Source organism: Oncorhynchus clarkii, chromosome 3, assembly GCF_045791955.1.
Source record: "Oncorhynchus clarkii lewisi isolate Uvic-CL-2024 chromosome 3, UVic_Ocla_1.0, whole genome shotgun sequence".
NCBI lineage: Eukaryota > Metazoa > Chordata > Actinopteri > Salmoniformes > Salmonidae > Oncorhynchus > Oncorhynchus clarkii.
Genome location: NC_092149.1, coordinates 19,341,739 through 19,413,827, shown reverse-complemented (window position 1 = coordinate 19,413,827; position 72,089 = coordinate 19,341,739). Strand labels below are relative to the sequence as shown.

The window sequence follows — 72,089 nt, the reverse complement described above, 5'->3', positions numbered from 1 at the left end:
TGAAAACTGCATGTAGGTGTCAGTGGTTTTAGCGAAGCTGGGGCCCCCTTGCTCCCCAGAAACCAAATTGAAAGCTCTGCACCGTATTGTGACGTTTCATTGATAATGACCTATACAAACAATATACAGTAACAGCATATCTGGGCTTAAACATCTTTTAGAGACCTTGATGTAGTCACGGATACCCTCGCGGGCCAACTAAATGATATAAATAAAATGTAATGCAACTGGTCAACCTTCCCTTATTCACGTCTCGGAGCTCTCACGTGATCATTTATCAGCACCACCAATCTATTTTCATTTCACAGGAGGTCCTTTTTCATTTTAATTCATGGGGCCCACTTAATATGAGCACGATCCTTTTTAATACAACACACGTTATGTGGAACGGTTGTACCCTTGAGCAATGTACTTTACCTGCCGACATTCCTCTGGTGCAGAGCTCAGCACAGAAAATGGTTTTGCAGAATTTGTGAGTCACTTGGGATGAAAGTCAGAGCCAAACCAAATTAATAATAATACTAATATTTTCATAAGGGTCTGGACCCTTCTTCTCTCTCCTCTTCCCTCTCTCTCCCTGTTTGGTAGAAGGCCTAATTTACAGAAAGGAAAGCATCCGTTTATTGGCTGCTGCTTTTAGCGCTGATGCGGGGAGCTGCGGGAAGCTGTGCGGAGCGGCGTAGACGGTACCTCAGCCTCAGCAGTGTGAAATGTAATTAAGTCAGTGAAGTAAGTGGGGTGTCTCAGGGTGGAAATACACCCAGACTGGCAGAGCCTTGCCTGAGTGTATCGAGGGGTGGAGAGTTCCTCTGAGTCACTACCCCTAATCACAGCCTGGATCCTACCAAGGATGTAGCCGCCACACAGAGGAAGAAGCACAGGAAATGAAGATAGGGAGAGAGTGGAGGGGAGTTGACTCCAAGAATTGTTCCTAGGTGAAAATGAATCCGGTCAGGAAGAGGATGAAAAATGCAATCAGGAAATACTGGAAGGAAGGAAGGCAGTAGCAACAACGACTGGCTGGCTAATAATAGGACAGTGATAAGAGAGAGACAATAACAAGGATGGCTGTGACTCCAAAGCAATTTGCAGTCCAACTTTTCAGTGCCAATGCTTGGCAACATGTCAGCGGTTTACAGTGCTTATGTTGGAAATTCAATGAGGACAAGCCATTTTGCAGGCATTATTTTTTTATTTGAGCACCTCTTCTCTCAGTGGCATAGACTACTAACAGCATTCAAATATGTATAAAATAGTTTTGTCAGAAGCATTAATTTGGCAGTACCAGTGAATTACCATAACATTAACATGATTATAATCATCCTTTATTGAGTTTCCCTTGTTGAATAGAATACATTTTCAGATGTATTTTTCCAATATAATATGAGAATAGGAAAAATAATCTTGAGGTGTTTTCAACATGGAACAAGGAATTTGGTCAGAATCCCCCATCTTGGCTTTGATCCTTTTGACCCTGTAACAATCTACTCTGAAAATCCCAATCTGTCCCCCCTCGTTTTCCACAGGGACAGATCAAGAGACCAAAAGGAAGCCTACTTGATGCATACGCGCCTCGTCTTTGAATCCAAACAACCTTTACCTCATTCACCAAAACACAATCTGTTTGTCTGCCCTCTTCACCTAAGGAGTCCCAAACAACAGATGCTCATCTTGGGCTCCGACAACAGGGGATCGGTGACTCAGAGGAAAATATCGCTCCTCCAGATGTGTAAAAATCAAACAAGGCCAGTGTTTTCAGTGTCGGGAGAATTTCCTTCTAACCTTCGTCTTTTTAAAACTCAACCCAACCTGCTTCCCATTCAACACTTGGCTCGAAGCTGGAAACAACAAGACTCAGGAGTGGCGTCTATTTTCTAAACCTCTGAGGTTATGACACAGGTATCTTCAAAGAAAATCGAAGGGAGGACAGTTGGAGCCAATAGTAGATTGTTGATCCGGCACAGCCAATCATGAACTGTTTTTAGTCAAGCGGCAGGAGGCTAGTGAAATGAAAAGGATCCTCTGACCCTTGAAACAGCTGAGGACAACTTGCCAATCTTTTACTTTGCCTTTCTTTGCCAGTCTCTTGCACACAGAGGGGGCCTTTGTGGTTTACGGTTGGCAGCTGTGGGCTTAGCAGCCAGTCATCCATAGAGGGGCACATTTTGCCGTTTTGGGAGAGGTTGAGAAAGCAGCAGTGTTTTTATCTCTTCTCTTTTTCCCATCAAGCACTGTCCATCTCTGGGTTCTCACAAATCTGGTGTGTCACCTGTTGAGGGTTGTCCATGCTGCCAAGGGGGGTTGTTGATTGGCCGGAGTGTGTGTTTGCATCACTCTCCTGCCACCCAAACAGACTGCTCTGTCTCTCCCTGAAGAATGGCAAATGAATAAGGGCCAACATAGAGGAGAGAGGCAACACAGCAGTCAGACAGGAAGAGTAAGGGAAGCTATAGCAAACAGTTTAACAACGTGTTTTTGATTGCTTATAGTTTGTTCTATTTCAATATCGAGACAAACAAAATTATTTATTGTTTACTAACCACATACTAACCACAAGTATTCATATCCCTGCTCCAAAGTACAATCTGTTGCAAATGTGAGCGATTATGATAATAATTGTGGGTAAGTAACACAACATCACTGACCGATGAAAACCTTGTAACTCAAAGCAGTAACTCCCCTCAATGTACTCTGAACATGTCCTGTTCCAAGAAAATATATTACATTTAGCTTCTGAAGATTCAAAATTGTATGTTCATTAATGGTCAATTTTCAATTTCCCGAAAAGTTTCTGTTTTGGAGATGAGAGATTTTCCTCTGACAGCGACAGGTGTGTTTGTGTTAAAAGCGGAGGGAAGAATTACTGAGATTCTGAAGCATACAGTATGGGTGTAGCTTTCAGGCTCTTTAGATGTCAAATATAAGAAGGGTATAGTGTATGCCATGTTTACATCGACTATATGCATCAGTCTGGCATTAGGCAGGGCATTAGTATAATGAATCTTTTCCAAACATTGTAATCAAAATCCTCCCCAACTCTGTTGGAAGCAATGTCAGTCCAGGAATTCCCTTTGGGTAGTAAGTATAAATATACCCTTTAACGGTTGGTGTTGTTTTGCAGGGCCTTTGGAGGGATCAGCACTCACTGTGTTCCACAGTCTCCTTCCTGCCTCTCCCTCCAGGCTCTCCCAGCCTTGTAAAAACCTGCTGTGACATCCACCTTTTGCAGCTAAGACGGCTTGACAAATAAGTGATGACCGCTCACATTTTTTATTTAGGAGACTGATGAAAAATTAACCGTGGCAATGCAAGACCTTGATTTAAAACAACCATCCTCCTTTCTGCTCTCTCTCTCCACAACAAATTGTCACTCTGCCTCTCAAATAAATATGTGTTCCTTGCACTCGCTAGGGAAGAGGAGTGAGAGGGGTTGATCCCTAAACTCTGAGAGGCTGGGCGGGCACAGAAGAACCCCTCTTCTCCCCATGTTGATTTGGGGTCCACCTCCATGATCTTCCTTCGTCTACCCCTGCTCAGCATAATACCTCCTGAAAGGTAGCTAACTATTAATAGAGCTCACACAGCACTGCAGTCATACAGATGGCCCCGCAGCACTGTGACTAAGTAGAACTGATGTCTCTAGTGACAAGTGCTCGTGTTGCTGTCACCCAGGACGTGCAGACACTCCGCATACATTATAGACTGCTGGCTTCCTCTCCTCTCCGTCCCCCCCATTCCCCCTCCATTCTGGTGGGCGCCACAGCTGCCCCAAAGTGAATTCCAAATGAGGGGAACTGTCAGGGTTTGTTTGCTGCAGGCCTTGATTTGATGCTATTATTTTGCAGATGGAGAGAGAGAGCCGGGAGCTTGTTCTGGAGAGTCTAGCCCAGAGCAGAGAGCTACTAGTGGACGCCGCCCCTCGCGCCTCAGATCTGGCATGGTGGTCCAGACACTCTTTAACAGAGATAATGGTATGGCAGAAATAGGAATACAAGACGCTTTCATTTTTTTCTTTAACTCTATGCCCTGAAAACAGTCTGTGTGTTAGAGGTTCGGAAGCCAAGCCAAACCGACAAAGCTCTCTCTCTCTCATATCCCTCTACACATAGCCAGCTGTTCTTCATTCATTTTTCTCAAGCGCAGCTGCATATGTAAATAATCCATGTTGTCTCCTGTTAGATGGGTGGATCCTCCCGACCAGGGCATCTTGTGTTGTCTGTGAAAGCACTAAGCACTCTCTCCTCTGGTGCCCTCAGCTCAGTGCAGGACCAGATTACTTTAAAGTCATGTTGCTGTTCATCTGGTCCATGGGAGACAATAAGACAGAAATACTGTCTCCAGCTGTTGAGTCAACCTCTTCTCTGAGTCAGAGTGACTGGCAGGCAGCACTTCAACCTCTGCCCAGCATACCTAACACAAGCATAAAAATTACATCTTATCTCAAAGTGCTAAGAAATTTGTTCCAGGTCAAGGAGTGCTTTCTGCTGTTGTTTTCTGTTTTGTCAAAGTCTGTATGTTAGAGCATCCCAAATAGCACCATTCCATGTTTTATTCCATCCGTGGAAAACCATCAACTCTGCCAACCCCAAGAAAGACTGACAACCGACCAGCCACAGAAGTGTACGGGCACATCGACCAGAACAAAAACAAAAACAAAACTGGAGTCAGAAGGAGAAACGTGGGGGAAGGAAGGAGGGAACAGGGGAAAAGGGGGAGAAATGGGAGAGGGGAGCCCATAATAATGGCTGTGGCTTGACATGCTATGGAAAGTGACAGTGGACAAGTCATCCATTATTTATAGCAACACAGCAGAGCTGTATTATTTATGTTTTCAGCAGCGTGAGCAGTGAGGGATCATGGCACAAAACAAGCAGCCAGTCACGGCCCATTCCAGTGACTGGCAGCAGGGCCCGCCGGTGCAGAGTGGTGTGGTGGAGGTACCTAGCTGCATGGTGCTGGATGGGCTGGACACGGCACCATAGAGGCATACGGCTGGGCCAAGCTGTCTCTGAGTATCTCTCTCTCTATCTAGTCAGGTGAATGATATGCTCTGTCAGTCTCTATAGGCTCCTCTCAAAACAAAGAAGGTATGAGTAAAATATAGCGTCAATAGCTACAGTATCACATCCTGTAGACAAAGGTGATCTAACAGGTATTCCTGCAGGGCAGAAATATATTTAAAGACACTCCATTGCTAGAGGGAAGCGTGGGTGAAATAAGCACTATAATGAACATAAAGTGGTGATAGAGCCAACAATCAATTGACACATTCATCAGCGAGTGACAGAAATACTGATCTGATTGTGAGATTCCCAGCCAGTAATCTATTCTTATGGATCACCAGGCCTTGTTCAATAGGATCAGTGTCATTGCCTCCCATATTTATCTGAAGTGAGAGAAGGAGAGAAATAAAGAGAGAGAAAGAGCGAGCACTAGAGAGAGCAAGCGCAAGAGAGAGAGAGCGAGAAAGAGAGAGAGCAAGAGAGAGAGAGAGGAAACAGAGAAACACATGTGTACCTGGCAGGCCAGAACGTAGCACTGCAGATTGGGCATGGCAGATAGTGGGGGCCTGACTTGACTCTATGGAATCCGAGTCACCATTACCAGATGTTGCTAATGGTGTGGACCACCTGAGTCAAAAGACCCTTGCATTATTAATAATAACTCTGTCAATTTGCTCCAGTTTTCTTATCAAGAGGGACTTACTGTACAGCAAGTGCTGTAGCCTACAGTGATCCTACCATCAACTTTGGGGATGTTACTGTAGCTAGATCTCTATGCTCCTCTACGTGACCACCTAATAGTCCCTGTAACAGTCAGGGTTGGGAAGTAACGGATTACAAAAACCGGTAACTGTAATCCGTTCTGTTACCAGCAAAAATATTATAATCAGATAACAGATACTTTTTAAAAAACGTGATGATTGCTTTGAACATTACTTTTAAATTCAGAAAGGATATTTGCGGAAAAAACATCTTTGACACTTCTCTGTTTTCTCAATGACATTCAAATGAGCATTGAAAAAAGACGCAAGTTTAAGTTTGTTCCACATGAGCGAGTCTGACCACAAGTCAGTGACCACTATGATGACACACCAAATGTGTCACGCCCTGACCTTAGAGAGCCGTTTTATTTCTCTATTTGGTTAGGTCAGGGTGTGATTTGGGGTGGGCATTCTATGTTTTCTATTTCTTTATTTTTGGCCGAGTTTGGTTCCCAATCAGAGCCAGCTGTGTATCGTTGTCTCTGATTGGGAATCATACTTAGGCAGCCTTTTTCCCACCTGTGTTTCTGTTTAGTCTCTGTTACCTGACAGAACTGTTCGCTTTCGTTTTGTTACTTTGTTCAAATGATTTTTGATAAATAAAAAATCATGAACGCTGCGCTTTGGTCCACTCCCTCCAACGACAGGCGTTACAGAACTACCCACCACCAAAGGACCAAGCAGCGTGGTCAGGAGGACTGGACCTGGGAGGAAATCCTAGACGGGAAAGGACCCTGGAGGCAGGCTGGGGAGTATTGCCGTCCGAAGGAGTAGATAGAAGCAGCGAGAGCAGAACGGCGACATTACGAGGTGTTAAACCATCAAAGCAAGCACATGAGGCAGCCCCCAAAATGTTTTTTTGGGGGGGCACACGGGGAGATTGGCGGTGTCAGGGTTTAGACCTGAGCCAACACTCCGTGCCTTCCGTGGGGAGCGTGTGACTGGTCAGGCACCGTGTTATGCGGTGATGCGCACGGTGTCTCCAGTGAGCATTCACAGGCCGGTGAACTCTGTGCCAGCGCCACTCATTTGCCGGGCGGAAGTGGGCATCCAGCCAGGACGGGTTGTGCCAGCTCTATGCGCCTCCATGGCCCAGTGTATCCGGTGCCTGTTCCACGCACCAGTCTTCCAATGCATCTCCCCAGTCCGGTGAGACCAGTTCCGGTTCCATGTACCAGGCCTCCAGTATGTCTCCTCAGCCTGGTAAGCCCTGTGGCAGCTCCATGCACCAGGTCTCCAGTACGTCTCCTCAGCCCTGTGAGACCTGTACGAAGCCTCTAGTGATGATCCATAGAACGAAGCCTCCAGTGATGATCCATGGCCTGGAACCTGTAGTGATGATCCATGGCACGAAGCCTCCAGTGATGATCCATGGCCCGGAGCATGCAGTGAATATCCAGGACAAGGAGCCTCCAGCGACGGTCCCCAGTCCAGAGCCTTCAGCGAAGGTCCCCAGTCCAGAGCCTCCAGCGACGGTCCCCAGTCCGGAGCCTCCAGTGACGGTCCCCAGTCCAGAGCCTCCAGCGACGGTCCCCAGTCCGGGGCCTCCAGCGACAGTCCCCAGTCTGGGGCTGTCGCTGGAGTGGGGACGATCTGCAGTCCAGAGTCTTTAGCGATGAACTGCAGTCCAGAGTCTCCAGAGGGGTTCCCAGTGGTTCCTAGTTCAGAGCCTCCGGCGATGATCCACGGTCCTGTTCCTCCGGCGAAGATCCACAGTCCGGTTCCACAGAATCGGAGGGATCAGCATAGGGAGCGGGGGCTACATCCAGAACCGGAGCCGCCACCGAGGGTAGATGCCCACCCGGGCCCTCCCCTATAGGTTCAGGTTTGCGGACGGGAGTTCGCACCTTTGGGGGGGTTACTGTCACGCCCTGGCCTTAGAGAGACTATTTATTGCTCTATTTGGTTAGGTCAGGGTGTGACTCGGGTGGGCATTCTATTTCTTTGTTTTTGGCCGAGTTAGGTTCCCAAACAGAGGCAGCTGTCTATCGTTGTCTCTGATTGGGAATCATACTTAGGCAGCCTTTTTCCCACCTGTGTTTTGTGGGTAGTTATTTTCTGTTTAGTCTCTGTTACCTGACAGAACTGTCCACTTTCGTTTTGTTACTTTGTTCGAGAGTTTTTAGATAAATATAAAAATCATAAAGACTTTCCACGCTGCGCTTTGGTGTGTTTGATGTGTTTGATGGATTGCGAGAAAAGAGCAGGAATAGGCTTTTAGCTATGTCTTCCAACGGTGCAACAGCTGTCGGCATCCAAAGATTATTCAACTGGAATAAATGCTTGTAGGTAAGGATGACAGCAGTGGTGTAGTCTATGGCGATATCACTTATTACTGATATCTACATAGCGCATTGATGTGAATCACACTGCTGCTCTCTCTTTTAGCTATTTGCGCCTTATGGATTGTGGTTCTTGTGGATGGCCATTCACAATCTAAATGTGTACTTGAACCCAATAATGGTTGAATTCAACAAGTTTAAGCTGCCTATCAATCATTGTTTTTGAAACCAGTGGACAGCCAGTATAAAACGCACTCTTGCAACACCTGCATAGTGCAGACCCCAGCCAATGGAATAAAAGTGGGGCTTTTATTACTCAATCTAATTCATGCTGATAAAAACCAATAGGCCTAATGGACACATGCTCAAACTCTCACACTTTGGATAGACTTAAAGGGTCAATCTGTAGTTGCTACATCCATGGACTTATCAATATATATATCCATTGAAACTTATAAATGCCTCATGAGCTAAGTTCATCTGTCACCTCCATGAGAACCCAAAATATAAGTTTGTTTTTCTCCAATGTTTGTAAAGAAACACTGTATAGCCTCATAACATGATTTTTAAAAATCATTTTGATATGATGGATGGTCAGTCCTTGCATCCATAGATCTGTCTATTAATCTGAGAGTGGTTACATTTCTCGAGGCCCATCCCTCAGCTTTTTACCAAAACAAAGACGGGTCGGACGTTTAGTTATTGTTTCATCTGTGGATTTGTCCTTTAAACAGCTATATATTATCAAGTGTCACCAATAAAAAGGTAAACAACAGGCCTATAGCAAATGCAGCATATGGCATTAATTTTTCACATGTAAATAGCACTTTTCAGTCGTGCTCAAAGCATGCCATTTTTGTCTTCTCCTTATGCCAATTAAGGGGAAAGTAATCTAAAAGTAACAGAATGTAATCAGATTACGTTACCGAGTTTGGGTAATCCAAAAGTTACGTTGCTGATCATAATTTTGGACAGGTTACTGTAACGGATTACATTTAGAAAGTAACCTATCCAACCTTGGTATAAACCAATCAGGATGACCGGATCTAAGAATACATGGAATCAAAGTCTGAAATCATTCTGGATGTCTCTGGATTGAAGCTTTAGTCCATCACGTCATGTGTCTGTCTAGTTAAATAAAGGTTAAATACATAATTTATTTATTTTATTCTGTAATCCACATGCTCTCCCAGGTGTAGTTTGAACCAGCAGCCTCAACCTTCCCTTGTCCCCTGAAGAACAGCGTCCCTCCACCACATCCTCTGAGAGACTACCCTTTACGGCATAAACAGCATCCAACAAGGTGGGCATAGCCCTATGTTGATATTAAAACGGAGGACAGAGTTGACGTTAAATCGAGAAATAGTAATGGCTCGTAGGCGATAGACTACCAACTGTAGTGCTTAGGGTTGGCGTTGTCGCTTTAACAGCCTCTGCAACTGCGCCCGTCAATCAAACATAAAAAATATGCTTAATCGTGGATTTGAGCCCAGACTGACGTCATGTCCTTGAAATTTGAGTGTGGAGGCAGGTTTTGAATGACATGCATGCCTGGTGGATGAATACCGTGGCATTAGCTATGCTGCACTGTCTGGCAAAGGTATAGGTTCTAATGAGTTATGAGCGTGTAGCTGTATTCAGAGTTACGGTTGACACAGATCAGCACTGCGCTCAATATCACAATTACAGTAAGAGCTGTTGTAATGTTGCTCATACGGTTAGGATAGGGACACCTGCTGCTGGACCCCTGCAAACTCAAATACAGCTACTCGCAGAGACTGCTACTCCCTGAGAGATCAGTTATCATTGGATGTGAAGAATAACATCTGTCCTATTCTTACTTCCTTGTTATTTACATGGACCCCTCTTGGACCGATTTGGGAATTCAGGAGCAGCCTAACGTGATCTTGACATTACAGAACATTTGTACATGGTTGAGTCTGAAAATGTGTGAACTTGCTATTTACATGAATTCCTCTTGGACTCATTTGAGTATTTAGAACACTACTGTGATCATGACATGACAAAACGTATGTAGGTGATTTTGTCTGAAAATGTGACTTTTTGTCTGAAAATATTTTTACTTTGACCTGACAGCTTTTAATGCTTTAAGATGTCCCTGTACCTAGGCAAGCAAAGGTAACCTACCTAAATGACTATCGCCCTGTAGCACTCACTTCTGTCATCATGATTCTGGTGCTTTGAAAGGCTGTGGTCAAGGACCACATCAGCTCCACCTTACCTGACACTCTGGACCCACTACAATTTGCAAACCGACCCAACAGATCCACAGATGATGCAATTGCCATTGCTCTACACACTGCCCTATCCACCTGGAGAAGAGGAATGCCTATGTGAGAATGCTGTTCCTCGACTACAGCTCAGCCTTGAACATTATACTCCCCTCCAAGCTTGTCACTAAGCTCAAGGCACCTCCCTCTGCAACTGGATCCTGGACTTCCTGACAGGCATACCCCAGGTGGTGAGGGTAGGTAACAACACCTCCTCCATGCTAACCCTCAACACGGGTGTCCCCCAGGGGTGTGTGCTTAGTCCCCTCCTGTACTCCCTTTACACCCACAAGTGGGTGGCCACGCACAACTCCAACATCATCATTAAGTTTGTTGATGGCATGAAGGTGGTGGGCCTGATCGCCGATGGCGACGAGACAGCCAACAGGAGGTTAGAGCCCTGGCAGAGTGGTGCCAGAAAAACAGCCTCTCCCTCAATGTTAGCAAAACCAAGGAGCTGGTCGTGGACTACAGGGAACAGAGGGCAGTGTGAACCCCCCTATTGACATCAGTGTGGCTGCAAAGGAGAGGGTCAAAAGCTTCAGCATGTCCCAGAGGACATGATCGTCTCTTCAATCTCAGGCGACTCAAGACATTTGGCATGGGCCATCAGAACCTCAAAAAGTTCTACAGCTGCACAATTGAGAGCAGCTTGACCGGATGCATCACCGCCTGGTATGGCAACTGCACCACCCTCAACCACAAGGCTCTACCGAGGGTGGTGCTGACGGCCCAATACATCACCGGGGCCAAGCTCCCTGCCCTCCAGGACATCTATACCAGGCGGTATTTGAGGAAAGCCCAGAAGATCGTCAAGAACTCCAGTCACCCGGGCCATGGACTGTTCACTCTATTACCTTTGGGTAAGCGGTATCGGAGCATCAGGTCTCAGAGCAACATGTGCCGAAACAGCTTCTACCACCAGGCCACCCAACTGCTAAACAGCTAACCCTACTTTTATATCCCTACACAGACCTGCACTTTAGAGACTATATGCACCTCAAAGACTATCTTCTCCTTAGAGATTATCTTCTCTGACTCTCCACACATTCAACCCTTACATACAGTGCCTTGCGAAAGTATTCGGCCCCCTTGAACTTTGTGACCTTTTGCCACATTTCAGGCTTCAAACATAAAGATATAAAACTGTATTTTTTTTGTGAAGACTCAACAACAAGTGGGACACAATCATGAAGTGGAACGACATTTATTGGATATTTCAAACTTTTTTAACAAATCAAAAACTGAAAAATTGGGCGTGCAAAATTATTCAGCCCCTTTACTTTCAGTGCAGCAAACTCTCTCCAGAAGTTCAGTGAGGATCTCTGAATGATCCAATGTTGACCTAAATGACTAATGATGATAAATACAATCCACCTGTGTGTAATCAAGTCTCCGTATAAATGCACCTGCACTGTGATAGTCTCAGAGGTCCGTTAAAAGCGCAGAGAGCATCATGAAGAACAAGGAACACACCAGGCAGGTCCGAGATACTGTTGTGAAGAAGTTTAAAGCCGGATTTGGATACAAAAAGATTTCCCAAGCTTTAAACATCCCAAGGAGCACTGTGCAAGTGATAATATTGAAATGGAAGGAGTATCAGACCACTGCAAATCTACCAAGACCTGCCCGTCCCTCTAAACTTTCAGCTCATACAAGGAGAAGACTGATCAGAGATGCAGCCAAGAGGCCCATGATCACTCTGGATGAACTGCAGAGATCTACAGCTGAGGTGGGAGACTCTGTCCATAGGACAACAATCAGTCGTATATTGAACAAATTTGGCCTTCATGGAAGAGTGGCAAGAAAGCCATTTCTTAAAGATATCCATAAAAAGTGTTGTTTAAAGTTTGCCACAAGCCACCTGGGAGACACACCAAACATGCGGAAGAAGGTGCTCTGGTCAGATGAAACCAAAATTGAACTTTTTGGCAACAATGTAAAACGTTATGTTTGGCGTAAAAGCAACACAGCTGAACACACCATCCCCACTGTCAAACATGGTGGTGGCAGCATCATGGTTTGGGCCTGCTTTTTTTCAGCAGGGACAGGGAAGATGGTTAAAATTGATGGGAAGATGGATGGAGCCAAATACAGGACCATTCTGGAAGAACCTGATGGAGTCTGCAAAAGACCTGAGACTGGGACGGAGATTTGTCTTCCAACAAGACAATGATCCAAAACATAAAGCAAAATCTACAATGGAATGGTTCAAAAATAAACAAATCCAGGTGTTAGAATGGCCAAGTCAAAGTCCAGACCTGAATCCAATCGAGAATCTGTGGAAAGAACTGAAAACTGCTGTTCACAAATGCTCTCCATCCAACCTCACTGAGCTCGAGCTGTTTTGCAAGGAGGAATGGGAAAAAATTTGTGCAAAACTGATAGAGACATACCCCAAGCGACTTACAGCTGTAATCGCAGCAAAAGGTGGCGCTACAAAGTATTAACTTAAGGGGGCTGAATAATTTTGCACGCCCAATTTTTCAGTTTTTGATTTGTTAAAAAAGTTTGAAATATCCAATAAATGTCGTTCCACTTCATGATTGTGTCCCACTTGTTGTTGATTCTTCACAAAAAAATACAGTTTTATATCTTTATGTTTGAAGCCTGAAATTTGGCAAAAGGTCGCAAAGTTCAAGGGGGCCGAATACTTTCGCAAGGCACTGTACAAACACACGCACAAACACTCATAAACACTCACACACAAGTACACACACATACTCAGACTCACACACACACACTTGTAAATATAGTCTATTATTATGCATACAACCTCTTCTATTACTTGTTATTTTTGACTTGACTCTTATTATTGTTATTGTTGTTATTGACTGATGTACTACAATGTTGAGGGAACTAGCACACAAGCATTTCGCTGCCCCTTTTATACCTGCTGTAAACTGTGTACGTGACGAATACAATTACATTAGATTTCAATCAGATGTTTATATTTTGAGAAGAAACTCAATGAGTCACATTCTTTAAGTGTTCTCTTGGTTAGATATTTCTTTATATTATTATAGAAGTCGTGCTTTTCTTCCTTTTGTTGATAATGAAGTCGTTGGTAAGAACACATTTTTTATTCCACTTGAACGTTGGATCAGCTTTCCAACCAGTCAGAAGCGAAAGCACCAATTGTAATTGCAAGGCTCCGCTTCGGCATTCGCCGACGTTGACGTTTCTTTTTTAATTGACCCCAGGTCAAATAGGGACTGAGATAATATTTTGTTAAATGATTCTTATTTCCCCGGGAATCGCATTTCCATATAACTTCATTTCATGCTTTATTTATAACCCTTCTTGCAATTACCATGGAAACGACATCTTCACTGCCACCCTTTCTCTCACTGAACAGTTTAGTAAATATCAAACTATATTCATTATTAATAAACCCACAGCCGAAAAACCCTCTTTTTATATATATATATATATATATATATATATATATATATATATATATATAAATAATTCACACGCTGAAAAGCTTGGGGAGTATGGGTGCCCTCCATTTGATACTACAGAGACCAGCTTAATTAAGAGCATTGCTATGAGTGACACTAACACATGCTGGCTGCATCAGAACTGTCTTCTGCTGGAGAGAAGAGTTGTTGTTGATTCACAAGTCACAATCGCAACTTGCCACCAGGTGACAGTCTTTACACAATGGATGTTGATGTTTACTACAGCTGGTGTGAACCCCCCTAGGTTTTAGGGCTTCCATTAAACCCCCCCCCCCCCCCCCCCCACACACTCTTTCTCACACACACACAAACTCTCTCTCACACACACACAAATTCTCTCTCTCTCACACACACACACACACACACACACACACACACACACACACACACACACACACACACACACACAGACACACATTTAATACACCCACACTACATAGGTTTGATCTACACAGCTGCTGCGGCCTTAAGGCAAGCTGTTTCTTACATCAACATGTGTTTGCTGGCAGGGGACCCTGACGTTTGCATTACAGCACGGCAATAAACAGTGACTGAGGCCCCAGGGGTTATTAGAAAACTATTGTTTGGGGGAAACCCTTTGAGCTTTGAATGTAATTATTGAGTAGTAGAACAACATTACCGTCCAACTCTGACATACAGTATGTTTACGGAAATTATTTTAAATTAGCAGGAAAGGACACATCTGCAAATTACCCCCCTCTATTCTGACTCATGTTGTGTCCATCATTCTCTCACATTGTTTAGTGCCAGACTCAAAATCTCATATTTTCTAGTGATCTCTTTACACAGTAATTATCAGTAACCTGAGTAGTGAGAATGTGATAGGCTAGATCTAGTGTTGTGTGGGAACGTCAACAGGGATTGTTTGAGCCAATGCCTGGGCATGGGCAATCAATCAGTTAATTGATTGCCCCTTTATTAGATGAATCAATGGTTAAGGAATAATTCATGAAAAACACCAAAGTAGTAGGCTAGTCTATAAAAGAGAATGGAATGTGGTCCTGTGTGGCTCAGTTGGTCAAGCATGGCACATGCAAAGCCATGGTTGTGGGTTTGATTCCCACAGGGGACCTGTATGAACTCAATACTGTAAGTCACTCAGGATAAGAGTGTCTGCTAAATGTAAAACATTGATGGATTTTTGGATACAAATCAACCATTAGGACTATGTTTGGTGGTGTTTGAGGAAGCATGCTGCCCAGTTTTTGTGCGGTGCCCAGGCATTGAATTTGAGGTTAAAGCATTATTGGTAGAATTGCAGAGTTCCACATAGGCTATGCAGAGAAAGTATAACTCTTCTTTTCTGGGGTCTGACAGACATAACTCAATACCATGAACGTTTTCTTCTCAAATTCCAACTAGGATGGGATTAGTCTTTTTCATCCTTATGTTTCAAATCAATATTTAGACTACAACTGGATGTGTGGGGTATAATATTAATATTTTGTCATTTATAATCTAGTGAAGTTAGATCTCTAAACTTGTTTCAATATATACCCGTATGGGAACCTAAACATAAATAAGCCACTTGAAAGAGAGTAAAAATTTCATTATTTTGAAATAAAGTTAGCAAAATGCTAAATGCCCCCAGGGCAATCAATGCAATTCAATGGTACCTATATTAGCATTTTCCAAATCATGTCCAAATCATCTATAAATAACTTATTTGAGTTCCACAATCAATTTTGAGATACTTTAGGATGATTTGGACAGGAAGGGTGAAAATAAAAAGAGGGCCATATATCAAAACCTCTTCATAGTGTGACACCCTGATCTGTTTCACCTGTCTTGTGCTTGTCTCCACCCCCCACCAGGTATCTCCCATTTGTCCCCATTATCTCCTGTTATTTATACTTGCGTTTTCTGTTTGTCTGTTGCCAGTTCGTCTTGTCCCGTCAAGTCCTACCAGTGTGTTCCCGTGTTTCCTGTGCTCTAGTTTTGTATTTCTTAATCTTCCCAGTTTTGACCTTTCTGCCTGTCCTGACCCTGATCCTGCCTTCCGTCCTGTACCTGCCTGACTCTTATTTGGATTATGACTCATTGCCTGCCTTGACTTACATTTTGCCTGACTCTTGTACTTTAATAAACTCTGAGTCTCGTACTATCCGCCTCCTGTGTCTGCATTTGGGTCTTAGCCTGAGTCCTGATAAATAGTGAGGATAATAATAGTGAGATGTATAATGTAATTTTGTTAATATATTTGATTTATTTAATTCAAATAAGACACCTAGCTTTTAAGAGTCAATTACTCAAAAATTCTAAAATAAAACATAGTGTCACGACTTCCGCCGAAGTCGGTTCCTTTCCTTGTTCGGGCGGCGGTCGACGTCACCGGCTTTCTAGCCATCGCCGATCCACCTTTCATTTTTCCATTTGTCTTGTCTTGTTTTCCTACACGCCTGGTTTCAATTCCCTCAGTATTAGACGTGTATATAACCCTCTGTTCCCCCCCATGTCTGTGTGTGGAATTGTTTGTTGTTTCGTGTATGTGCACGCTAGACTGGTTTGCGCTGGGTTATGTCAACCCATATTGTGTTTAGTGTTCTTAGTGCCGTGTGTTTTGTTCGCCGAAATAAAATGCTCCTTTGGCTACCCAACTTCTGCTCTCCTGCGCCTGACTCCCTTACAGCCAGTTACGCATACCTAACAGAATTCCTCACCCGACCATGGAGTCAGCAGGAGCAGGTACCCCGGAAATAGGAGTCGAGGAGCGTGTCAGAGAACACGCGGCGATGCTACAACATCTCGACGTCGCGATGGACCGCGTCATTCAGACCATGGACCGCTGTGAGAGACAGAGTCCCTCCAGCGCCTCCACCAGCACAACAGGGGTTACAATTACTCGTCTCTCCTGTACCCGGTCCCAGTGGGATGCGTCTTGCCCTTCCCAGGGACGGCGGCATGGTGATGGGATGGCGGCATGGTGCCAGGGTTTCCTGCTACAGCTGGACTTATACCTGGGCACCGTTTACCCGGCTCCCTCGGGAAGGGAGAGGTTGTCCGCCCTCGTCTCGTGCCTCTCAGGGAGAGCTCTGGAGTGGGCTAACGTCGTGTGGGGAGAAGGGGATGCGGCGTTGGATGACTTCGAGGAGTTCACCCGTCGCTTCCGGGCAGTCTTCGACCACCCGCCTGAGGGTAGAGAGGCGAGTGAACCTCTCTTCCACCTGAGGCAGGGGATGAGGAGCGCCCAGGAGTTCGCCCTGGAATTTCGGACCCTGACCGCAGGAGCAGGATGGAACGACAGGGCACATATCGACCACTACTGCTGCAGCCTGCGTGAGGATGTCTGTTGGGAGTTAGCCTGCAGGGATACCACCCTCACCTTCGACCAGCTGGTGGACCTGTTCATTCGGTTGGATAACTTGCTGGTCACCCGCGAGTGTCCAGAGAGGGCTCCGTCGATTCCCACTCCCAGCACCACAGCTCCGGTGCCTATGGAGCTGGGAGGTGCTGCGCTCAGGGAGGCCGGAGGAGGGGCTTTCACGTGTACCATCTGTGGCCGCAGAGGTCACACTGCTGGTCGGTTCCAGGTTGGTTCCTCTAGGGGTTGAGGCAGCAGGCAGGGCACTCTGGCGTTGCCCCAGGTGAGCCTGCACCACTCTCATCCAGAGCCCTCTGTTGTACACCTGTCTGTGCATGTTTACTTTCCTGAGTTTTCCCCGCAATTCCCAGCATAAGGCGCTCGTCGATTCAAGCACAGCTGGGAATTTTATCGACAGAGCATTCTCCCATAGGTTAGGGATCCCAATTGATCCAGTGGTTAGGCCTTTCCCAGTTCACACTCTGGACAGTCGACCATTAGGGTCCGGGTTGATTAGGGAGGCTACCATTCCCCTGGGCATGGTGACGCAGGGACGGAGAGAATCAGTCTCTTCCTCATGGACTCTCCTGCGTTTCCCGTGGTGCTAGGCCTCCCCTGGTTAGCTCATCATGACCCCATCATTTCATGGCAACAGAGGGCTCTCACGGGTGGTCGCGAGAGTGCTCAGGGAGGTGTTTAAGGGTTTCCGTTGGTGCTACTATGGTGGAAAGTCCAGAAAAGGTCTCCACCGTGCGCATTCCCCCTGAATAGGCCGATTTGACTCAATTACTACCCCATCACCGGGGGGATTGTGCGATAAATCTCCTGGCAGACGCCGCACTTCCGAGGTGTCACGTGTATCCCCTGCCACAGGCGGAGACAGCGGCTATGGAAACATATGTCTCCGAATACCTGCGTCAGAGATACATTCGGTCCTCCACTTCAACCGCATCCTCAAGTTTATTTTTTGTGAAGAAGAGGGAGGGAGGTCTGCGCCTGTGTATTGACTACCGAGGCCTAAATCAGATCACTGTGAGGTACAGTTACCCGCTCCCTCTTATCGCCACTGCGATTGAGTCAATACATGGGGTGCCCTTCTTCACCAAACTAGATCTCAGGAGAGCTTACAACCTGGTGCGTATCCGGGAGGGAGACGAGTGGAAGACGGCATTCAGTACGACCTCAGGGCATTATGAGTACCTCGTCATGCCGTACGGGTTGATGAATGCTCCATCAGTCTTCCAAGCCATTGTAGACAAGATTATCAGGGACCTGCACGGGCAGGGTGTAATGGTGTATATTGATGCATTCTGATATACTCCGCTACACGCGCCAAGCATGTGTCCCTGGTGCGCAGGGTGGTTGGCCGACTGTTGGAGCATGACCTGTACTTATTCCAACAGTCCGTCTCCTTCCTAGGGTAATGTAATTCCACCTCGGGGGTGGAGATGGAGAGTGACCGCATTTCAGCCTTGCATAATTGGCCGACTCCCACCACGGTAAAGGACGTGCAGCGGGTTCTAGGGTTTGCCAATTACTCTGGAGGTTTATCCGGGGTTTAGGTCAGGTAGCTGCTCCCATTACCTCACTGATGAAGGGGGGACCGGTGCACTTGCAGTGGTCAGGTGAGGCGGACAGGGCTTTTGATCACCTGAGGGCTCTGTTTACCTCGTCTCCCGTGCTGGCCCATCCGGATCCCTCTTTGTCGTTCATAGTGGAGGTGGACACGTCCAAGGCTCGGATAGGAGCTGTGCTCTCTCAGCGCTCAGGTACGCCACCGAAGCTCCGCCCCTGTGCCTTCTTCTCGAGGAAGCTCAGCCCGGCAGAGCGAAACTATGACATGGAGGACCAGGAGCTGTTGGCTGTCGTCAAGGCTCTGAAGGCATGGAGACATTGGTTTGAGGGGGCTAAACATGCTTTTCTCATCTGGACTGACCACCGCAATCTGGAGTACATCCGGGCAGCGAGGAGACTGAACCCTCGCCAGGCAAGGTGGGCCATGATTTTCACTTGTTTTGTTTTCACCCTTTCGTAAAAACCAGGTTCCCAGAATGTGAAGGCATACGCACTGTCCCGGCTGTATGACACAGAAGAGCGGCCCATGGATCCCACCCCAATACTCCCGGCCTCCTAACTGGTGGCACCGGTAGTATGGGAGCTGGACGCAGACATTAAGCAGGCGTTACGTGCGGAGCCCGCTCCCCTCCAGTGTCCCACTGGGCGTCTGTACGTTCCGTCTGCTGACCGTGATCTATTGGGCCCACACATCACCTTCCTCTGGTCATCCAGGCATCGGTCGGACTGGTGCGCTCTCTGAGTGGGAAGTACTGGTTGCCCACTTTGGCTAAGGACGTGAGGGTTTATGTTTCCTCTTGCTCGGTGTGCGCGCCGTGTAAGGCTCCTAGGCACCTGCTCTGAGGTAAGTTACACCCCTTACCCGTTCCACCTCAGCCATGGTCGCACCTGTCGATCGAGTTAACCAGGATGTGTGTAGGTTTCTGTGGTCTTATTGCCAGGACCTGCCAGGGGAGTGGGCAGCGTTCGTGCCCTGGGCAGAGATGGCCCAGAACTCGCTTCACCACTCCTCCACTAACCTCTCCCCCTTCCAGTGCGTACTGGGGTACCAGCCGGTTCTGGCTCCTTGGCATCAGAGTCAGACCGAGGCTCTTGCAGTGGATGACTGGTTCCGGCGCGTGGAGGAGACATGGGACGCCGCCCATGTTCACCTTCAGCGTGCCGTGCTGCGCCAGAAAGCCAGCGCAGACCGTCACAGGGGGACCGGGTCTGGTTCTCGACCCGAAACCTGCACCTCCGCCTGCTCTGCCGGAAGCTGGGTCTGCGGTTTGTGGGGCCATTCAAAGTCCTGAGGAGACTGATCGAGGTGTGTTACAGGTTACAGCTCCCCCCCCGATTACCGTATTAACCCCTCGTTCCATGTGTCTCTCCTCAGGCCGTTGGTGGCTGGTCCGCTCCAGGAGTCTGAGGTGCGGGAGATTCCTCCGCCCCCTCTGGACATCAAGGGGGCCCCAGCATACGCCATTCGCTCCATACTGGATTCGAGGCGTCGGGCGAGGGGCATTCAGTACCTCGTGGAGTGGGAGGGGTATGGTCCGGAGGAGAGATGCTGGGTTCTGGTGGAGGACGCGTTGGACCGTTCCACCGTTTCCGTCCGGACCGCCCTGTACCTCGCCCTCGGGGTCATCTCCGAGGCCGGTTCCAGTGTGCTGCTGGAGCCGCGCGTCAAGTGTGTGTGTGTGTGTGTGGGGGGGGAGGGAGGGGGGGTACTCTCACGACTTCCGTCAAAGTCAATTCCTCTCCTTGTTCGGGCGGCATTCGGCGGTCGACGTCACTGGCTTTCTAGCCATCGCCGATCCACCTTTCATTTTTCCATTTGTCTTGTCTTGTTTCCCTACACACCTGGTTTCAATTCCCTCAGTATTAGACGTGTATATAACCCTCTGTTCCCCCCATGTCTGTGTGTGGAATTGTTTGTTGTTTCGTGTATGTGCACGCTAGACTGGTTTGCGCTGGGTTATGTCAACCCATATTGTGTTTAGTGTTCTTAGTGCCGTGTGTTTTGTTCGCCTAAATAAAATGCTCCTTTGGCTACCCAACTTCTGCTCTCCTGCGCCTGACTCCCTTACAGCCAGTCACGCATACCTAACAGAATTCCACACCCGACCATGGAATCAGCAGGTAATAGAAGTCGAGGAGCGTGTCAGAGAACACACGGTGGTGCACATATCTAAATCTTAGCAAATGTAGCTTTTTTTCTGTCAGAAAATAGACATTTCCCTTAAAGGAAAACTCCACCCCAAAACTATCTTTTGGTATTTGTTTCATTAGTCCATTATTGAAATAGTCCCTTAATGTTTTGCATGTCAGCGATCAAGTTTTCAAGATATATAACTTTCAAAATACAGCAGGTATAATGCATAATTATCTGTACAGGTATCTCTGTATTTTGAAAGTTATACATGTTAAACACTTGATTGCTGACATGTAAAACAATGGGGTGTTACCATATCAACCGCTACAAAAATGTGAATTAATTATAATCCACATAATAATTCACATTCCCTGTTTTTGCAGGATTGATTTCCTGCTGTAGGAAACTGGCTCAAATGAAGACCCTACATCTGTATAGCTCCTCCATATTAGAGATTCAACCCCTTTTTGCATATGGATGTTAATCCCACGGTTGCTCTGTCCCCTGTCAACCAATAGCGGGTCCCCGGGGGCGTCGGCCAGTGTACCCCTCGTCACTAGTTTGTGTTCTTGTCAATGGGAAAGGAGAGTTCTCAGCTCCAGCTCACAGCAGCCCCCCCTTCTGAGATTTTGATATGCCTAAATTCAGAGGATCCTAAACAGATGATTGTCAGTGTGGATTATATCCCCTAGCAGACTGCTACGAGAAATAGAGGAGAACGAGATAGAGTGTGAGTGTGTATGTATGAGCTGCTGAAGATACAGGGAAAGAGCTGAGCAAGTGAGAGAGGGAGACTCGAGCGGAGGGGTGCGAGAGCAGCAACTTCATTGTGTTTAGACAGAACTGCGCGAGAAGCAGGACGGGGCGCAGCTCAGCATCAGTACCGACCGGAAAAAGAGAGAATAGCCTTCTGGATACTACTGTGGACAAACAGACGGTGAGATGTACTTCATTCAAAAACAGTCAGTTGATGCATATATGTACATATATACATATATGCTGTCATACTGAAAAAGTTCCTAACTATGGAAAATAATTCCTAAATGACTGTTTGCAAAGTTTTCGGACAATACCAGTGCTTTGAGAAGCATACGATTTCAGAGACAGGGACATCGCCCGGTACGTTTGATATACCCAAGCAGTGATATTGCTTTGCACGGCGGTGGAGAATAACCAGCAAGCGGCAGCCCTCACCCCAGTCGCATTGACGGAACAATAGATTCCCGTCCTACACTTTCGGGGAAAACACAGCCGAACCGGCGACAGAAGACAATATAAAATGTTGCCGTTATACCTCGTCATTTGCCTTATGGGAACAGGTAAGAAAACCGTTCTTGTCACATTTTTTTTTGCTGGTTGTTTTTCTGCGCTATTGCTATAAACTCATGAGATGCTCGCTCCGTGTTCCGTTCAGGGCGCGCTGCGTCAAACTGTAGCCTAGTCGATGCGCTGTGCTGACGGGGATAAGAGAGGATATCATATTGCGGCTCTGCTTTTGCTCCGAGGAACTATAGTTTGTCTTGAGATGTTGAGACAAAGTTCCGCTACTGAAACAGCTGACCCCGGGTACTGGTTGAATGGCACTAACGCCGACCCTTACCAAAGCGCACAGTGGCGAGGTGATGCGGTTTTTGTTGCTTTACGCATCGGGCTATTTATCTGGTATAGGCTAGGCGGGGTGTTTTTTTTTGCTGATCGTTTGGAAACAGTCCATCATGTTAGTGCACGGGTTTCTTTGATATGCAGACATACGGCTATAGACGATGCTAACAGATCAAAACTCGTGTAATACGGGATTGTTGCCATTGAGGTATGCTGTGACATCAGAAGTCGCTGTTGAAGCAAATGGTTTTTGTGTGTGAGAGTGAGTGAAAGAGAGAGAGCACGAGACAGATAGCAAGATAAATATAAATTAAGAGATAAAGCAGAGAGATAAAAGAGAGAAGGACAGAGAGGAAGTGTTTCTAGCCGCCTCTAGATATTCGCACTAGTCTACCAGGCGAAGGATAGTAGCCTATGAGGTTGGCCGCAGGTATCACCGATCAAAATTTCTAATGAGATGTGGGGGGAAACACAGTGCTCGTTTCTGCTGAAACGAGCAACATGTATAGCCTAGTAGAGATAACCTGGGAACATTCCCCTAATGCAGCCAAGCAGACCTTAAAATGCACCAGCTAGGACTCGACCTCTCCACCCCGACACACTCCCTTTCTCGCCCCACACACCCCCTATCTCACCCATATTTCATTTATTGTTGAATGGGCTTTATATTTGAAACACAAAGTGGAATTTCATGGGGATTGAAGCGTGTGAGGAAACCACGTTATGTTGTAAGACCGCCGAAACAAGCTCCCCATCTCTTTTTTAGTCGACCTTTACATAAGTTTATCAAAAGGCGTGTGTCATTTATATTAAAATGTATACTAGCTTATTATGCAACCTGTATTTGTAGTTTATCAGACAACACTATTGTATTATTAATCTATATCGAAAGTAACAATGTAGCCTATAAAGTTGAATCAGACCTCACTCAGCCGAAAGTCCAGACCAAATAGGTTTAAGAGGGGGGACAGCTAGGCTATGTCTTGTTGTAAGTGCATAAACAGCCATGGGGTTGGATTTGAGACGGTTTTTAAACACAAGTCTCCAATTAATAATTCCATAGCCAAACGCAGCTAGGTGGAAAAGGCTGCACCACCACTGGGCTACACAAAAAAGGTCAATAATGAAACGATGTAGAAATAAAGAAAATGTCTATTAAAGGCAGCCAACAGACCCCGGGCATGGTGCAATGATTTTTCTTTTATCTGTCCAACCGCTCGTTTGTGTTATTTTTTCGTGAGGACTTCAGCCACTAGGGGCAATCGTCTGATGGGAGTCAACATTGTCGTGTCTATCGTTTGTGCAGTGGCCTTTGCCAATGATAGTTTACTATAACTGTCGCTGTACTTATACGTCTCTTCAATGTCCAATTAGTGTGCCTCTTAGGAAAGGAGGTTTCACATTCAACTGTTCTAAACAATGGGTCTTTCTTTTGATAGGCTACTCATTTTGGCTGTGTGTGCATGTGTTTTTTATTTTTTTTATTTTATTTAACTAGACAAGTCAGTTAAGAACAAATTCTTATTTTCAATGACGGCCTAGGAACAGTGGGTTAACTGTCTGTTCAAGGGCAGAACGACAGATTTGTACCTTGTCAGCTCGGGGGTTTGAACTTGCAACCTTCCGGTTACTAGTGTTATTATGTGCTAGAAAATCAGTTGATGTGGCCTTTGAATGGTTATGCAATATCAACATGCCTGAATATAATAGCAGTAAAACCCATATAGAGCAAATAAAACCTTTAGGGTACTTTTTCCATAGTTACAGCACAGTAGGCAATATCGGCTATTGCGTTATTCTGTAAGAATACATCATCCTTTATTAATCCCGCAGAGAGGGAATGTGATTGCACCAGCCAAAACATACATCATTCTGTATGGATAGTAAACAACAATGGCCCCTTTGATTGAGTGAGACCACTGTCATAGAAAATGTACATTTAAAGTCGGAAGTTTACATACACTTAGGTTGGAGTCCTTAAAACTCGTTTTTCAACCACTCCACAAATTTCTTGTTAACAAACTATAGTTTTGGCAAGTTGGTTAGAACATCTACTTTGTGCATGACACAAGTAATTTTTCTAACTATTGTTTACAGACAGATAATTTCACTTATAATTGTATCACAATTCCACTGTATCACAATTCCAGTGGGTCAGAAGTTTACATACGCTAAGTTGACTGTGCATTTTAAACAGCTTGGAAAATTCCAGAAAATTATGTCATGGCTTTAGAAGCTTCTGATAGGCTTATTGACATCATGTGAGTCAATTGGAGGTGTACCTGTGGATTTATTTCAATGCCTACCTTCAAACTCAGTGCCTCTTTGCTTGACATCATGGGAAAATCAAAAGAAATCAGCCAAGACCTCAGAAAATAATAGTAGACCTCCACAAGTCTGGTTCATTCCTGGGAGAAATTTCCAAACACCTGAAGGTACCACGTTCATCTGTACAAACAATAGTACGCAAGTATAAACACCATGGGACCACACAGCCATCATACCGCTCAGGAAGGAGACCTGTTCTGTCTCCTAGAGATGAATGTACTTTGGTGCAAAAAGTGCAAATCAATCCCAGAACAACAGAAAGGACCATGTGAAGATGCTGGAGGAAACGGGTACAAAAGTATCTATATCCACAGTAAAACGAGTCCTATATCAACATAACCTGAAAGGCCGCTCAGCAAGGAAGAAGCCACTGCTCCAAAACTGCCATAAAAAAGCCAGACTACGGTCTGCAACTGCACACGGGGACAAAGATCATACTTTTTGGAGAAATGTCCTCTGGTCTGATGAAACAAAAATAGAACTGTTTGGCCATAATGACCATCATTATGTTTGGAGGAAAAAGGGGGAAGCTGAAGAACACCATCCAACTGTGAAGCACAGGGGTGGCAGCATCATGTTGTGGGGGTGCTTTGCTGCAAAATAGATGGCATTATTTTACTAGGCAAGTGAGTTAAGAACAAATTCTTATTTTCAATGACAGCCTAGGAACTGCCTATTCAGGGGCAGAATGATAGATTTGTACCTTGTCAGCTCAAGGATTTGAACTTGCAACCTTTTGGTTACTAGTCCAACTCTCTAACCACTAGGCTACCCTGCCACCCCATCATTAGGAAGCAGCATCTCAAGACATCAGTCAGGAAGTTAAAAATTGGTCGCAAATGGGTCTTACAAATGGACAATGACCCCAAGAATACTTCCAAAGTTGTGGCAAAATGGCTTAAGGACGACAAATTCAAGGTATTGGAGTGGCCATCACAAAGCCCTGACCTCAATCCTATAGAAAATGTGTGGGCAGAACTGAAAAAGTGTGTGCGAACAAGGAGGCATACAAACCTGACACAATTACACCAGCTCTGTCAGGAGGAATGGGCCAAAATTCACCCAACTTATTGTGGGAAGCTTGTGGAAGGCTACCCGAAACAACATTTGATCCAAGTTAAACAATTTAAAGGCAATGCTACCAAATACTAATGTATGTAAACTTCTGACCCACTGGTATGTGATGAAATAAATAAAAGCTGAAATAAATCATTCTCTCTACTATTATTCTGACATTTCACAATCTTAAAATAAAGTGGTGATCCTAATTGACCTAAGACAAGGAATTTTTACTAGGATTAAATGTCAGGAATTGTGAAAAACTTTAAATGTTTTTGGCTAAGGTGTATGTAAACTTCCGACTTCAACTGTATATTTTCATACCCATGCTCTATTTTTATGCATGTGTGTTGTTGTTTCCAGTTTCCACGCCTTTAAACAAACATTTCCTTCGTTTTGGTGTATTATTAACCCCGGCTTTGATTCGGCTCTAGATAAAGGCTTCAAATCCCCCGACCCCTCGGATTCAGAGGTTCTTACTTCTTCCAATTAACATTGAGCATCCAGGAGTAAAGTAAAGCGCTTTCGGTCAACGCTTCAGTAAATGAATTAAAAACAAAATGTTTATTGGCAGTTAAGCCGTGTTTTCTTCCCACTGTCTTTGATAAACGAGAGCCGAGTACAGACACATGGGGAGGCAGTAATTAAATTTAAATGTTGAATCAGAATACACAACGTTGTCACACTGACACCCACTCTCCTCTGGGAGGAGAAGAGAGAGGAGATGGAGATGGAACGCTTGCTGGAACTGGAACACAAGCACAAACAGACTTTTCCCTCCTAAAGAATTGTCAACGAGGATCGGGAAATACAGTATTCCCCTAACTATTGACTGTGAGGAGCACAAACAAACAACAGCAGAGTTCCAGGGTCCTCGTGGATCCATTCCTGACAAACAAACACCACAAATGGCAAACAAACTGTAATGTTCCATTTGTCATGGTAGAGTAGTCATAGATTTACCTTGTGTCTGTCACGCATGTTTTTCTCATCAGATCATCAGAGAGAGTGGAGGGTTAGAGGGGACCGGGTGTAAGATGACACCAGCAGCAGAACAATTCCTTGACAGACAGACAGCAGCTGGATGGGGAGGGGCAGCAGCCAGCATGGTTCACAGGCTGCAACACAGACACACACACACACACACACACACACACACACACACACACACACACACACACACACACACACAGTCCCAGAAAACTTGGTTGTTCAATGCTTGTTCACCCATCCATATGTATGTCCTCTCTGTGGCCCTCCTCTGCAGCAGGAGCAACTGCAGCATCTATCCGCCATTTGCTTTCTCAGAATGTCCCCTGGCTTCCCACTGGAATTGGATTCCACCCTGCATCAGTATTCTGAGTAATCTTCAATGAGCTCTTTTTTGGAACCTTTAGCTTTGGTTTGCTGAGTCTCATAGGGCCAAGTTCAAAGGCTGGGAGCTGAGATCACACGTTTCCCTCGCTGCTTTTTCCTCAAGTCCTGGCTGTCGCCACTCGTGTCTAAACCCAGTGAAGCACCCTGAAAATGCATTACCATCACCATCCTCCTCTGAACTTGCCCAGTGAGGGGAATGTTTTGTGGGGCATTAGTAAGTCTAGTAGAACTCATCTACACACAAACAAACACAGCCTTCCACCATGGATATACTGTAAATACAGAATGAGGCCTAGACAGGCACCATCAGAGGAATATATATCTTTGCCTCCTTGACCCCCCCCCCCCCCCCCCTCCCCCTTCCCCATTAGCAGAGATTTGTCCTGGATCTGAGCTGTGTGGCAGAAATATTTCTGTGCGATTCGGTAGCAGGGTGGCTAGGGAGGTTTGTTTTAGGGGGACTGCGCATATTTCATGAGCCTCCGCTGCTTTGAATTCTTGCGGAGGAGTCATGCTTGGGCGGAGTGAGTGGGGGACAGAGGAGTGGGGGTGTAAGGGGTTATAGGGAGAGGGAGGAGGAGGAGGAGGAGGAGAGAGACATGACTCAGAAGTGTAACTACCAGTGTGATGATCAAGTTGACACGCGGCGGGAAAACACTAGGGAATACCATGGAGCATCATGGGGGGGGGGGGGAGAGTAAAATGAGAGAGAATAAGTTGGAAGGCAGAGTGGGAGAAGAGAAGCCAAGTTGAGGATGAGTGTCAGACCAGGGGTGCACAGTCACAATAGCGCTGACGCAGCAGAATCCGTCTTGTGTAGAAGTCTGTTGCATTATTTAGGAGACACACCCATGGCAAAGATATGGATGAGTTTGGCCTACTTTCATTCCCACACTAGGAGTGCTCTCTGCAATGGACCCATGGCTCAAACGGGTGGAGATTCATAGACTATGGAAAGGAATAGGATTCAGGGGAGGGGGCACAAATCAAACTTTAAAAGTGGTTTTTGTTTATGGCATGAGAGCTCTTAAGATTTGTTTTGTTTTGAGTGAAATTGTAGACACTTACTCGTGAGTCACTCTGAAAGAGTTATTCCCCCCAGACCAGTACACTCAGAAAACCAACAATTCATATCCATTCCCAACCACATCTTAACCTTTTGTAGAGAGCCCTCCTTTATCTGCACTTTCACTTTCCCCCAGTAACTCCGATCTGACTCATCCAAAGGTACTAACAGACAAACCAACAGACAGACAGTCATACAGACAGAAAGCCAGACAGACAGACAGACAGACAGACAGACAGACAGACAGTGATATAGACATACGTAGAAAGACAGTCATACAAGGGTGCAGAGGGGAGAAGCTATAACAATGGGTTACTGTCTTCCAGCCCCAAGACATGTTCATGCACACTGGCATTGTCTTCTTCCTCGAACCTCGCCTCCTTGACAAACAGCACAATGACCCCTGGGGTCTTCCTCACTCATCTTTGGCCCACAATCCCCCCAACCCCCATCCCCTCAACAACTTTGCTGTGTACAGAGGCAGAAATTGGTGGGATAATATAAACAATGGGGCTTCATAAAACAAGCTCTGTCTCTCTAATCAGCTTTGCCATGCGGAGAAACAGAGATAAAGAACTTGGCATTGTGTCCAGGGGCCTTGTTATCAGCTGTTAGCTACTTCACTGGATGTGGTTGATGGCACGGCTCAACACAACAGGGAAGGCCTTGTGTTGTGTGGGCAGCCAGGCAAGATATGCTGGAGCTGTACTACCAGCTGGGGCACTTGGCCACTTCCATCCCTGTCTTTGTCTCTCTCTCTCTCACTTCCTCTCTCTTCGCTCTATTTTCTATCCCTCTTTTCATTCCCTCTCTCTCTCTCTCTGCTCTCTCTCTAACTCTGTTTCTCTAACTCTCACTGCTCTCTCCTTCCCTTACTTCTCTCCTTGTCTCTGTCTTTGCACGTCCTCACCTCTGTTTCCCTCCGGGGCAGAGGAAGATCCTTGCAGGAAGTGACACATAAAGACAGGGACAATGGAGGGGCTGTGTCAGCTTCCTCTTCCAAATAACTGGTCCATCCACACACACATGCCGTCCGGCCCCGCAGCCTCTCAGCCCAGGGCCCCTACCAGTCCTACAACATTCCCACTCCCATCCACTGCCAGCAGATTACTGGGCTCTATTATCACCCACTGATTAGAACACAGTAGGGAGAGAGCAGAGGCTGTGTACTCTCTGCATTCTCCTCCTCCAAACAATGGTACAGCGAGAGGGAACCCTGGGTTAATTCTTTACAAATCATTAAAACAGAGCCCAGAGGGAGAGAGTAGAGCAGTAGCACAGCCTGTGTTCAAACAGTAGCAAGCCAGCCAGCTATTTTAGTGAAAGAAATTGTAGTTAATTTTTTTTTTGGGGGGGGGGTATCACATCTTTCTAGAGATATGTATCACAATTTGGCAAGACCTTCAACCCAAGAAACCCAGAGAGCATAGAGAGAGCTCCAACATACTAGACCAAGCTTTCGTTTTTATTTTCCAATCAATTCCTGCCCTCCAAGACAAGAATTTCCTATCTCCTGCCGAGACACAGAAACCAACAGCAAATTGAAATGTATCTCCCATGTTGCAGCAATAGCTGGGCCTATGTTATCTTCACTAGCCGTGTTCCTCAACCTTCTTATAAAGATTGTCATGTTGGGGGGTGTTTCTGGCAGCTGGGATGGGACTGAGGGGGAAAAACCCATTCGGTTATGAATCCCGTGAGAAGCTATTTATTTGTCTATCTATATATTTTCTACTTATTTATCTATTTTTATTCCCCGCTCGATCCGTTCTTGAGATGCGGCCCGATTTTCAGTGGCTCCGCTTGAGCAGAACGACGTTAATATCATGTGGCCATTGTGTGCTATTTTGGAGAGTTGTTGTGTGTGCACGTCCATAAGTGACTCATGAAGAGCTTATCAAAGCAACGCCCTAAACTATGTGTTGCTCATAGTACACACACACACACACACACACACACACACACACACACACTAAGACAGGGGGTCAAGGGCATGCATTGGGGCAGAGGATGATGAGCTGAGATGAGTGTTTCCCGTCTTTGGGGCTATGTGCCCTTTATGGAGCGGTCAAAGCCCGACTGTCTAATTAATGACGCTCTATCTCTCAGGATGTCATGTCTCCACCCAACTCAACCCAACCAGGGGGAAAGGAATGCACTCAAGGAAACAAGCGATGGCCTGGCTGGGCTGCGCGGACATTACAGAGACCAGAGGGTTGAGTGCATGAAGGAAGAAAACTCCCATAAATCCCCTGGGCTTCAGGTCCCCTCTTTCCCCATCTCTCTGTCTTTCTTTCTTTCTCCTCCTCAAACAAAGAGTTCCTGCTTCCTGCCAGTTTAAACTGACAGGAATCTGAGGGCAAATATTGTGATAGTGACTCAACCGTTAACAAAAATACTGGGCTCGGCGGCCGGGAAAGGAGACCGCTTCTTAAACTCTCTTTCTCCTCCTCCTTCTCTCAGTGAGAAAGGTAGGTCTCTGCCTCACGGTGTTGTTTTGAGAGGCAGACAGCTGGGTGAAGGGTTGGCGGAAAGTGTTGCAATTTTTTTTTCTCCCCCTTCTCCTCCAGCAGGGAATTTAGAGCAAGGCTTTGAAACTCTCCGTGGGAGGCCGCTAGGAAAGCCAGCCAATTTGCTATCAACTGAGGGGTGTCAGTCAAAGCTCATCGATCAGGCTTTTAACTGCGGCTCCCTCAATGTCCAAACATGGTAATTTTATCGAGCTGTGTTGGAGAGGAGAGGTGCAGTGAGGAGTGGGGCGACAGCCGGGGGCGGCGGAGGGTTTGGGGGATAGGGGTGAGAGTCAGTAGGTGGGTAAGGTGGGTCTCCAACTTCTGTGGTGATGAAAAGCAGGAGCTTCACACAGAGAGGCATTGGAGATCCTCTGGACAGGGGGTTGGGAGGAGATGTTTGTCTGAGCAGAGAGACAGAGAAAGAGAGAGCTGTGCCTCGGCCGGGGGAGGAGGGGAGAGAGAGAGAGAGAGAAAGAGGGGGGGGGTCAGAAGGATTTACTGCCAGCAGCTTAGCATTACAGGTAATGTATATGCTTGTATTGGTGTAAAGTGAACCTGTGTTTTTCTCCCAGCACAGGGTAGCTAAAAGAATAACAAAGATGTAACTGAAGTAAGAATCCAGGGTGGAAGAATTGAAAGGGGTTGTTTCAACGCCTCAGGGCGAAACATTACATCCTGAGGTATCCCTTTGCCGTGAAGATGGACTTAAGACACAGAATGTTTTTTGAAGAAGGGGTTTTGTGTTTGTGCGTGTGTGTGTGTGTGTGTGTGTGTGTGTGTGTGTGTGTGTGTGTGTGTGTGTGTGTGTGTGTGTGTGTGTGTGTGTGTGTGTGTGCGTGCGTGCGTGCGTGCGTGCGTGCGTGTGTGTGCGTGTGTGTGTGCGCGTGCGTGCATGTGTGTGTGTGGGTGGGTGGGTGAGGTGTCGGAGAGGTGAATCTGAACCCACTTCCAAAACTATCTCAGTTTATGAGGTAGTGCTAAATAATGAATGGGCCGTGGCCTTTCCTGATCCTGACTACATTCCAGTAGAATTCCAGCAGGGTTATGGTTTGGAGAGCTAAGTGACAGGGGCGAACCCTATACACCTCTACACCCCTGCACCCCCGCCAGGAGACAGCAGCAGTCCCTCCTAGGGTTGCACCAATCTGGTAACTCCTTAAAAGGAGGAGGAGCGGGAAGAACTGATTGTTCCCTCCACAGATTGGGCTACTACGCCCTTCTGCTACAGGATGATGTCTGTTTGCTTTTGAAAGTCCCAGCCATGGTGCATGGAACGCTCTGGAGGATAGGGGAGGAAGGAGGAAGGGGGGTGTCAATAGAGACAACAGCAAGGATAGAGGTAAGGGAGAAGCCGAGATAGAAAGGGGAGAAAGAGAGAAAGGGAGTGAGAGAGGGAGAGTGTTTCAGACACATACACAATAGGGATGACATTGCCTAAGATGATGTGAGTGTGAATCCAGTGTCAGTCTATGACAGATGATATAGCCTGCTATTGATAGGATAGTTGGGCTGGAGGGAGGGAAGGAGAGAGTATAGATACTGCAGGTTTTCAGGGAGTTTCCAAACAGAGACAGATAGAGCAGGAGATAACATTGGAGGAGAGAGGAGTGGACGGAGGGAGGGAGAGGGCGATGAGACGCAGAGTTCCAGGCTGCATCCATCATGTGGTTTGGTGCAGGAGCCATTTCTACCCATTGTTCTCCATCATTTGTTTTCTCAGGGCTCTGCTGAGGGGGGGTTTAGCCATTTGTTTGTGCGCTAATTGCGTAAGTGAGACAGCATAATTAGACGTAAAGATAAACAGACAAAGGCAGAGAAGAGCGATAGATAGCCACAGGGAGATAGATACAGAGGTGCTGATGAAATGAGATGTGTAGATGACGGAAATGTCCCTCTCCATTTCAACGTTCAAGGCTGCCAAGAAGGAGGAGGAGGATGAGTAGGGGTGTGGTATAAAGTACAGGAGACAGAGAGAGACGGAATGATAATGGATGAGAGAGAGGAGGAGAGAGAAGTCTTCACAGCCTACACTTTGAGGCGCAGCCCAATGCTGCCTGAAAAGTCACCCCATTTGATGCAGCGAGGTGGGGAGAGGGGGAGGGGAGGGGATAGAGAGGGAGAGAGAGAGCAAGGGGAGATGAGGAATGAGAGAGAGGGAGAGAAAGAGTAGGAGAGAGAAAGATTAACACTCTGAAGCAGAAGAGAGAGGAGAGGGAGAGAGAGGGGGGGGGGGGCGAGAGGGAAACAGAGAGCAAGAGATCGTCTCTCCTCCAGATCAAAGGCAGTGTCTGGTCCCTGGAAGTGCCTGTTTGTTTTCAGTTGTTTGGGAGGGTCTCCAGCCTCCATGTGTGAGGCCACAGGGCCCTGCTCCTGTCTCCGTCAGACACAGCCCTGACACACACACACACAAACCTGACACACACACACACACAACCCTGACACACACACACACACAACCCTGACACACACAAACACACACCGTTTTATCTCTGTTTCATACACCTCAAACACAGCCACCTGCCAAACCATCACTAAGAAGACACAGCACACACTCTCTGGCACTGCTATACACACACCCCAGCACCACTACACACACCCCGACACCACTTTACACACACCCTGGTTTGTGAGTGTGTGAGGTTGAGGAGGTGGGGAACATGTGGAGCAGTAAGCTGCAGGCAGACAACAGAAGAGCAGCAAGTCCTCAGTCTGTCCTTCAACTTGTTCAATGGAGAGATGTCTGGAGTGAGATGATTACAGGTTACTGTCTGAAACTACAGCCCAAGACTAATCAGTCTGGGGAAGATCGTTTGTGAAAAACCTGCAGCTCCTGTTATACTTTCAGGGCCGGATTAAGAAATCTAATTGGGAGTTGTTGAGAAAAAACTGTTTCTATTGGTTCTACAGACAGACTAGTCTTCTCTTTTCAGCAGTAGCCATTTTTTTTTTTACAAACAGCATATTTTTCCCTTAATTGTACTTTGAAATCTGCAAAACGCAAACCGACAGCTGCAACCATCCATAGAAATATAATCCATAGATGCTAGTTCCCATTCAAGTCAGGACTGGTATCCATTGCTAGTGTACCCATGAGTTTAATAGTCAAATTGCCAGGGTAAGAGGTTACAATATCCCTCTATGGATTATATGTCTATGGCCACAATGCAACAAGCTGTATATTTGACGTGCATACTGCCAAACTGCAGCCTTCCTGACTGTAGGCACACCGGTAACTTCCAAACACTTGAGTAAATGCATTTTCCTGGCAAAGTTTAAGTCCACATGTAGAATCTATGCCAAGGCGCATTCAATCTGTTCTGGCAGCTCATGCTGGCCCAAATACACTTTATGTTGGTGTTTCCTATATTTTGGCAGTTACTTGTATGTGCTTGTGATAAAACTTAATCCACAGTTAGATTTTTTATAAACTATTGATCCACTATGGGTAAATGATGCTCTCTGGTGTTTTTGAACATTGAGAGTGGTCTCCTGTGTTGTTGGGTATTGTGTGTGTGTGTGTGTGTGTGGGGGGGGGGGGGGGGGGGGGGGGGGGTTATTGAGAGACTGACAGTATTTCTGGTGTTATTTGAGAACTATTGAATGACTGTACCAAGCCGTCACAGTAGTTTATATTTTAACACAGTGACAGTCCTGGCAGTTTGAAGTTGCTCGTAGTGCACTAGATAGACATAAAGTGGTCATATTGGGGTTCTGAAAAGCCTGGGTCCAGTCACGACTCCAGTGTGTGTGTGTGTGTGTATGTGTGTATGAGAGATGGTTTCTGCATGTATGTGTGTGAGTGAGGGTGCACGTGCGCCCGAGCGCATGCTCCGTCCTCCTGACTCTGCATGGGTGTGTCCAGGAGTGTCACCCGCTCTTTCAGAGCTCTTGCGCAGGGAAGGAAGATAAATGGGACATTAATGGAACTACTCAATCACAGGCTACTTACAAAAAGCTGACCATAGACTGTGGGGCAATCAGTCCTACTCCGAGGCCCATTCAGTCTGCGTTCAGCCTCGGCTCGAGGAGGGCGGTTCTGGGTCCTTCAAACTCTGGATTAGCCATTCACTGCTCCATAGACCACGGCCTAACTGCCTTACACTGCCTAACTGACTGAGCAGTCCTTTAGAAAGACCATAGGGGCTGGAGAGAGTGATCTCTCTCTTTAAAAAAGAGCTCTGATTGTTCTTGGAGGTCTTTAAAAGCCAGTTAGATTTGTGCTCCTTTGTCTTGCACCTCCGGGAGTTGGTGACTACTAATAGTGACTATGTTGTGTGAAGGTTTTGTTTGGTGTGTGCTTTTGATTTTTGTTCGGTTTAGTTAACAGCGGATATGTTTTTTAAGTGGTGCATGGTTTTCTTAGTGTCACAAAAACTCCCTCTCCGGCCTCTAGGTCATCAGGCTGCTGATTGTCCCGCACACCTGTCACCATCGTCAAGCACAACAGCGCCTCATGACACTCACCTGGACTCCATCACCTCCTTGATTATCCTCCCTGTATCTGTCCCTCCCCTTGGTTCTTTCCTCAGGTGTTATTGATGTTTTCATGTTGGTGCGTAGTGTTACGTGTTTCTTGTTTCATTTATTAAAAACACTCACTCCCTGAACTTGCTTCGCGACTCTCAGCACACTAGTTACACTTAGGTGAGAACAGGAATGAATGGGGAGGGAAAATCTATGGTTCTTCAGGTGTGCCGTAGGAGCATGACGGTTGCTTTAATGGTGTGAAAATGAACGGTGGCCATGTCAATTCCACCTTTACCTCTGGGGTCAATTCGGAACTGTTGCTTCTGATTCATTTCCTGTAGCTTTGATTAGAAAGGCACGGTGGTCTAGAAAAGCCTTTTCACACTTACCGCCAGGGGGTACGGAAGAGGAAGCTGCCATCTTGTGTGAAACATGAACTGTGTTGGCCAACACCACAAAGGTACAAACACAACACTGGGGTCAAAATGTTCCCCCTCTCTGCACCATACAACCAACCACTCTTTAATTTCTTCTCTCTCTCCCTCCCTTCTGGGTAATGTGTTAACGAGCAACAGCTTCTCCGAATACCCATAACATTAGTGTGTGTGTGTGTTTTCACACCAATTAATGAATCGCTTTGTGAGGCTGTTGAGGTGACGACGGCTTGTCTCTTGCCGGCGCGCGGGTGGGTGTGTTTCTTCCCCCTTTCTCTCTCCCGTGTTAGACCGTTCTCTCCCGTGTTAGACCGCGTGTGTGCCTGTGATGGCAGGGTCCTCTCTCCCGTGTTAGACCGCGTGTGTGCCTGTGATGGCAGGGTCCTCTCTCCCGTGTTAGACCGTTCTCTCTCCCGTGTTAGACCGTTCTCTCCCGTGTTAGACCGCGTGTGTGCCTGTGATGGCAGGGTCCTCTCTCCCATGTTAGACCGTTCTCTCCCGTGTTAGACCGCGTGTGTGCCTGTGATGGCAGGGTCCTCTCTCCCGTGTTAGACCGTTCTCTCCCGTGTTAGACCGCGTGTGTGCCTGTGATGGCAGGGTCCTCTCTCCCGTGTTAGACCGTTCTCTCTCCCGTGTTAGACCGTGTGTGTGCCTGTGATGGCAGGGTCCTCTCTCCCGTGTTAGACTGTTCTCTCTCCCGTGTTAGACCGCGTGTGTGCCTGTGATGGCAGGGTCCTCTCTCCCGTGTTAGACTGTTCTCTCTCCCGTGTTAGACCGTTCTCTCCCGTGTTAGACCGCGTGTGTGCATGTGATGGCAGGGTCCTCTCTCCCGTGTTAGACCGTTCTCTCCCGTGTTAGACTGCGTGTGTGCCTGTGATGGCAGGGTCCTCTCTCTCGTGTTAGACCGTTCTCTCTCCCGTGTTAGACAGCGTGTGTGCCTGTGATGGCAGGGTCCTCTCTCCCGTGTTAGACCGTTCTCTCTCCCGTGTTAGACCGTGTGTGTGCATGTGATGGCAGGGTCCTCTCTCCCGTGTTAGACTGTTCTCTCTCCCGTGTTAGACCGCGTGTGTGCCTGTGATGGCAGGGTCCTCTCTCCCGTGTTAGACTGTTCTCTCTCCCGTGTTAGAACGTTCTCTCCCGTGTTAGACCGCGTGTGTGCCTGTGATGGCAGGGTCCTCTCTCCCGTGTTAGACCGTTCTCTCCCGTGTTAGACCGCGTGTGTGCCTGTGATGGCAGGGTCCTCTCTCCCGTGTTAGACCGTTCTCTCTCCCGTGTTAGACAGCGTGTGTGCCTGAGATGGCAGGGTCCTCTCTCCCGTGTTAGACCGTTCTCTCCCGTGTTAGACCGCGTGTGTGCCTGTGATGGCAGGGTCCTCTCTCCCGTGTTAGACCGTTCTCTCTCCCGTGTTAGACCGTGTGTGTGCCTGTGATGGCAGGGTCCTCTCTCCCGTGTTAGACTGTTCTCTCTCCCGTGTTAGACCGCGTGTGTGCCTGTGATGGCAGGGTCCTCTCTCCCGTGTTAGACTGTTCTCTCTCTCGTGTTAGACCGTTCTCTCTCCCGTGTTAGACAGCGTGTGTGCCTGTGATGGCAGGGTCCTCTCTCCCGTGTTAGACCGTTCTCTCTCCCGTGTTAGACCGTGTGTGTGCATGTGATGGCAGGGTCCTCTCTCCCGTGTTAGACTGTTCTCTCTCCCGTGTTAGACCGCGTGTGTGCCTGTGATGGCAGGGTCCTCTCTCCCGTGTTAGACTGTTCTCTCTCCCGTGTTAGAACGTTCTCTCCCGTGTTAGACCGCGTGTGTGCCTGTGATGGCAGGGTCCTCTCTCCCGTGTTAGACTGTTCTCTCCCGTGTTAGACCGCGTGTGTGCCTGTGATGGCAGGGTCCTCTCTCCCGTGTTAGACCGTTCTCTCTCCCGTGTTAGACAGCGTGTGTGCCTGTGATGGCAGGGTCCTCTCTCCCGTGTTAGACCGTTCTCTCTCCCGTGTTAGACCGTGTGTGTGCATGTGATGGCAGGGTCCTCTCTCCCGTGTTAGACCGTTCTCTCCCGTGTTAGACCGTGTGTGTGCATGTGATGGCAGGGTCCTCTCTGACACTTTACATTAATTAGCCCTCTCTGTAATTAGCGCAGGGGGACGAGTGGGAACATGAGAGACCTGAACACAAGCCCAATCAGAGGGGCCAACGGGTTTGATTCAACGTCAGTGAGAAAGTTCACACATATGTAGAATTCCTGGCTCGACTCGGACAAACTGTGTTTCCACACTCAAATTAGCAGGGATGTGGATTGGGAAGATTGGACTCTTGAGAGGAAAAAATAAGACCCTTTTCGTTATCCTGACTTGTTTTTGAGTTTGGTGACCATTAATATAAAACCAGACTCCCTCTCTCTCGTTCTCTTTCCTCTCCTCCTCCACACTAGCCCTTCCTCCTGGGGCACTGCAGAACAATTATTTTGCTCTCCTCCCTCTCACTCCCTCCCTCTCACTCCAGATAATTCAATCTGTCCAATATCAAATAATCTTCCCCAATTTTTCAGCCCATTTTAACCTTATCGCTCAAACAGCCGCCTCTAGGGGATGAGTCTCGTTCCACCTTGTTAAAAGAGAAGGGGAGAGAAAGAGAGAGAACCCGGGAAAGGGGGATGACAAATAGCTCTCTGAGGAGTGGTTTGAGAAGCTTCTGTTTGCCATTCTCACAGGCAATATGTGAAAGAGCCGGCAAAGATAGAGAAGGGGGGGTGGGGGACCAGAGAGGAAAAAGAGAGGATGGAGGGAATATTAGTGAAAGGGTGGGGGATGAGTGTAGGCTAGGAGATGAAAGTAAAGTTGGCATGGTGTTACCACTCTACTCTAACTTGTGTCCCACACCACTGTATAACACGCCCCTCTACAAGGTCTCCCCCATTCAGAATTACAATCCAATAAGGTGGCCTCCTGTTGGTATTTGTTCCCCCATAGTGTTTACCCTGTCCTCCGGCTCCACTCGCTGCCTAATCTACCCAAGAGCTGAATGGCAGTAGGTCAGGGACAAGAGTAGGGACAGAGCCGAAGGAGGGAGGAGAGGGGTGAGGGAGGGAAGACGGGAGGGAGGGAGGTGGAGTAAAGGGTTCATTTTTCCTTCTCTCAATATTTTTCTCCACCATTCCATTCTTTGGGTTGTTTCCCACTCTCCTTCCTCCTCCTTTCTTTTCACTTTTAATCTGTCTGCTTGATTGTTCTAAGCTGCTTTCAGCCGGCCCATGGGAGAGCTGGAGGTCTGGAGTCTGTTTTAATTCTGATTTAAAAGAAGCCTTTCTCAAGAAGGGAGATGTAAGAGTAGGCCAGGCTGAGGAGAGTGAAGGAGTGGAGGTGGGACAGATTGCATGGCGGTGGTGGAATAGGATGGGAGGCAGAGAGGTGGCTTCAGCAAACACCAGAAGTCACGGAAATAGAAAAATATATATGCCACACAATCTCTCTTTCCAATCTCCTCTCTCTCTTGTGCTTAAACACACACACATACGCACTCGCAGGCATTGGGCTGGTTTAAGCCAAATGGGATATTTTTTTCTCCTATCTGTAATCAAGCGGCACAATCTATATACAGTAGATTGATCTCAACTTCCTGTGATTCATGCCATATCCTGTGGAGACGATATGGCCAGCTGAGAGGGTTATCTCCACGCTCTGTCTAATGATCGATAATCTCCCCGGATGGCTTTAAGAGCCTGCAACGCTCCACTTGTTTATCAGTGCCACAAACCAGGGGCCACAGACAGATGAACTGTGAACTGCAAATGAAAAAAATTATAAATCAGTATTTGCAGAGAGAGAAGAGAGATAGCCGTTTGGCATAATTGCACTAGCTAAAACTTTTTGGCTGCTGTGTGGAGTGGACAGTCATGGTGTGGGTAGATAGTGGTCCATTTCCCTGATTGATGGGGTTATACTTGGTTGGCAATGTCACCGTTGTGGACACTCTGGACATCCTTGTTAGACACTTAATTTAAAGGCCTTATCGCACTGAGACACAGTGAGATTCTCCCAATATAAGTTTGGACATCAAAGATACTGGCACTGGCACCAAGACTCTATCCATTACTGCAGCCAGGCAGATAGGCGCGCTGCAGGGCAATGTGTGTGTGCTTGTGTGTCTCTCTCTCTAGTTCTCTCTCTTTGTGTGTGTGTTTTCTCTGTTTGCATCTCTGTGTGTTTGTTTGTGTCTCTTCCTTTGTGTATGTGTTTGAGTGTGAGTGGTGAAGCAGTCACACATCTGTCCCTCAACTAACAACCCCCCCCCCCAAATAATAAACCCCACTCCAGAAAATGGAGTGACACAATGAAGTGGTTAAGTTTATCAAGCCACCAGCTTTGCTCAGGCAGGCAACGTGTTAAGGGCCAGGCAGAGGTCAAGGGCCCAGCCCACATCACACAGTCAGGGACCATATGTCCAGGTCCTCCAGTCAATGGGCCAGCCCAGCCAGCAGGACAAAGACCCATTCACACCCACTGAGCTCTGAGGAAATCTGCAATTCTACGCTGCCATTAGGCCAGAAAACAGCACCAGTGAGTAAACACCAGGGATACACCGAGTTACAGATATGGAGAGAGGGGAAAGAGGGAGAGAGAGGGAATGAGAGGGAGGGGGAGAGAGGGAATGAGGGGGAGAAAGAGAGACAAAGGGTGAGAGAGCGAGAGAGAGAGAGAGGGAGATAGAGGGAATGAGGGGGAGAAAGAGAGACAAAGGGTGAGAGAGTGAGAGAGAGAGAGAGAGAGAGAGAGAGCGTGGGGGCTGCAGGGAGGGTCTCTAAGGGCCCTCTGGAGAGAAGTCTGCTGCAGCCCTGTGGAAGAACAGAGAGATGGGTCCACAGCACAGGGCATCATCCTCAGCCTGCCTGTAATGCCTAGTAAAGGTCCTTCTTTCTTTCTCTCTCTCTCTCTCTCTCTCTCTCAATTCAATTCAATTCGATTCTCTCTCTCTCTCTCTCTCTCTCTCTCTCTCTCTCTCTCTCAATTCAGTTCAATTCAAAGGGCTTTATTGGCATGGGAAACATATTTACATTGCCAAAGCAAGTGAAATAGACAATAAAAAATTAACAGTAAACATGACACAACATTACATTCCAAAGGAATAGAGACACTCCAAATGTCAAATTTACAACAGTGTTGTAATGATATGCAAATAGATAAAGTACAAAAGGGAAAATAAATCAACATAAATATGGGTTTTATTTACAATGGTGTTTGTTCTTCACTGGTTGCCCTTTTCTTGTGGCAACAGGTCAGAAATCCTGCTGCTGTGATGGCACACTGTAGATAGATAGGGGAGTTTATCAAAATTGGCTTTGTTTTCAAATTCTTTGTGGCTCACTGTGTAATCTGAGGGAGATATGTGTCTCTAATATGGTCATACATTTGCCGGAGGTCTCTCTCTCTCTGCCTCTCTCTCTCTCTCTCTCTCTGCCTCTCTCTCTCTCTCTCTCTCTCTCTCTCTCTCTCTCTCTGCCTCTCCCTCTCTCTCTGCCTCTGTCACTCACAACTCTGTTAATAAGGCCAGCAATAAATGCCAGGAAGGATACCAAGCTGGGATGAAAGCTATTCCTCTCCTGTACAAGCTTTGAGGATATGTTTTCCTGGAGTAAGAAGGGAGGAGGTTGGGTTAAGAGAAGGGTGGAGAAGGATAGGCTTTATAGAGTTATGTTGCATTTGAATGGCCCACAGTAAACCCATCCCATCATAAAATAATATTTTGTGTGTCATATCCTGTTGTGTGTGCACTATGGGACATTTGCCAGTCCCCCCAGCACTGAGTAAAGTGTAGAGGGGGAGGAGAAGGGGGGGGGGGATCCTGAGGGGGGAGTAGATCACACATATTTTCTTTCACTGCAGCGATGAATATGGAAGAAAAAAGGTCAAACTTGACTGGAAACACTACAGTAGATCACAATTACAGTCCAGGCCCACATTTCATACATAAAGTCCCCGCTGTGATGTCTCATCAGCCCCTGGTCACACTGGAGAGGCCCACGCCGCACATTATCAAAGATTGATGGGGTGTCCTACTTAAAGCCAGGGGGTGGGGTGGGGACTTTGGGTTATCTGCGGGAGAGAGAAGGGGGGCATTGGGTGTTGGTCGTGTGGCCACGTGCCAGCAGTAATCGCCCAACAACTTTGCCGCCCAGTGCCTGCATAGTAGTTTGAGGTTCTGCCAGGCTCCACCATTACACAACCGCATGACCACAGCCTTGATGTACTGGAGAAGTTGCAATGCCTGACGTTACAAGATCAGCACTTACAAGACAGTACTAGCTGAGTCAGGAGTTTACAGAGAAGAAGACACGAGCTGAACAAATGTTAAAGGGTTGGCTTCACTCTTGTCTTCCATCTCTCTCCCTCCCTCCCACCTCGGAAAAACTAAACAAACTGAGTGAACAAACAGGCAGACCCTTCCCTCCAAATCCCCCTCTTTCTAATACCACACACCTCAACCCATCCCTCCATCCATTTTCTTCCCTGCTGGCTGCCATCCTCCCCGTCTTCTTGTTCAGAGTGCTTGCTTAATAATTAATTGATTAATTAGTTCTCTCATTAATAATTTATTCATTAATCACGGCCTGCTTTTTCTAGAGGAAGCGGTGGAATCTGAAAAAAAAAAGCCTGTTATCACATTTCACTCTAATTGCGCGGCTGCACTAATCAACGCTTAAGAAATTGAGTTTCAGGAAATTCGTTTTTCCCTCCTTTCCCCCTCTTCTTCCCCAACACAAAGCAGGATGTACTGAGGTCGGCAGGTAATGTTTCCTTCCCCCTCTCTTCTCTTTATTGTACTCTGAAAGCCCTTAGTCATCACCAATTTTAAAAGAATGTCTCAAGGCAGAAGTAATCTGATGAACGGAATCAAATTTGGCGCTTAATTAAAACTTGGCTTTTTCCCCACCTTTCCCAGAGAAAGGGGAATAGAAACAGTGGTGGCCGGTGAAACAGCGGGCATTGATGAGTAAACGACAGTTTGAAGAGGACACTGGCGCTGGGGTTGTGGAGGAGAGGTCTACGTTGTTTCCCCGGGATCTATGGCTCTCCCGGGACATCGCTGGGTAATTTGCGTTTCAGTCTCATGCACACAGAGGTGTGGGGAAGAGTAGCTTAGACAAAATAAAATAATATAGTTGTGTGATACAACCGTGAGAGTGAGAATGAGTAAAAAGCATTGTGAAATGGTTTAATTACATTCATGTTTATCTCTGTTGGATACACAGTTCACACACAAGTCATTTTCTCCCTCTGAAACCCTCTGTCAGGTCCTGGGAAGAGAAAAAAATTCCATCTCAAATTAGAGGGAAGCTTCAACGGAATGGATGCCAATTCGACATTAACCTCTAAGCTTTATAAAGCACACACATTAAGCAGCACTAATGAGACTCTCATTGAACCAGTCTTTCTTTATTTTCAAACACACACACAAAAAAATTGCTTTGACTTCAATGTGCCGCCCCACTGTTACCGACAGAGGTTGCCTCTGCTTTATAGTTCAACAACACCAGCACACAGCACAGCAGCATCAGCAGACAACAATAGTACTGACATGCATACATTTACAACGTTACCACCCTAATTAAAAAATAATCATAATAAAGGAAGAAAAAAAAGCACTACTTCCTATCGCGAAGAGCCAAGGGGGCCTCCACTGGGCTCAATTAGGAAGTGTAGGCCACAAATCCCTGGACTAAATTAATTGACACCCCAGGGCATTGGACCCAGAGTCCCAGTGGTGGAGTCTAAGTGGAGAATTCCTTTGTTTTCATTTCCTTTGCCTTTGAGCGAAAGTGCAAGAGAGCAAGAAAGGGGAGGAGGCACTCTAACATGATCTTTTCATTGTTTTATGGATTTTTAATCTATTGTTTAATGATTTGTTTTTGTTTGCTTGTGGTTTTCTGCAGCTGGGGAGCGAAGTGAGGTGGATGTAAGAGTTGTATTTATTTTTTTGCTTGCCATTTTTGAGCAGCTAGGCTTCCCATCACATGTTGAGCACTAGTTCCATTTTATCCAGCATGTCAGCTGTTGTGTGCTAAACCCAGGCTTTTGCAAACGGCACAAGAAGTTAAGGATTTAAAAGCACAGTAAATTATACTGAAAGCTCTTCCAAGCAGTACTAGAGAGAAGGAGGGAGAAGAGAGAGGGAGAGACAGAGGAGAGAGAGAGAGATCGAGGGGGCGGACTGGGAGTGAGTATGACACACTGATTCAGCCAGCAGCTGTCTTGTACTGAAAACCCCAGGGGGCAAGAGGGAACCAAATGACAAGGCTGGCTCAATCAACATCTTGTCAGACTGTTGGCTGATGTGTACAGACAATTTTATACCGCCAACCCCCTCCTCTGCCCTCCTCTTTATTTTTCATGGCTTTTCATTTCCAGTCGTCGAGCCAGCCAGTCAGCTAGCCACCCCCTGTATAGTGTCAGCTCTTAGGCACTGGAGTGGAGCAGTGAATGGAATGGCAACTGTGGTATAATGACACTCTGAGAACTTCTCCTGCTCACTAGAGACACCAGAGAGAGCACAGGAAGTGTCTGTGCCAGTGTCTCTGACACACACTCCACACACACACACACACACACACACACACACTCTCTCTCTCTCTCTCTACACACACACACACACACACACACACACACACACACACACACACACACACACACACACACACACACACACACACACACACACACACACACACACACACACACACACACACACACACACACACACACTTCACAATCCACAGACACAGACATTCCACACACACAGTATTTATCCCTTCAGCACTACTCGGACCTCTCCTCCTTTCCTCTCCACCTCTCTATCCCTCCATCCACTGTGTCTGTGGTGGCAGGTGCCCAGGGAGACACAGCCGCTGCTTGCCCATGCGATCAGCTCCTCCTTGGCCCGCCTCCCTCACAGTCCGCCTCGCCCTGATGGGAGCAGCGTGGAAATCAACGTCATGCAGGGTGACAGCACATGTGACGGACTGATTACAGCATTCCATAAATCACCTCTTACAGCCCCGACCCTTTACAATTGAGACCTGACAGGAGACCACTTTTATGGTTATTTTTCTTTACAACCGTACAGTACCTCAGGTTTTTCACTCCAGTGTGTCTTTTCTTGTTGTTGCCTCCCGCTGTCCTGGTTCTTCTAGCACAGTGTGTCGACAAGCTGACACAAACCCTTGCAATTTTCACGCCTGGGATGGAGAAAAAGAGGGAGAGAAAGGGATAGGGAGAGAGAGAATTAGAGAGTGTGTGAATGAGAGAGAGAGAAAGAGAACAGAGAAAGAGAGAGGGACAGGGATGCTGGGTGACGATGCTGACGGGGGAGTGTGGAGAGGAGAAGGCGCTGTGTCAGAAAGAGCTAAAGAAAAGACAAATCAATAATTACTAACACCGTATATAATTCTGAAAAGGGGCTTGAAGGGGATTTAGTTCAGGGATCATGGCTGACTGACTGTATAGTGTGAGAGATACACAGAGGAAGGGGAGATGGGGGAAGCTGGCGAAGAGGGTGACTTGTGGAGGGATGGACGGATGGTAGAAGAGAATGGTGGGTATGGAGGGTGTTGGGTGGTGAGGGGAGGGGGGGCAGGCGTGTGGATGGATGGGCTGATCTTCTCCGTATAAAAGAGGTCCCGGTCTGAGCCAAGAATCTTCACAATGGAAGAAAGACTGAAAGGGGAGTCTAGGAGGATTCAACTCCAGCAAAACAGCTCTTAAAAAGCTGTTAGACTGCAATTTAGACGACAAAAATGCACAAAGGGGAGAAAAGGGGGGTTATGGGTAGAGAGATAAGAAAAGTACGTCTGGAATGCGAGGTGGGGAGGACATAAGGCATTAGAGACAAGGCCAGATAAAAGGGAGAGAGACAAACACAGGCATGCTTCAGCCAGGACCATGTCTGAAGACCAGAGAAGCAGATGCAGGCGGTCACAGATTCAGCCTGTGTCTGTGTCTGGAGACTAGAGACTATGGTGGTGTTTGGGTGGTGGGTGGTATCCTCTGCTCGCTTCCCTCCAAGTCCACACAACTCCTGTAGGAGACATGGTAATGAGATTACAGCCTGGCCCAATCAGACCTGTTGACGGTAGGGAGCAGTGATGCCCGTTGTAACAAATTCTTCAGCTCAGCTGCCTAAGAATTATGTGCTGTCGTTCTACACATGCTCACACACATAGCGGGATATTTACACTTTCACACACACACATACACACACATATACACACACAAACACATGCAGCGAGAGACAACGAGAGGAAGACAAAAGATCCTGAGTCAAAACAAAAGGATAACCATTCAGTACAGAGAAATGGAGCTTGCATTTTGCAGCCCGATATAGAGGCCTTATCTAGACACAGCACAATAGATGGTATTTGGGGAGAGGGCTTGTTTATTCTGAGCGTGACATTGTTTTGAAAGTTGTTTTGTGTTCTTTTTTTCCTGCTTGTGTTTCCTCCCCCTCTTATTCTCTCCTTTACTGTGGAATATCCACACCAACACCCCTGAGACATAGAACACTGCTACTGTGGAATATCTACACCAACACCCCTGAGACATAGAACACTGGTACTGTGGCATATCCACACCAACACCCCTGAGACATAGAACACTGGTACTGTGGAATATCCACACCAACACCCCTGAGACATAGAACACTGGTACTGTGGAATATCCACACCAACACCCCTGAGACATAGAACACTTGTACTGTGGAATATCCACACCAACACCCCTGAGACATAGAACACTGGTACTGTGGAATATCCACACCAACACCCCTGAGACATAGAACACTGCTACTGTGGAATATCTACACCAACACCCCTGAGACATAGAACACTTGTACTGTGGAATATCCACACCAACACCCCTGAGACATAGAACACTGGTACTGTGGAATATCCACACCAACACCCCTGAGACATAGATCACTGCTACTGTGGAATATCTACACCAACACCCCTGAGACATAGATCACTGCTACTGTGGAATATCTACACCAACACCCCTGAGACATAGATCACTGCTACTGTGGAATATCCACACCAACACCCCTGAGACATAGAACACTGGTACTGCCACTGGGAGATTGCCCAGTCAAGTTGAGAGTGCTCATGTTTATAGAGCCTGTTAGATCGGGGCGGTGCTCTCTAGAGCCGGACTTCAGTGGATGGGAAGAGAGGACACTCAAGATTATCCTGAAATAGAAACTGTTCCTTCCTTTACTGAGCTCAGAACCTCTTAGCCTGAGTCTCCACACACACACACACACACACACACACACACACACACACACACACACACACACACACACACACACACACACACACACACACACACACACACACACACACACACACACTTTAAGTGTCATTGTATAACCAAGGGCAGCCTGTGTAGCTGAAGTAGGCTGTTGAGTCTCCCTGGTTGTCCATGGAACCTACACTAGCATGACAAGGACACTTAAGTGATAAATATACATAAAGTGTCTGTGTGTGTGTTTGTGTGGTTGTGTGTGGTGCGAGATCCCTTTTTTGGGGTTTAGGGCTTCCAAGCTTGTTTTAGCCATGCCGCTAAGTTGGCATGAAAGATTATGATTATAGTGATTTGGTGCTTTCAGTAGTTAGCCCCAGTGCACCCAAAGGTCACATCCACTACTTAATTGGACTGCACTGAGAAAAGAACAGGACACACACACACACACAAAGTGCCACACAGACACACTTCCCCAAAATTCCATCAAGGCCATGTTAGTCCCCAGTGCAGATGCCCAGTAGCGGATCATTGGAGACATCTGTCCATCCTGTCCCCATCAGCAGCAGTGTGCCTCCCTCCCTCCCTATCCGTTCAGATGGCACAGAGAGAGAGGAAGGCTGGTGCCAGGGGACTGCAAAGCTCTTCAATATGTTATGCTCCATGTCAGCCCTGCTGTTCTGGACTTAACTCTGACCGTGTGACGGAGAACGCAAAGTCACTATGTCAAAGTAACTGCTTAATGTGTCCTCCAATCCCTTACAATTTGCTTGCCCTATTTATGCTGCAACAAATACACACAGGCACACACTGAGGCACACACACACACTAACCTCCCCTGTGCATCCACCGCCGTGAAATGATGTTCCGTTTCAAAAAATCGGGATTCAAATATAACAGGCCAAGTGTGTTTTGACCTTGTTACTGGAGAGATGGACACACACGCACGCACGCACGCACGCACGCACACACACACACACACACACACACACACACACACACACACACACACACACAGGTCAGAGGTGTTACCTGTTTTTGAAAAGTACCAGCCCATCATTACCAATAATCCTCAATAATGTGTGTGTGTGTGTGTGTGTGTGTGTGTGTGTGTGTGTGTGTGTGTGTGTGTGTGTGTGTGTGAGAGAGAGAGAGAGAGAGAGACGGTAGACAGCAACACACGAGGACCACTTCACACCCACGGCCCCTCTCCCCTCCTGTCCTCTCCTTTACTCCCTCTCTCCCCTGTCAGAAATGTATTCATGTAATTAAGCTGCTAATACACCGTCAAGGAATTGGCTAATTCAGCAAGGAGGAATTAAAGGAATATGCAATGACTCATTAGCCAGCGGAGATGTTTTGTTGAGCATTCTCAATAAGGAATTTGGAATGCAATGAATCACTCCATGGTGTGAAGCAATTTGTCAGTCTATATCACACAGGCTATATATAAAAATTTACCCATACGTGTGTGTGTGTGAGAGAAGAGAGAGAGAGAGGGAGTGATTTGAGAGAGAGAGAAAGAAGGAAAGAGAAAGGGAAAGAAAAAGAGAGAAAATGTGAGAGAAAGAAAGAAAGCAAGAGAGAGAGAGAGAGAGAGAGACACAGAGAGAGACAGAGAGAGAGAGACAGAGACAGAGAGAGGGAGAGAGACTGAGAGAGACAGAGAGAGAGAGACAGAGTGAAAGAGAGAGAGACAGAGAGAGAGAAAGAGACAGAGAGAGACAGAGAGAGAGACAGAGACGGAGAGAGAAACAGAGAGAGACAGAGAGACAAAGAGAGAGAGACAGAGAGAGAAAGAGAGACAGAGAGACAGAGAGAGAGACAGAGAGAGAGACAGAGAGAGAGACAGAGAGAGAGAGAGACCGAGAGAGACCGAGAGAGACAGAGAGAGAGACAGAAAGAGAGAGGCAGCGAGAGAGACACAGAGAAATAAAGAGAGACAGAGAGAGAAACAGAGAGAGAGACAGAGAGAAAGAGAGACAGAGAGAGAGACAGAGAGAGAGAGAGAGAGAGAGACAGAGAGAGAGAGAGAGAGACCAAGAGAGACAGAAAGAGAGAGAGAGACAGAAAGAGACAGAGAGAGAGAGAGACCAAGAGAGACCAAGAGAGACAGAGAGAGAGACAGAGAGAGAGACAGAGAGAGAGAGAGACCAAGAGAGACCAAGAGAGACAGAGAGAGAGACACAGAGAGAGAGAGTAACAGAGGTAACAGATGTAATCCATTTCTAACAACCTGCCAGTGTGATAAAGGATGGCCCATTGTAAACATTTAGGTACTGTGGGCAAGATACTTAATTGCAATCAATGTTTATACTGCAGCAAGCATAAAGAGGAAAATCCCCAACGTGCCATCCAGCAGAGCGGCCTATGAAAATGCTCGATATAGCTCATAAAAGCGGAACATTAGGGACAGACAGCCTATAAAAGCAGCAGTTTTGAAGGCATGACTAGAAAATGCCAGCCTTCACCAAATGCTTAATAGCCTGAGCAGGAAAACATTTCACTACTCATTGACACTCAAATTGGACTCTTTTGATCTGCAGTCTATGACACAGACACATATACACACAAGAATACACCTGCATGCCCATACACACAGAGATTGATATGCTTATTTAAACACATTAGCAATATAAAGGGAATTGGGGTTAGTGGACTTTCCTGGTGATATTCACTGCTATTATACATGATTCTCTCCATTTCTTCCCATTTTTATTTCCATTTCTCCATCTTTCTCATCCTAAAAGGAGAAGAAAGGAGGAGAGTGCTTGGGCAGACGTGGGAAAGCAGTACGTGTTAGGAGAGCTGCAAGCTGCAAGGCTTGAGCCATGGAGAACTCACGTTCCTGATGGACTAACTGTTTGGCAGGTCTGATTATACTGGAGGGAGGGAGGTTAGGGAAGTGGGGGAGGAGGAGAAGAACAGGGCTCAGTCAGTGGTCCTGGTCCAGCCCTAGATGAAGTGGATAATTGAGTAGGGAACAAACACCGCCAACCAACCTCGGTAGCCCCCTTTTGAAAAGAAAGAAAAGCTAGAGAGAATGATGGAGTGAGAGAGAGGAGAGAGAGGAGAGGGGTGAGCGGGTTGAGAAGGAGAGAGAAATTCCTAGCTTCCCTCGGGGGGCAATATCTGCTATTGAAAAGCTATTAAACTTGCATTTAGCAGGATTGATTGGAAATGAAGAGGCCTATTAAAAGAGAGGGACAAGAGGACAATAGCGCGTCTCTGGCCGCCGTATGTTGCCCTCCTTTCACCAGCTTTTCTTTCCCCAGGAGAGTCCCCCCCCCCAGCCTGTCTGTTTAAGCACTCCCACCCAGAACCATTGGAGAGGGGCTTAGCACTGACTGAATAGAGCCCTCTTTATCTTCCCCCTGGCCCCCCATTCTCCTATTGAAAGAGGGGTGGGGGTGGTTGGGGGCGGGGAGAGAGAGAGAAAAAAAATTTAAAAATGAAGGAAGGTTCTTTCTTTTAAAGGAAAGATAAAGCCCTCTCTTTCTCTTCTCTTCTCTACTTAGCCAACCAACTCTGTTCTCTCTCAGCCCTCTCCTCTCTTCATATCTCCCCCAATGGTTTAGCTCTACCTCTGGAGGGGAGCCATCTACTTCCCCTGCCAGTTGGGTTTGTAATACTCAATCTCCAGCATCGTGGCACAAACAGTGGGAAACAAGGAGTCGTATTCAAACTTTATGTGTGTGTGTGTGTGCGCAGGTGTGGGTTGCGGTGCAAGTTTGTGTGTTGCGAGTGTGGGTGTGGATTCCAGTGAGTGTGATTGAAGCTTTCCGAGCGTGTGTGTGTGTGTGTGTGTGTGTGTGTGTGTGTGTGTGTGTGTGTGTGTGTGTGTGTTCGTGTATGTTTGTGTGTTCCATGTGTGTGTGTGTGTGTGTGTGTGCGTGTGTTCCCTGTGTGTGTGTCCCATCCTTAAACACAGCAATGGAACAGACAGAGGCAGGTGTCTTGGTTGACGTTGAGCAGGCTCAGACGGATGCTTCCCCTGGGACACTTAATGGAGTTTTGATTGTATAACATCCATTTTAACAAAAAGCTCCCCCAAAGAGTGGCAGATTTCTCTCCTCCACGGTGTGCCTGTTTCGTGTCACCACGCGGTGGCTGCCATATGGTCTGGGGAAAGAGTTAAATAAGTCATGAGGCAGCTGACTCTTCCTGCTCAGCTCAGCCACCATTTTAAAGGGAAAATACATATTTTCAGCCTCCTCCATCCACCCCATGTAACAACATGGCAACATGTAAACAACAGAATGAACAGGCCAGTCCATTACGGGGCCAGGCTAAATATGGCCATGCATTTGGCTCAAGCATCTCTATTAGATTATATCATTACATGTTACTCATCAAACCTCCCTCTTCTTCCATCAGCTACCCGAGCAGCCTACTTTTCCCAGCAGCCCCAAGACCAGGTAGTGGTGTCTGGTCAATCGGTGACTCTGCCCTGTGTCATCGTGGGGTACCGAGGAATGGTGCAGTGGACCAAAGACGGCCTGGCGCTGGGTGGAGAAAGAGATCTGCCAGGTATGCATCTGATCTGACCAACATCTCTCTGTGTGTCTCGCTCTCTGTCTTCCCCCTCTCTCTCTGTCTCCCCCCCCCCCCTCTCTCTCTCTCTCTCTCTCTCTCTCTGTCTTCCCCCTCTCTCTCTGTCTCCCCCCTCTCTCTCTCTCTCTCTCTCTCTCTCTGTCTTCCCCCTCTCTCTCTGTCCCCCCCCCCTCTCTCTGTCTCCCCCCTCTCTCTCTCTCTTTTTCTATCTGTGTCTTCCCCCTCTCTCTCTGTCTCCCCCTCTCCCTCTCTCTCTCTCTCTCTCTCTCTCGCTCTGTCTTCCCCCTCTCTCTCTGTCCCCCCCTCTCTCTCTCTCTCGCTCTGTCTTCCCCCTCTCTCTGTCTCCCCCTCCTCTCTCCCTCTCTCTCTCTCCACCCTCCCTCTCTCTGTCTCCCCCATCTCTCTCTTTCTCTTTGTCTTTCTCTCTGTCACACTCTAGCTCCCCTACTTCTCTCTCTCCCCCTGATCAATTCATGGTCTCATTAGGAAGCCTTGGCTCTCTGTCTGTCTGTCTACTCAAATTAATGGAGGTGGAGAGAAACAAATATACTGCAGACAGCCTCTCTACCACAAACAGACACAGAGCATTTAATTTGTTGTTTAGCATTTTGAGGCTTTTGTACCAAGGTGGATAATCAATTGGCTGGTGTCACGCGCTGACATTTAGCTGTGTTCTGGACTAGTGGGAAGGTGAATGAGGCTCGGGGTTGACCTTAGACACTACATCTTGATTTTGTCTGTGCTTTAAAGGACAGCCTCACGCCCCAATCTCACATGTAGCTGTGGCCTTCCCCTAGCCAGTCCCACGCTGCTCAGCCAACTGAACGGCTCAGTGCTTAACTGCTCATTTTGCAGTCTTTTCATTCCGGTTTGGGTTTGTTGTTCTGCTGTTGATTGTTGGGTTTGTTTTCTTGTTTTCTTTCCCATTTTCTGACTCACTGTATTCCTTGTGTTGGCTTAATGCAGGGTGGACACGCTACTCCTTAATGGGAGACCCGCTATCAGGCGAGCACAGCTTGATGATCGACTCGGCAGAGCTGGCTGATGACGCCGTGTACGAGTGTCAGGCTACGCAGGCCGGACTGCGCTCCCACCGAGCCAAGCTCACTGTTCTAGGTAAGATACACAGCTGCTGCACACACCGCACAAGGGCACACACAGACAGACACACACACACACACACGGGCACACACAGGGGCACACACACCCTGATCTGCAGGTTGGCTCTACAGAGGGAGATTGTTAAGCACCATTATGGTTCTGACAGACTTACACATGTTTAAAATGCTCACAGTTTCTATGTCTTGGGACTGTTTATGACATCACCTGCTGTTATCAACTTTCACATATAACACCTGGAAAATGTATTTACTGCCGTATATCAGCCCTGTAAATATTTTTCAAACCCAACCGAGCCAGCAAAAAAAACTATTTTCCTTCAGTATCGATAATCAAGACTGTGGAAGTCTAGGATAATGTGATTGCTGCAGTCACAAATGACTTGCGTGGACACTTAAAAAGTCAAGTTCTGCACAGTTAGCACATTTTACAGTGAGTCACAATATTTGTCAACCGTGGGGCAGCTTTTACATTAACGCAAAGTGAGTAATCTACATATTCACCAGGCATCCAGAGGTGGGGAGAGGAGGGTGGTGGTGGAGAGAGGGATGGCGGAGGGGGGTGAGAGGAGAGGGAGAGAGGCCCCTCGTGGGACTCCCAGACAGTGAAACACTGCTGGCACCTGGTGGCCGATGGGGGAACAGGCAGCAGCACATTCATTAGTCTTTACTGAACGTCTCTCTGATGATCTGGCAAATACACCCAACGAAGCAGAGAGACAGTTACAGAAGACACTGGAGCCTCAGCTCTATGCACCAACAACAAGGCTAGGCTACTGTACTGTCTCCCCACTGCCCTGCTTGTTTCTGTCATTTTATGAGCTTGTTTAAGCAGCGAGACGAGGGGGAGAAGAAAAGGCAGCGAATGAAAGGCTGGTCATGTGAATTCTGACGCCCCATGAAGAAGAACACTGCTCTAATTGGCTTGACTCAGTGTTGGGCCACGCTCCGCTCACTATCCACTTCCTCTCCTCTCCGCTCCTACGACCACGCGCAGCTCGAAAGAGCACAATGCAGCGCGGTCAATAGAGATCACATACACCCACCCAAACCCAGCTTCACAACGCCCGCACTGCACAGAGTGGAGGTGGACGAGGATGGACTGTTTGATTGGTTAGCGTGAGCCTTTGTGGACAGAAAAGGCGGTAGATGTTGTTTCCTAACACCTAGTAGAATGTCCCCATTAAGAGAGGAGCAAATCAAGCAGGGACCGGGGTGTGTGTGTGTAGGCCTGTTTCGAGAACGCAGATTCACAGAGGCTAGGGTCTTGAAGTGTGCGTGTGTGTGTGTGTGTGTGTGTGTGTGTGTGTGTGTGTGTGTGTGTGTGTGTGTGTGTGTGTGTGTGTGTGTGTGTTTGTGTGTGTGTGTGTGTGTGTGTGGTGAGTGTGGGGAAATCAATGCAGCCAGATGAGACCAAAAAAATCTGTCGCATTCAAAGGAGTCAACGACGGGAGAGCAGCCAAGGGAGTCGACATGGAAATTAAAATCACCTAGCACTCGGATTCCATTAGTGTCCGGGCCGCAGTGGCGGAAGGACCTCTGACAATTCAGATACACACACAGAAATTGGTTCAGTGGAGGGAGCAAGAGAGAGAGAGAGATAGACCGGGGCGCAGGCCTGCTGCTGTTTACGCCTGCCATTATTGCCTGGGGAGATAGACACCTTCATCAGGGGTGGCAGCGTGTGCGAAACCATGCAAATAAATGAACAAATAAGCAATTCAGATGAAACATCACTGGGCAGCAGTGGGAGTAAAAGAGTACTAATGCCAGTCTCAATGTTAAGAAGGAAAATGAAATAGCTCTTCTCTTTTTTTCTTCTCAAAGCCAAATGTTGTCGGTTTCCATTCCAGTCTACAAAGTAGAAACACACCTCGCGAACCAACACGATGATGAAAGAATATTGTTTTCTCTGTGTGCAGTGGATGAATTGATGCAGCGTTAACACATCACATTAATCTCACTAGATGTTCCTCTCATTCAGAAGTGTACTGTGTACTGTAAAAGGAGCTTTCCGTTTGGTGGGTTGTTTCTCTCCTCTAACATGAATGCGTTGTGTTTCCTCCTTCTCTCCCTGTAGTTCCCCCCACAGACCCGGTGGTGGAGGGAGGTCCTATCATACGTGTGAAGGCCCACACACCCTACAACCTCACCTGCCGCGCCTCGGGGGCCAAGCCTGCCGCCGAGATCACCTGGTACAGAGACGGAGAGGTCATGGACACGGCCATATACTCCAAGGTACAGAAAGACTACAGCATAATCAGATAACAGGTCGGGCCAGGGCAGGTTAGAGAGAGCAGGGCCATGCCCAACCTCATCAGGATCCACTAACACACACACCAGCACAGCTCAGCAGAGTACAGCAGAGCCCACCTAAGCAGGCCATGGCAGGGTACAGCAGAGCCCATCTAAGCAGGCTATGGCAGGGTACAGCAGAGCTCATCTAAGCAGGCTGTGGCAGGGTACAGCAGAGCCCATCTAAGCAGGCTATGGCAGGGTACAGCAGAGCTCATCTAAGCAGGCTACGGCAGGGTACAGCAGAGCCCATCTAAGCAGGCTATGACAGGGTACAGCAGAGCTCATCTAAGCAGGCTATGGCAGGGTACAGCAGAGCTCATCTAAGCAGGCCATGGCAGGGTACAGCAGAGCCCATCTAAGCAGGCTATGTGGCAGGCTACAGCAGAGCCCATCTAAGCAGGCTATGGCAGGGTACAGCAGAGCCCAACTAAGCAGGCTATGGCAGGGTACAGCAGAGACCATCTAAGCAGGCTATGGCAGGGTACAGCAGAGCCCAGCTTAGCAGGCTACGGCAGGGTACAGCAGAGCTCATCTAAGCAGGCTATGGCAGGGTACAGCAGAGCCCAACTAAGCAGGCTATGGCAGGGTACAGCAGAGCCCATCTAAGCAGGCTATGGCAGGGTACAGAAGAGCTCATCTAAGCAGGCTATGGCAGGGTACAGCAGAGCCCAACTAAGCAGGCTACGGCAGGGTACAGCAGAGACCATCTAAGCAGGCTATGGCAGGGTACAACAGAGACCATCTAAGCAGGCTACGGCAGGGTACAGCAGAGACCATCTAAGCAGGCTATGGCAGGGTACAGCAGAGCCCAGCGTAGCAGGCTATGGTAGGGTACAGCAGAGCTCATCTAAGCAGGCTATGGCAGGGTACAGCAGAGCCCAACTAAGCAGGCTATGGCAGGGTACAACAGAGACCATCTAAGCAGGCTATGGCAGGGTACAGCAGAGCCCATCTAAGCAGGCTATGGCAGGGTACAGCAGAAACCATCCAAGCAGGCTATGGCAGGGTACAGCAGAAACAATCCAAGCAGGCTATTGCAGGGTACAGCAGAGCCCAGCTTAGCAGGCTATGGCAGGGTACAGCAGAGCCCAGCGTAGCAGGCTATGGTAGGGTACAGCAGAGCTCATCTAAGCAGGCTATGGCAGGGTACAGCAGAGCCCAACTAAGCAGGCTATGGCAGGGTACAGCAGAGCCCAGCTTAGCAGGCTATGGCAGGGTACAGCAGAGCCCATCTAAGCAGGCCATGGCAGGGTACAACAGAGCCCATCCAAGCAGGCTATGGCAGGGTACAGCAGAGCCCAGCTTAGCAGGCTATGGCAGGGTACAGCAGAGCCCAGCTTAGCAGGCTATGGCAGGGTACAGCAGAGAACATCTAAGCAGGCTATGGCAGGGTACAACAGACCCCAGCTTAGCAGGCTATGGCAGGGTACAACAGACCCCAGCTTAGCAGGCTATGGCAGGGTACAGCAGAGCCCGTCCAAGCAGGCTATGGCAGGGTACAGCAGAGACCATCTAAGCAGGCTATGGCAGGGTACAACAGACCCCAGCTTAGCAGGCTATGGCAGGGTACAACAGACCCCAGCTTAGCAGGCTATGGCAGGGTACAACAGACCCCGGCTTAGCAGGCTATGGCAGGGTACAGCAGAGACCATCTTAGCAGGCTATGGCAGGGTACAGCAGAGACCATCTTAGCAGGCTATGGCAGGGTACAGCAGAGACCATCTTAGCAGGCTATGGCAGGGTACAGCAGAGACCATCTTAGCAGGCTATGGCAGGGTACAACAGACCCCAGCTTAGCAGGCTATGGCAGGGTACAGCAGAGACCATCTAAGCAGGCTATGGCAGGGTACAGCAGAGCCCAGCGTAGCAGGCTATAGTAGGGTACAGCAGAGCTCATCTAAGCAGGCTATGGCAGGGTACAGCAGAGCCCAACTAAGCAGGCTATGGCAGGGTACAGCAGAGCCCAGCTTAGCAGGCTATGGCAGGGTACAGCAGAGCCCATCTAAGCAGGCCATGGCAGGGTACAACAGAGCCCATCCAAGCAGGCTATGGCAGGGTACAGCAGAGCCCAGCTTAGCAGGCTATGGCAGGGTACAGCAGAGCCCAGCTTAGCAGACTATGGCAGGGTACAGCAGAGACCATCTAAGCAGGCTATGGCAGGGTACAGCAGAGACCACCTAAGCAGGCTATGGCAGGGTACAGCAGAGAACATCTAAGCAGGCTATGGCAGGGTACAACAGACCCCAGCTTAGCAGGCTATGGCAGGGTACAACAGACCCCAGCTTAGCAGGCTATGGCAGGGTACAGCAGAGCCCGTCCAAGCAGGCTATGGCAGGGTACAGCAGAGACCATCTAAGCAGGCTATGGCAGGGTACAACAGACCCCAGCTTAGCAGGCTATGGCAGGGTACAACAGACCCCGGCTTAGCTGGCTATGGCAGGGTACAGCAGAGACCATCTTAGCAGGCTATGGCAGGGTACAGCAGAGACCATCTTAGCAGGCTATGGCAGGGTACAGCAGAGACCTTCTTAGCAGGCTATGGCAGGGTACAACAGACCCCAGCTTAGCAGGCTATGGCAGGGTACAGCAGAGACCATCTTAGCAGGCTATGGCAGGGTATAGCAGCTACTCAAAATGCAGCAACTTTATCTCAGGGCAGAATACAGAAGCAGACTCTTCCTTTTCTCTGTTTTCTCTCTATTTTCTTCATTTTCTTCTCAATTTCTCTCTTTCTCTCTCAGGACTTATTTTTTCTGTCCCTACCTCCCTCTCTGCAGTCCCCCTCCCCCTTTTCACTCATACCTGAACCCCCTTCCTCTCTCCCCTACTCCCCCTCCCCTCACACTCTAATGCACTGACACTACAGCATAACTGGAGCATGCCAAAGCTCAGACAGGCATGAGCGTTTGATACAGTAGAATTTCTGCTGAGGAGAAATCACCCACAACAATGCCAAAACACAATGGGGGGACGCGCCAGAGCGTGAACCAGCCGCAGTCGGGAAAGACTCACATTTGTCATACTCTCTGACCACGCTAAACTACGCTAAACGACACATTTAAGGAGACTAGAGCCCGCAGTGGAGAAAAGGAGGGGGGCATGAGAGGAGAGAAAGAGATAGGGAGAGAGAAAGTGGGAGTAAAAGAAAGAAGGGTGGGAGATACTGAAATGCAGTTCACTGAAAGAAAGAAAACGGGTGCTTTTAGAGAGAGGGAGGGCTAGAGTAGGGGAGGGGGAGGTAGAGAGGGGGAGAGGTGGCTTGGGGCAGAGTGAGAGGTGGTGACAGGGAGTGATGCGACTCGATCTAGCGTAAAAATGCTTTTTGTGTGTCTGGCTGAGGAAGTGAACGGCCTGGTCCATTGATTCAGCTGTCTGTTTGTCCGTCCGTCCAGGGAATGGGCTCTGCTCTGCCCTTGCCCTTTTCCAGAGCTGCCTGTGAGACAACCCTCCCCCGTCCCCCCCTCCTCACGGCTACAGCCCAGAAATACAGACATAGCCACCCCTGCCATTACTGCACACTGTCTGACAGCCCTGTGTGTGTGTGTGTGTGTGTGTGTGTGTGTGTGTGTGTGTGTGTGTGTGTGTGTGTGTGTGTGTGTGTGTGTGTGTGTGTGCGTGTGTGCGTGCGTGCGTGCGTGCGTGCGTGCGTGCGTGCGTTTCTTTGTGTGTGCGTCAAAAGCGACGGGCGATATCTCCAGAATCTACCCCTTTCCTCACTTAGACGTATTGATTCCTGCGAGCAATAAATAGATCTCAAAGATGATGACAAACAAGGAGCGCTGACTGGGAGCACTCTCAGAAATGTGGGAACAGCACAATATCCCCAGGCGCATCATAAAATATATGATTTAACCGCCATGCCAATGGACTGGATGGCAATTTGAATGCCTCACACGTCAGAAAGATAGGTCCCGCAGTGTCACAAACACCTAGAGGGGGAAGACTCAGCAGGGCCTTACTATGAGCCTATACCTATTCTATACCTTATTTCCCTACTTAAACCATTTTGTCTCTTTAGGGACCAACATATATCAATTCATGGATCTAGCCCAAAAGGGGAAATAAGGACTCATAACTCCCTCTGCATGTTTAACAGCTGTCTCTTGTCTGTCTTGGCCATTGAGATGTACAGTAAACATCGTAGATGTCTTATCTCCATGTCTCTGGTCTGTCTTGGCCATTGAGATGTACAGTAAACATCGTAGATGTCTTGTCTCCATGTCTCTGGTCTGTCTTGGCCATTGAGATGTACAGGAAACATCGTAGATGTCTTGTCTCCATGTCTCTGGTCTGTCTTGGCCATTGAGATGTACAGTAAACATCGTAGATGTCTTGTCTTCATGTCTCTGGTCTGTCTCTCCTAGACGCGGATGGAGGATGGGAAGAGAGAACTGGCTGTCAGTATGCTTCCTGTGGTGCCGGAGGACAAGGACTCTGGCCGTACCTACACCTGTCGCGTCCTCAACCCCGCCGCCCCCGCCGGACTCCAGACCTCCGTCACCATCAACGTCCAGCGTGAGTGTCCTCAGTGGCACTTAGTGTCCCCTACAGTCACTCTGTAGTGTCCTCGTCCCGCGTGATGAGGACACACCTAAGCTACAACACTCTGTAGTGTCCTCGTCCCGCGTGATGAGGACACACCTAAGCTACAACACAACACTCACTCAACAAAACTCCATAGTGTCCTCGTCCCAGTGATGCAGTGATGGGGACACACTCGGGTATGAAACTCTGTAGTGTCCTCGTCCCAGTGATGGGAACACACCTTGGGTACAACACTGTAGTGCCCTCGTCCCAGTGATGGGGACACACCCAAGGTACAACACTCTGTCAGAGGATGGAGAACACAGAGTCACAGAGTCATACATTCAACTACCAACTATTAGACTTGAATACTACTTAGTATGTACTGATGTATTGTCCATGGACACTAGTATGCTAGTGTGGATATTGGGACATAGTCCTATTGGTAAATTGTATACAAATATACTGCCAATAACGACAAGGTAGTAGCCTATACACATATATCATCTATAATATATTTATTTATATACTTTAGGCATTAGTTGAGGGCTTTGGTTGAATAAATACATTTCACCCAGCACCACTTTAGAGTTAATGGAAGAGTGGTTAGTTCTGCCTTCCTGCACATGCACTCGCTCACCCTTCAATGATTCATACACTAACCTCTCTGTGACAAACACACACCCCTTCAAGTGTATTTATTTTTATTTTATTTCACCTTTATTTAACCAGGTAGACAAGTTGACAACAAATTCTCATTTACAATTGCGACCTGGCCAAGATAAAGCAAAGCAGTTCGATACATACAACGACACAGAGTTACACATGGAGTAAAACAAACATACAGTCAATAATACAGTAGAAAAATAAGTCTAAATACAATGTGAGCAAGTGAGGCGAGATAAGAGAGGTAAAGGCGAAAAAAGGCCATGGTGGCGAAGTAAATACAATATAGCAAGTAAAACACTGGAATGGTAGATTTGCAGTGGAAGAATGTGCAAAGTAGAGATAGAAATAATGGGGTGCAAAGGAGCAAAATAAATAAATTAAATACAGCAGGGGGAGAGGTAGTTGTTTGGGCTAAATTATAGATGGGCTATGTACAGGTGCAGGAATCTGTGAGCTGCTCTGACAGCTGGTGCTTGAAGCTAGTGAGGGAGATAAGTGTTTCCAGTTTCAGAGATTTTTTGTAGTTCGTTCCAGTCATTGGCAGCAAAGAACTGTAAGGAGAGGCGGCCAAAGGAAGAATTGGTTTTGGGGGTGACCAGAGAGATATACGTACCTGCTGGAGCGTGTGCTACAGGTGGTCCTAGCTATGGGTCCTAGCTCAGTGACACATACCTCCAGTGTTCACAGAGCTTCCTTTAGTACTGCTGTCCTGTTCCTTCTCCCTTGACTGACACAAATTCAGCCTTCATATACTGTAGAATCCTCCATAGTGATAGATATGACACATACTAAGTTCACCTCTCAGTAATGTTGTGTGTTCCCCTCCGTCCTGCAGACCCCCCATCAGTGACCCTGTCCGTCCAGCCCCAGACTGTCATGGAGGGAGCCAAGGTTCTGTTCATCTGCTCTGCCTCTGCCAACCCTGAGATCACAGGATACAGGTAAAAAAAACAGCACCTCAACCTACACTTTGTTGGGTTCATTTCTTTCATGAAGTCAGTGTGTGCTGCATTATTATGGAACTATTAGCCTTTTAGTTGGTCCAGTTTGGACTTTATCATTATTAACGCACATGATCTAGTGATCCAAAGTGACCTGCTAACCCAATATGTTCTGGTAAACCAAAGTGATCTTGTAACCCAATGTGATGTGGTAAATTGACCTTCTAACCCTATGTGATGTGGTAAATTGACCTTCTATCCCTGTGTGCTGTGGTAAATTGACCTTCTAACCCTATGTGATGTGGTAAATTGACCTTCTAACCCTATGTGATGTGGTAAATTGACCTTCTAACCCTATGTGATGTGGTAAATTGACCTTCTAACCCTATGTGATGTGGTACATTGACCTTTTAACCCTATGTGATGTGGTAAATTGACCTTCTAACCCTATGTGATGTGGTAAATTGACATTCTAACCCTATGTGATGTGGTACATTGACATTCTAACCCTATGTGATGTGGTACATTGACATTCTAACCCTATGTGATGTGGTGATCTGGTGGTCCAGGTGGTCCAAGGGAGGAGTCCCCATCTCGGAGGCGAACGGGGACAGCCTGGAGGTGACGGTAGACCACTCGTACTTCACAGACCCTGTCTCCTGTGAGGTGTCCAACTCAGTGGGCAGCACCAACGTCAGCACCCTGGTAGATGTACAATGTGAGTGGAGCACATCAGTGTATCATAGTACTAGTAGCCTATAGTGTAATCTGAGTAGTGTGTCTGTGAACACGTTCACCCTCGTCACAAGAGTTATTGTGTCTTTGGAGGATACTGTGTAATGTGCTTTGTGCTTTGAAAATGGCTTAGTGGATATGATAAAGTCATACTGAATTGAATGGTGAATAAGGGCTGTACTAGTTCTGATGGTGTCCTGGGCTCCTCTACAGTTGGTCCCAGGCTGCTGTCGGAGCCCAAGCCCATGAACGTGGACATTGGGATGGACGCTGCCTTCACCTGCACCTGGACAGGCAACCCTCCCCTTACCCTTGCCTGGACCAAACAGGGCTCAAGCGTGGTAAGACAAGTAGCTCAATCAATACTTATACTGTGTGTGCGTGTTGGTGTGCGTGTTTGTGTGCGTGTTTGTGTGTGTGTGTGTGTGTGTGTGTGTGTGTGTGTGTGTGTGTGTGTGTGTCGGACGTGAGTGTGTAATGAGAGAAAGCCCTCAGACATCAGAACTAAACCTTCAGAGGCAGTGTGTGTGATAACTGTCAGGTTCTCGCACTGCTGACAGCAGGGGAGGTGACACTCTGTCATAACAACATGACCACTAAATCAATCACATCCACAGTTGAGACACACTAGTTAAAAACCAGCCGACACATTTCACATCCCACTCTGAGAACAGCTTCTCAAACCGCTCCTCAACCCGGACCAAGACACAACACAAAGAACATCTAGGGAGGAATATGTGAGGTAGCTTACAAACAGCCCAGTTCCACCTTTAGTTTGCGTCATCCTAGTTCAAGGTCTCCCACCCCACCCCAGGCAAGACTATCAGCGCTATCTCCAGGGAGCCTCTCTCCCGGTGTTTAATCGAATTTCAGAGGCAGCTTTTGCTAAAAACGCCACCGCTAAAGAGAAGAGAGCTGCAGGACAGCAGGCGATGCTGTAAAAGCCACGCTGTCATCTCCATCTCCCAGACTGAACCAACGCTCTCCGGAAGAAAAGAACAGGCGGTGCTCTCTAATCCACACGCACCGCGGCCACCACGCCTCACACAGCTACCAGTAATGGATTCATTAGGTTACTCTCTAATTGTGGTTGAATAAAAAATGGTGAGTGGGAGTGAAAGGACGGAGGGAGGGAGAGGAGGGGCGTAGAGGGAGAGGAAATTGATTAATCACAGCTTGATAGAATGGTGGGATCAATGAGCTAACGAGTGCGCAAGTGTAGAGGGAACTGTAGCAGCCTCTAAAGGCTACGGCCCACTCACACCATGATAACGTTATGCTCTGCCGGCAACCTTTAATTAGGACAATCTCCACAGCAGCATGGTCACTCCAGAGGTGCCTGGCTGTAGCTGGAGTCTGTGATTAAAACCACAGTGTTGTCACCACCATGAAATTAAACTGAAACTGTTCGGCCACATTGGTGCTGCTGCAACAACTTCCCCCTCTTATCCCTCCTGTCCACCCCTCTCTCTCTCTTTTCCCCCCATCTCCCTCCACTCCACTCCTCTCCCTTCCCTCCTCTCCCTCCCCTCCCTCCCCTCGTCTCCCTCCCACCTCTCCTCTCCCTCTACAGGTGCTCAGTAATGGCAACACCCTGCAGCTGAAGGCTGTCACCCAGGAGGATGCTGGGACGTATACCTGCAAGGCCATCGTCCCCCGCATCGGGGTGGCTGAGAGGGACGTCACGCTCACTGTCAACGGTAAGTCTCATATGAGTCTCAATAGTCTGAAAATAGGGCTAATTCAATACCACTTTCTTTTAGATTAAAGATAAAGAATATTAAAGATGCACATTTGGTATTATCTAAGAAGAATGTTTACTCAAGCATTATATGTGTCAACCATCTGACAATGCATCTGTGTTTAATTTGTCTCAAAATCTCCCTCTTTCTGTCCCCGACATCTCTCTCTCTCTCTCTCTCTCTCTCTCTCTCTCTCTCTCTCTCTCTCTCTCTCTCTCTCTCTCTCTCTCTCTCTCTCTCTCTCTCTCCAGGCCCACCTATCATTACAGCAGACGCCACACAGCACGCTGTCAAGCACTCCAAGGGCAAGCTAGAGTGCCTGGTGGGAAACAGCCCCTCGCCTGACAAGATTGTAAGTGAGCCTCTTGTCTTTTCCTGTCTTTCCTCTTTCAATGTTGTGTGTGTGTGTGCATGCATGTGCTCGCGCACACATGCGTGTGCACATTTAATACACACTGAATCCCCCACCTTCACACACACACATCATCCCTTCACCACTCAATGGGGATGAGGGAGAGAGAACAGAAAGGTAACTAGAAAGGGGGGCCGGCCCTCCTGCAGGCTGCAGCCTAACCGCACGGCTCAATTAGCGCTGCATCCATCAGGCCTGACCTGTCAGGTGACCCTGGGTGCGTGGGCAGCTCTGACAGAGGATAATTAGGGTCTGAGGGGGAGTGAAAGGCAGGCACCCCGTAGACCTTACCTAGCAGCAGGAGAGAAGCTTCAGCACCGACAGGAGCATCTTACACAGCCTCACAGGTCTGGCAGGGCTTAGAGGCTGACAGGGCTTACCTCCAGGGTAAGACGTAGGAGGCAATTTAGACGTACGGCCCTTAGCAATGTCAGCCAGGTGGATGGAGAGGGAGGAAAACAGAGAGAAGGAGGGAGGGTGGTTGGTTAGAAGGTACCTGTGATTGATCTAAGCATGGGTAGTAGTGGTTGATCTGAGTTCTGACAGCGCTGCTAGCCACTCACTTGTTGTTCATCTCCCATCTTTCTCACTAGGTGTGGACATTTGGAGACGTGACCCTCTCCTCGGGCTCCTCCGGTCGTTTCTCTGTCCAGACGGTGACCAGCGACCATGGGGTCCTGTCCTCCCTGGTCCTGTCTGAGACCCTGGCCCAGGACTTCCTACTCCGCTACAACTGCACCGCATGGAACCGCTTCGGTACAGGCACCGCGCTGGTCACCCTCAAGGAGCAAGGTACGGGTAGGAACTGGACAGGGGTCCTTATTATCTATGATCTCACACAGTCAGCATGACCAATCTCACTAAGACGAGCACTGTGGAGAGACGGTGCTGGGAAGAGAGAGGGGTTAGATGAGGTCAAAGCAGAACTCCAATTGAGTGCTTATCTTAATTATACCATTTTAATCAATATCATTTAATCAGCAGATGGTGGGCCTTAATGAATACATTGGGCCATATAACATAGATATTGATTGGGGACTAAAGTCAATTAGATCAGGGCACAGGTGTCCTGGGGCCGAGCCGCCAGCGGTCCCTTAGCTCCCTCTCTCTCTAAGTGTGTGAGAGCCACCCTCTTCAAATTTACTTAAATGACAATTTACTTACTCACACACACACATACATGCACACACACACACACTCTGCACACTGGAGTTGGCGGAGGTAAGGAAGGAAGGCCTTTGTTGCAGTAGACACCAAAAATAAGGTCCTCGCCAGCAATTTACATCAAGGCAGCTCAGCCGGGGTCTCGGGAGAGTTGAGTGGTGCGCCGTATCTCTCTCCTGGAATCTCTAATTAGATTACTGTCTATTGCTTCATTGCATGTCAGGCCTTGTTACCCTTCTTCCAGAGAGATTAGACACAATAGCCGAGGCTGTGGGGACGCAGGGGGCTCTAAGTGTGTGTGTGTGTGTGTGTGTGTGTGTGTGTGTGTGTGTGTGTGTGTGTGTGTGTGTGTGTGTGTGTGTGTGTGTGTGTGTGTGTGTGTGTGTGTGCGTGCTTCTGAGGGACCATGAGGCTTACTGCAGATGAATTTATATAGGAGCAGGCGTTGGCAGAGATTAGTTGGGGGGGAATGAGTAGAGTGGCGTTAGAAGAGGAGACTGGATCTGGTCCTGCCTGTATCGCTCTGATCAGTAGCAAGGTCCTGACTCTTTTCTCTTTTCCTCTCTCTCCTCACAGAGGCCCTGCCCATGCTGATCATCATTGGGGCGGCGGTGGGCGGAGGGTGTGTCCTGCTCATCTGTGTCGTCACCCTGGTCTCTCTCTGCTGCAGGCACACCGGGAAAGGTGAGGTCGAAGGTCAGATATGGGGCATGCCGGGGTTGGGCTACATTCCATGTCAACTCACCCTATTCAAGGAAATGAATTGACATTCAGTAAATGACTATTCACTCAATATTTTTCAATCGTTGTGAACTGACTGATTTGAAATAGAATTGACCCCAAATCTTAGTGATGCATGGTTAGTTTCAACTTCATGAAAGGAGCACAATCAAATCCTTTTCTATAAAGGCAACAGGCATGAAAAGCAGTTTTAGAATCATTTCTAAATCACCTGTCTCTTTTGAATCCTCACAGGTAAAAAGTGCACACGCCTCTCAAAGAGTGACATCAGAGTTCAGATTGTGCACAGTGACCACAATGCTACCCGTGGCAACGATGATGAGGAGGATGTCAAGGAGCCCATGGTAAATGCCTCCGTTCAATCACTTTCAGTAGGTTTTCAAATACCTTTTCATCCTTTTCATCTTTATACAGTATATTACTGTGATTATGTGATGATATACAGTACAGTCATTTTGTTGTGCTCATGTTGGTCTAAGATGTTCCACCTTTATAATTGTAGGGCCTGTTGTTTCCCCCTCAGGCCCCCAACAGCAGTGAGTCTCCTGGGACATCCCGGACAGAACACAGTGACCTGCTGGAGGAGGACGAGGACGAGAGGTCCGACATCAAGGTAAAAACCGTAAGGAGAAACACTCACTTATACAATGTTTCATGCATGGGAAAAATTGCAATCATTCGTTGAGCATTTGTTGCATGTGCTGTTTTGCTGGGTGTTTTGAAAAAGTCTGAAATCTCTATATACATACTGTATCTTTAAAAGCGGTTGAACAACTTAACACCCTGTTGTTATTTCCTCTCCCCTCAGGACCCCACTAACGGCTACTACAACGTGCATGCTCACGAGGACCGGGTGATCCGCAGTGGTTTCTCAGATTACGTGCCCAACCCCCGTCCTGTCTACACGCCATCCCAGCTGCCCTCCCCCAGCCCGCTGTACGGCCAGCACACAGTGGTGGCAGCCACACAGCCCCGCATCTACGACTTCTCCCATCGCTACGCCACCACCACAGGGGCCCGCTCCACCTACGAGCAGCAGCAGGCAGCGGCAGCCCAGCCCGGAGCCATCTACCCCACCGACCCTGTCTACAGTGGCTCTGCCTACCTGCCCACCGCCACCACATACGGCCGAGCCTTCACCAGCTACGTCAAGCCCGCCTCCTACGAGAAGGTGGACGCCTACGATCAATCAGACCAGGCTAGCAAGGTGTCTAGCTCCTCTCGTTTCTCATATGCATCATCGCAGGTCTCCTCCCAGCAGTCCGACTACGGAAGGCCGTCACAACGCATGCAGACTCACGTCTGATTTGACAACGGAACAGGGGGTGGAGGTCGAAGGGCCATGTAAAGAGGAAGCATTTGTCATCTCTATAGGAGGTGTGGCCAGACTAACATGAGGAGAGAGGACTGGTTGGTTGGTCCTTCTCCTGGACACGTTTTGGAAGGAGATGTAGGTGACATGGATTGCCTTCCTTATTTGTTATTCAGTTGTCATTCTGGGATTGAATGGTCCCAATGGAGTCCCAATGGAGTCAATGATTGTGATGTGCCACTCACATTCCCTATCAATAAATAATCTACTACAGTGTCTGCTACTTCAAAGATGAGCCTGCTATTCTGTCATGGCACTGGTTTTGTTTTACCAGTGAGGGGATGGGAGGAAATCACCAGACAGGTGCATCTCATGACTTTGGGTGGCCTAAACTAACTGGATTTTGGAGCCTAGCTAACATTTCTCAAAAAGAACAGACTCCTCAGACAAATAGAACTTGTAACAGACTATGAACAAATAAAAAACACAGATATATTCATTTAAAATAAAAAAAGAGTCAACACATTGTGGTCATTTGGTGTTTGTCGGCATGTGAAAGGAGTTCTAAGCACATTCGTGTCTCTCTATCCATTTAAAGAAGCCTGAGCTCCACAATGGCAGCCATAAACCGTTCTGCAAAACAATACGTTTGGCTTGGGTATGGGTTATCTGGGAGTGAAAGCAGAGTGAGGTATGGAGAGAATGTGTATCCTGGCCTTCACCTAATAGAGAGACAGCCTCTGTGTTATTGTTCTACCCTGGAGGACAAGAAAAGGAAATGGAAAAACCCAAAGATGGTGAGCTACAGTACATAGCAGTGTATTGAAAGAGTTAGGGATAGAGATGAATTCCTCTGGGTACTGTATTACTTCTGTGTTTGCCAGATTGTTCTGGAAATAGTCTCCATTTAACAATCAGAGAATGCAGTTTGTAAAATGGTGGCAATCTTGAACTTGAATAAGCTCAAGGTGCAGTCTCAACAGGCTAAGATGGGTTCTACTTGTGAAACTGTCCCTCTTCAGACACCATCCACACACCAGTCTTTATGACACAATCAAGTAGCTTCAATGTTTACAAAAACACAGTACTACCCTGAAATACTGACTAGATCCCATTCTTTCTCTGTTGCATGCAGATGATGTGTCTAGTGAAACTCTTCAGCATTTCTTTTCCATGTCCATTATGCTTGTTTGAGAGACTGCTTACTGCACCTGGTCTCGGTTGCATTCCGGTTCTGGACACTACTGGAACCCTGTACTGCCATTTTGTGTCGAGAGCCGCGCTACTGGTCAGTCGGCCCAATTGGAGAACAAACGTCACTAAGTGAACCAAGTGATTTAAAAACAAAAATCATCGCTCGTCTTTATTTTTATATAAGCCTTAATGTACAGCTTGTAAGCTGCTTTACTGTAAAGTATCTTTATATTATATATACATATAAATCTATATCTTGATTGATTTTATTTGGGTCCACAATTTCTCTCCTTCTGTTCCGTTGTTCATCAATCACTGAATGCAGAAAGATGAACTATGCTTTTTGGGAACACAACTAATTGCCATTTGTTGGTTTGGTTCATTTTGTTTTTTTTAATAATGTATTAAGGATTTTATTTGCTAAAAATGAGCTATTGTTGCTTGTAACTTTGTATACATATTTATATTTAAATAAAACCATTTCAGATAAAGACCAGCGTGGTTTGAGTACTGTACTGTACGTTGGCACGGTGAGGAGAAGCAGTGTGTGTGCACGTCATGGGGGAACAGGTACAAACAAAGCTGCTTATGTACCGAAGTTGATGAATACATAAATTAGCAGCGCTGTCTATGTTGATTCTCCTATTCCCGTGGTGGAGCGTAGCTTTTAATGAAGACAGATGTGATTGTAGATCTCCTACTGTCTGTGTATCCACCTCCTTACACCCACACGCCCAGCTCCCCTGGAAACAAGATATTGCTGTGACAAAGCTAGGTATGTGACAATATCAGCTTGTCTTGTCACCTCGGTCTCGTTACATCTCGTCTCCAGGTAGACATGCTAGTCACAGCAGGGAGGAGATGAGTGCTATGAGAGCTCCACATTCATTACAGTCTGCCGTGTAAAAGGACATGGCCCCACAATAGACTCATAATACTTACTATACAATAACTATTATAGAGACACGAGTCAGTCAATGACAAATGAAGGTAATTGACATACAGAAGATTCAGGTAAAGTATGTTTATTGTGTAGGATTCATAAATCTTTTATAGAAAAATGAGGCATACAAACAAAATTGAACAGTAGAAAAGGAATGTGTCCACAATCCAATATAAATGTTACCTTTATTTAACTACACACAGTAACAGCTCACATTTATTATTTAAAGAGTCGCTTTTGGCCCCTTCAACCCCTGTTCTGAAACATACCTTTATACACTCCATATTACCCAGCATTGTGCCAATGTTAGGGACCATAGAAACAAATAGCCCAACATCATCGTCAACCTTTAACAATTTAAATATTTTCAGCACTTCAACATTTACAAACAACGGAGAGCTTTAGGTTTCGAAGTCACAGTAAATGTACAAATACAAACACAAGCCAAAATAGAGTGAAAGAAAACCAATGAAGAATCTGAACAGTTAAAAGCAGGACCAGGATTGTCCAATAAAAAGTCCACTGTTTGAGAGGGGTGAGAAGAACTCATTGTGTTGCTCCGTGCAAACAGCTAAACCCAATTGATTTTCTTGAGCTGCCGTGCGTAGGGGAGTGAAGACCCGCATCACCCTCAGCTCAACTGGCAAATGGAGACCATTTTAGCTAGCCTGTATATGGGGTTCTCCTAGAATACTAATATGAGGGAAATGGCCGCAGCATCTATAGAAATTGATAGGAACCTCCGAATTGCACTGTGCCCATTGACCCTCAGAGGGGAAGAGGTGAAGCGAGGTTTTACTCTGGTCAAAATCTGTCCATGAGGTGTCGAATTTGGTCAACAAACATTTATTGCTAATTTGCTACATGATGCTTATTTGATAAAATATAAGTGTTGTATTAGTTAGATTATTACGAATGCACTAATATAAGTGGAAGCATGTGGCCTTTCTGCAACTTACCCCAAAACAACTTTATATCGGAGTTGTGCCTGTTGTCACAGAGGACTCATCATAGATAGAACCCGTTTATCATATTGAGGGCTTCCACCATTTTAAATTAGTCAACTGGGTGGAGATTCTAGAGTTGGGAGCAGTCAGCCAATGAAGAAGAAAATGGACTACTTTAAAATGTAGATAGCTAGGGTTGAGCAGTATACCGTATCCCGGGGTATTTAGAAATACGCTCGGTATGATTTTTCAACACAGTTGTTTTTGAAAATGTGTACTTTTTAAATAAATATCTGCATTCAACTTATGCACTAGGTAATAGATCAAGCAGATCGCAGTTATCATTTCCCCTTACATTATGTTTCACTCTGTGTGCAATAAAAATATTTTTAAAAAGCAGATATTGAATATCCCCTTGAGCATGGTGATGTTATTAATTACACTTTGGATGGTGTATCAATTTTTTTTTATTTTTTTTATTTTACCTTTATTTAACCAGGCAAGTCAGTTAAGAACAAATTCTTATTTTCAATGACGGCCTGGGAACAGTGGGTTAACTGCCTGTTCAGGGGCAGAACGACAGATTTGTACCTTGCCAGCTCGGGGGTTTGAACTCGCAACCTTCCGGTTACTAGTCCAACGCTCTAACCACTAGGCTACCCTGCCACCCCCAGTCACTACAAAGATACAGGTGTCCTTCCTAACTTAGTTGCCAGAGAGGAAGGAAACAGCTCAGGAATTTCACCATGAGGCCAATGGTGACTTTAAAACATTTAGAGTGATAGGAGTGATGGCTGTGATAGGAGAAAACTGAGGATGGATCACCAACATTGTAGTTAGTCCACACTACTAACCTAAATGACAGACTGAAAAGAAGAAAGCCTGTACAGAATACAAATATTGGAAAACATGTATCCTGTTTGCAATAAGGCACTAAAGTAAAAGTGCAAAAAAATGGCAAAGAAATGAAATGTATATCCTGAATACAAAGAGTTATGTTTGGGACAAATCCAACACTGGGTAACACTTCATATTTTCAAGCATCGCAGTGACTGCATCATGTTATGGGTATACTCGTGTAACAGTTTAGCTTCCATCCCTCTCCTCGCCCCTACCTGGGCTCGAACCAGGGACCCTCTGCACACATCAACAACAGCCACTCTCGAAGCATCATTACCCATCGCTCCACAAAAGCCGTAGCCCTTGCAGAGCAAGGGGAACTACTTCTAGGTCTCAGAGAGAGTGACGTCACCGATTGAAACGCTATTAGCGCGCATCCCGCTACCTAGCTAGCCATTTCACATCGGTTACACTCACCCCCCTTTTGATGACCTCCTTTTCAGAAGCAACCAGTGATCCGGGACACGGCACCAATTAACAGTTTAGCTTCCGTCCCTCTCCTCGCCCCTACCTGGGCTCGTACCAGGGACCCTCTGCACACATCGACAACAGCCACCTTCGAAGCATCGTTACCCATCGCTCCACAAAAGCCGCGGCCCTTGCAGAGCAAGTGGAACAACTACTTCAAGTTCTCAGAGCGAGTGACGTCACCGATTGAAACACTATTAGTGAGCACCCTGCTAACAAGCTGGCCATTTCACATCGGTTACACTCGTCATTGGCTAGGGCTTGGGAGTTTTTCTGGGGGGGGAAAAAACAAAATTGAATAGAGCTAAGCACAGTCAAAATCCTAGAGGAAAACCTGCTTTAGTCTGCTTTCCAACAGACACTGGAAGACAAATTCACCTTTCAGCAGGACAATAACCTAAAACACAAGGCCAAATATACACTGGAGTTGCTTTCCAAGACAACATTGAATATTCCTAAGTGGCTTAGTGACAGT

General features: G+C 47.3%; 1 protein-coding gene across 11 annotated transcripts; it reads left to right on the top strand.

Moving 5' to 3' along the window:
* Positions 1-21,503: 21,503 nt before the first annotated feature.
* Positions 21,504-68,850, top strand: LOC139390292 (kin of IRRE-like protein 3). Of its 11 annotated transcripts, none has more exons than XM_071137524.1 (15): positions 21,504-22,151; positions 51,330-51,482; positions 52,473-52,622; positions 54,705-54,862; positions 59,287-59,437; positions 60,951-61,056; positions 61,626-61,774; positions 62,005-62,132; positions 63,365-63,491; positions 63,785-63,885; positions 64,539-64,737; positions 65,686-65,805; positions 66,085-66,221; positions 66,374-66,463; positions 66,659-68,841. In XM_071137524.1, the coding sequence occupies exons 1-15, from the start codon at positions 22,112-22,114 to the stop codon at positions 67,154-67,156; spliced, it is 2,307 nt and encodes a 768-aa protein (XP_070993625.1). In that variant the 5' UTR covers positions 21,504-22,111; the 3' UTR covers positions 67,157-68,841. The 11 variants fall into 11 exon arrangements, with proteins under 11 accessions (XP_070993625.1, XP_070993626.1, XP_070993628.1 ...); XM_071137525.1 differs by having other exon boundaries at positions 21,618-22,151; positions 65,686-65,793; positions 66,374-66,472; positions 66,659-68,843; XM_071137527.1 differs by having other exon boundaries at positions 21,668-22,151; positions 65,686-65,793; positions 66,085-66,194; positions 66,353-66,463; positions 66,659-68,847.
* The last annotated feature ends 3,239 nt before the right edge of the window (positions 68,851-72,089 follow it).

Coding starts and splice junctions, on each gene's coding strand:
- LOC139390292 (XM_071137520.1), top strand. CDS start 22,112: ATGTTGCCGTTATACCTCGTCATTTGCCTTATGGGAACAG. Junction 59,438..60,950: donor CGTCACCATCAACGTCCAGC/GTGAGTGTCCTC, acceptor TCCGTCCTGCAG/ACCCCCCATCAGTGACCCTG. Junction 66,473..66,658: donor CCGACATCAAGGTAAAAACC/GTAAGGAGAAAC, acceptor CTCTCCCCTCAG/GACCCCACTAACGGCTACTA.